The 54,994-nt window shown below is 38.8% G+C and overlaps 4 protein-coding genes, 1 long non-coding RNA gene and 1 pseudogene across 14 annotated transcripts; 3 read left to right on the forward strand and 3 right to left on the reverse strand.

The window, feature by feature from the left end:
• Positions 1 to 4,430: 4,430 nt before the first annotated feature.
• LOC147507864 (putative F-box protein At1g65740) lies at positions 4,431 to 5,513 on the reverse strand. Its single transcript, XM_086596517.1, has one exon. The coding sequence runs from the start codon at positions 5,511 to 5,513 to the stop codon at positions 4,431 to 4,433; it is 1,083 nt and encodes a 360-aa protein (XP_086452643.1).
• Positions 5,514 to 7,318: 1,805 nt separating this feature from the next.
• LOC147507865 (uncharacterized) lies at positions 7,319 to 10,417 on the forward strand. Its single transcript, XR_015216254.1, has 3 exons — positions 7,319 to 7,466; positions 9,710 to 9,775; positions 10,290 to 10,417. It is a non-coding gene; the product is annotated as an uncharacterized LOC147507865 (long non-coding RNA).
• Positions 10,418 to 20,117: 9,700 nt separating this feature from the next.
• Positions 20,118 to 22,254, reverse strand: LOC147507866 (D-3-phosphoglycerate dehydrogenase 1, chloroplastic pseudogene; annotated as a pseudogene). The gene is made up of 4 exons (XR_015215466.1): positions 22,138 to 22,254; positions 21,160 to 21,456; positions 20,635 to 20,840; positions 20,118 to 20,491 (listed from the first exon to the last, which is right to left on the reverse strand). The product of XR_015215466.1 is annotated as a D-3-phosphoglycerate dehydrogenase 1, chloroplastic pseudogene (transcript).
• Positions 22,255 to 22,759: 505 nt separating this feature from the next.
• On the forward strand, positions 22,760 to 24,119 carry LOC147507867 (putative F-box protein At1g65740). The gene is made up of 2 exons (XM_086599085.1): positions 22,760 to 22,860; positions 22,969 to 24,119. Exon 2 carries the CDS (start codon positions 22,980 to 22,982, stop codon positions 24,054 to 24,056), a length of 1,077 nt encoding a protein of 358 aa, XP_086455211.1. The 5' UTR covers positions 22,760 to 22,860; positions 22,969 to 22,979; the 3' UTR covers positions 24,057 to 24,119.
• A 10,865-nt stretch (positions 24,120 to 34,984) lies between these two features.
• LOC147507868 (uncharacterized) lies at positions 34,985 to 36,121 on the reverse strand. The gene has a single exon (XM_086596518.1). It carries the CDS (start codon positions 36,119 to 36,121, stop codon positions 34,985 to 34,987), a length of 1,137 nt encoding a protein of 378 aa, XP_086452644.1.
• Positions 36,122 to 45,045: 8,924 nt separating this feature from the next.
• CRCK3 (calmodulin-binding receptor-like cytoplasmic kinase 3) lies at positions 45,046 to 51,087 on the forward strand. Of its 9 annotated transcripts, none has more exons than XM_086600528.1 (10): positions 45,050 to 45,225; positions 45,631 to 45,682; positions 45,947 to 46,396; positions 46,640 to 46,885; positions 47,411 to 47,724; positions 48,359 to 48,524; positions 48,585 to 48,689; positions 49,425 to 49,723; positions 50,268 to 50,506; positions 50,661 to 51,087. In XM_086600528.1, exons 3-9 carry the CDS (start codon positions 46,120 to 46,122, stop codon positions 50,475 to 50,477), a joined length of 1,617 nt encoding a protein of 538 aa, XP_086456654.1. In that variant the 5' UTR covers positions 45,050 to 45,225; positions 45,631 to 45,682; positions 45,947 to 46,119; the 3' UTR covers positions 50,478 to 50,506; positions 50,661 to 51,087. The 9 variants fall into 9 exon arrangements, with proteins under 9 accessions (XP_086456659.1, XP_086456661.1, XP_086456654.1 ...); XM_086600530.1 differs by having other exon boundaries at positions 45,052 to 45,314; positions 48,600 to 48,689; XM_086600529.1 differs by having other exon boundaries at positions 45,052 to 45,225; positions 48,600 to 48,689.
• The last annotated feature ends 3,907 nt before the right edge of the window (positions 51,088 to 54,994 follow it).

The following is a 54,994-nucleotide window of genomic DNA, read 5'->3' on the forward strand; positions in this document are numbered from 1 at the left end:
TCGTAAGCTTCAGCTGCTCTTTTCACCTTCCCTTTTGTCTATTGCTTAGTCACACAATTTGAAATGTGTTGTGCACAAAAGCAATTAACCACATTAGGAAGTATTTTAGGCACGACCTGAAGAATGCTTGCATGCCTATCAGAGAGAAGAATAAAGTTTAGCTTAGTCCCAACAACAAGGTCTCTCAACTTTTCCAGAAACCAATCCCAGTGGTCATAGTTTTCCTTCGGGACTATAGCAAATGCAATTGGAAGCATCGCGTGGCTATCACCATCCGCCCGCGATAGCGATTAGTATGACTGACTTGTACCTACCTGTCATGAAAGTGCCATCAATCATAATCCATGGACGAAGATATCTTTTGTAAGCTCGGACAGTGACGCCATAGCTAACAAACAAACGTTCAGACTTGTGGTCATGGGCGGACGACGTTAATAGCTCGGTGAAACAATCTGAATGCACTCTTTTAAGTTATTTACAATAATTTGGCAACATTTGGTACAACTCACTGAAGCATTCCCTTATCTGCAAGCAAAAAAGGCAAACGAACATAGGTTAGTAGTTGCTATTGTTGCGTTCATCACTTGATGATATAGGGCTGTTACCTTCTGTATGTTTCGGAGCCATATCAATATTGTCCCTAAGTTTCGATTTCACAACTTCTGAAACCCATTTTGCAATTGCTTGATATTGTGAACATATTCCTTAGTATGTAGCTCGCTCACAGTTTAACAAATTACAACGTAGAGAAACTTAAAAATAAAATAAAATAAGAATAATAAAATTAACTGAGTTCAGTTCCAAAAACCATAAAAGTTACTGACATATGTTTTAAAAGTAACTACCAGATACATACAATAGATCCAAGAGATACTTGACCCAAATTGTACTTAAGAACCACGAGTTCAACATTCAACAAATATCACTGATTACAGGTAAATAAATTACAACTTAGAGAAACTTAATAAAAAAGAATAATAACAAAATAATCATAGATATCACTATTTTAGTACCTAAAATATTAAAAGTTACTGACAGATGCTTTGAAAGTAACTACCTAAATATGTACATTAGATCCAAGAGATACTTAGCACAAAATGTACTAAAAGAAACACGAGTTCTGCCTTTAACCAATATCATCGATCACAGGTCAATAAATTACAACTTAGAGAAACTTACTTGAAAAATATAAATTGCTGATAGATGTTTCAAAAGTAACTACTAAATATGTGCATTATATCTAAGAGATACTTAGCTCAAAATGTACTAAAAAAACACAAGTTCAGCATTCAACCAATATCATCAATCACAAATCAATAAATTAAAATTTGTAGAAACTTAATTGAAAAAAAAATATAAAATAAAATAATCACCACCATTTCAAGATCCAAAATAATAAAAGTTGTTGAAAGATATTTGAAAAGTAACTACTAAATATATGCACTAAATCAAAAAAAGATACATGCCCAAATTTCAACCCTAAAATGTACTAAAAAACACGAAGTTCAACATTCAACCAAGATTATCATTTTGAGAAATTTAATAAATAAAAAATAATATAAAATAAAATAATAATCACCATTTCAGTACCCAAAATCATAAAAGTTGCTGAGATATGTTTCAAAAGTAACTATCATATATATACATAAGGTCCAAAATATACTTAGCCCAAAATGTACTTAAATAACACGAGTTCAATATTCAACTAGTATTTTCTATATGTGACAAATATATTTATCAGTTTATAACTCGATCACAAATCAATAAATTAAAACTCAGAGATATTTATGCTAAAAAAACAAGCATTTTAAAAAATGTATATATTTGGTATGTAAGAAATAATATTTATAAGTGACAAACAGATTCATCATTATGTAGCTGATATATTGTTTGAAAGTAACTACCAAATTCGTACATTATAGGCAAGAAATTTTTTACACAAAATGTATTGAAAAAAAACACAAGTTCGTTTTTCAGGTTCTTAAAAAACACCGCTCCACAATCAAATATCCAACACTCACTGTCAATTCAACTTATCACATTGGAATTTTTTCTCCATTAGATAATTTACCTTTCAATTTTGAACGTCTTCAAACTACTAAATGAAAAAAGATAGATTGGGAATACCTTTTGACAAAGTTGTTACTTGACAACTTACCTTTCTTACGTCTTGGAACTATGATAAGGTTTTAGCGTATCCAAACACACAAAGGTAAAACTTTTTTCATTTGTTGTACAACTTTTAAGTGTAGCTAAACTAAATGATGAGTTTTACATTTTGTTGAACTGATTTTTTCATATATGAAAAAATCAGTTCAACAAGTTGATATTTGTTTATTCCGTGTGAATTATATATGAACAAAAACTTTAAAATGGATAATATAATTGGTTGTGAGAGATAAATGTAGGATAATGAAAATGGTAAATGGGGAAAAGTGAATAACAAGAGAATTGAAGGATTAAGAAAAAAAAAAAGTTGAAAAAAAATAAAAGAAATTATGTGGAAATGAGCTGAGTAATAAGAAATGTACGAAAAAAACGAGATATATTGCTTTTTCCCACCTAACTATTTTCCCGCCCAATTATTCCCGCCCAACTATTTTCCCGCCCAATTTATTATGTCTTTTGTCACCTTACAAGTGAGAGACTGACAAACTCACATGCACTGTATATCAGCAACTTTACTAGTGTTAATTGTTTTATCGCTAATATTTTTTCCGCTCAATTATTTCCCGCCTAACAGATTTCTCGCCAAATTCATTTGTCTATTTTCATCTTATAAGTGAGGGATTGACAAACTCATGTGCATTGTATATCAACAACTTTACTGTTACACATTGACTAATTATTATTTCATCTACTGATAAAACTACTTCATGATTTAGAATTTCGGTTTTGTTGGATTTTGATGTAATAAATTTGAAAAGAATATGAATTTTATCATTTTAATAGAATATATCTTTTGTTCATTTTATTATGAGACATCTTTTATTATTTTGCAAAGAATATGAATTTTGTTATTTGAATGAAGATGGATTGTGTTAAATTTATTGTTTTATTATTTATTAATTATTTTTATATATTATATTTTTAGTAATTTTAATTACTTAAGAAATAAATAAAAAAATACTAAAAAATCAATGATTGAGTGTAAGAGGAGAGAGAGTACTGTTTTGTTTAAAAACAAAACTCAAATACGTGAACATCATGAGACAAGAAGAGAGAAAAGTGTAAGAGATGAGAGGAAAGTGTTTTGTTTTTATTTGAAGGGCAAAATTGTCAAAAGCCGCGTTGAAAAGTCAAAATTGGAAATGGGTTACTACTTGGGAACACATTGACATTATGGGTTACTACTTGGGAAATTACCCCCTTAAGAATGTAACTACCAGTTTGTATCTTAACCAGGCCTTTGATAATGGAAATAAACACATGAAGTTGGTAAGTCAAAAACTTTGTGTTAAAAGCATTGTATTGCACAATGTGGCTCTAGTACTTAAATAATCCTCTGTTCTCCAATGATCCTTAACGAATATAACATAAGTGCATATTTGTCAACATTCTGGTTCAAAGATTGTATTAGGAATTTCAGATTCAGACTTCTTAGAGGGACTCCTTGATGGCAATGGAAATTGTTCCCTGAACTGGTTTTGTTCTCAATATCGGTTTTCAACGTATTTATTGAGAACATAATCAAATGAATAAAAGATTATTATCAACTGAATAACATCAACCCTATCACGTACAGAAATGCCAGCCCCAGCCAAAGTTTTGAGTAAAACCAAATAGTTCTACTTTATACTTATATTCGGCTAATCGGCTCTGTGGATAGGCTTCAGTGCCTTAGTTTCCAGATCAAATATTCCCATATCATGACCGTCGACATAAGATTTAACATTGTGGTCTTCATCAGAAACAATGCGCTACAGCATTTGCCCTGATATAACTCTCACATTTAAACCCGTAGGACGTGTACCTAATAAGCAGTAAGGACAATGGCCGGATTCATGACAAATACAACTGGAGAGCATTATCGCAAGTTGCAACGTTTAAGTTTGCTATGGTTTAAACTTGTCCGAACAATTTTTAATGAACATTTCTGTGACCATCATTAATTAATTAGTTGAACTCCGCAAAACATGCAGCCGAATGCTCAACAGGGTCGAAAAGGACAATTGAAAGTGGAGTTCAACTAGCTAGCAAACTAAGCAAGATTGGGCTAGTGAAGTTTTGAAAGTTCAAAGTAGAGCAAACATGGCGGCGGATTGCGGGTAGTGGAAGCATCCAAAAGATAAAAAGCAAGTCTAGCACTATATTGAAAGTTCGAAACAATTCACTAATCAAATAACCAATTAGTACCAGAGGATTAACAATAAATCAGAGTTACATTGGTTCTATTTTTCTAAAAGAAATGCTTTGAAACGTATTTGGCTTTACAGTAGATTAAGATTAGGCCTAATCCAAACATGTGGAGAGAACTCTGACACAATATCATTTCCATCACAGAAAGACTCGAATTTTCCAGTTTCTACATTGTAGATCCCCATATCTTGATTAAAGAATGTCGCACTCATTTGTGTCATATCCCTAGTCCCACCAGTGAAGTAGATGCAACCGGGCATGCATCCAGAGTAATTGCTGGCTGGTAAAGAGAAGGATGTATTACTTCCTATGAAGATAGCATAGTCACCCAAGTTTTCCAACTCTTGCCACTTGTATGTGCTCAAATCCAACCTGTAGACTCGAATAAAAGAAGTAATCCTCTTTGAACAACTCCCCTTCATTACCCTTATTACCAAATGAAGCTGCCCCTGCAATTCCACAAGATAACATGTCCATGGCCATACTACTTTGTGTGGTGAAGATGCAAGTTTAATTGCCTTTGGACAAGGACTTGTAATGTCACAAAGCCAGGTTACTCCATAAGAATCAACCGAATAGTATTGACCTTTATAGTGTATAACGTCATGAAAATAGTAATGCCCAATGTAAGTCCACCCTGCGTCTCCTGGCCTAGTGAAAGCCAGCTGAGAAATAGAAAGAGCAAAAACTAAAAATTCCTTGTGTTGATCATCATAATTGGCTGAAGAAGATGATGGACAAGATACAACTACTTTGTGTAAGAACTCCGTTTCAGTAAGCTCATCGGGGAGAGGACGACGAGTGCCAGATAAAGGATTTATCACGTGAAGTCGCTGCTCAAAGTCTATATAAGCCAACCAACCATATGGTGAACCCCACCAACTACATGCACTAGCGTCATCACGCAAATTAAGACGATAGTATTTATTCTCAAAAAGATTACAGAAGCTTCTATCTTTTCCAATTTTTTCCTCGGGGAGCATTAACCATGGAGGAGTATTTAGAATCAAAGGGTAGTGACGTTTATTAAGTGTAACTGATCTCCATGAATGACAAACCACACCAAAACTCACAAAATCCTCTATGGAATTTATCCTTTTAGCTATTTCCACTAAGAGTTCCTCCGGAAGTTCGGACCAATTCAGACTCGACATATCTTAATAGTTCCAAATACTAGGAAAAAAAAGAGTTAAGTATATATTACTCTGTACCTTGGGGATTCTAGACCATTACAGCAGCACGTTCTCTTCTAGGGTTGCGATGAGTGTGTGCCGCCTATATATCTCTTCTAGGGTTGCGATGAGTGTGGGTCAGAACTTTCAGGCCTAATTTCAAGAATCAAGAGCTAGCTTGGGTTGTTGGGCTGGGGCAGTAATGCACTTGGACTTTGGTTGAGATGTGCTACGTGGGCTGAGACTTGATTCCAAATTTCCAATGTATATATAAACCACACCGGCATATTGTTATTTATATAGAGTGCTGTATTGGGCGCCACTGAGATTAGATCGGGCAGCCTCCAGCCCAGCCCAAACAACAAAGTCCAAACAAGAAAGCCCAGTACACCCCCCACCAAATCGCAAACCGAAAAACCACTTTTTTTTGGTCATCTCTCGTCATCATCTCTCGCCAAAACCCTTCGCAAATTATCGCCAAACCTAACCAAAAAATCAAAATCCGAATTGAAGCAATCCAATTGAACCTTCGACTATGAGGAAGGGTTTGTTCTAGTAGCAAGAAAGCCGTGTTTATCGCCAACAACTTCCCTTCATCAAACTCAAGTTTATCGCCAACGGCTTGCCCTTGATTTGCGTTTCAATCTTCTTCATCCCGATTAAGGTATCTTGTTCTCGATTTAGCATGATATTAAAGATACAAATCAAATATTGTTTTTTTTGTTTTGGTAAAGGATCGAATATTGTGTTTTTACTTTTAACGAATGCCAGAAGGCCATAATCCTCGATAGTAGTTGATCGACTTGCTCGATGATATCTTTCTTATGGTATAATAACCAAATAACGGAAATAATGGAGTTGTTTCTCAATTCGATCAAGAGTCCATGATGTATGAATTCAGTAACAATGGTAAACACCCGATCGTCTCGTTTACAAAAAAGTCATCTCTGTGAATCTATTAGCGACCATGGATGATCTTTGTATACATTTTTATCGTTTACTAAGTATGTTTCAACTTTCATGGCATTGGTGGAAGATGGATGGAAATCACTTTTCTTTCTCTCATAATTAGAACATGGTTATAAGAGTGACTTCAATTATCTTGTAATTGTGATTGGAAGGCAAGAGCCATTGCCTTTGGCTCTGCTTTCCTTTTCTCATCGGGAATAGCTTTATGTACATAAGCATCCATCCGAAAGCAGTTCAATTCGAATATATATGCATTATCTTACATACAATTGATTGGTCTTGTTTCTTATTGATAACCCGCTTGTCGGTCGCGTAATGATATTTAAACTTCTTGTATGGTGTGTGTTTCAACGTGTTAGCCATTCAAAGAAAGATTTGAGTATTTGAGTCACCGATGATGGTAGAGATTTGGCCCTCCGTGATGTAGTTCACAACTAGTCTCTACCATTATAGGAACATTGTGGAAGGGTGTCATCATCCCGCGGTAATCAGATCCGTCGTAAGGTTGATCAATTCACTATATACGTGTTTTTATGTGTAAATATTAGGCTCTCGTTGTAAGTAGGCAATGGCTAGCATCCGCCCATCTGGCGTGGTGCTTGCTTTTGAAATCTATCAAAGACGCATATTAGAAACCGAGTCAATTGCATAGTCTATACATACGTTAAAAGTAAAGAGTTGAGTCGTCATTTGCATACTGAATTTAACCTTGTACCATAACTCAATCCCTAATTCCACGCCAAAATCATGCACTGTGGTTTATAGATAATGGTACAAACTATTCCTAAAGTCAATAGAGATCATAGGTTTTATGTTTTCGAGTATCTATAGTAGTTGATCCAGTTTTCCTCTTGGTCGGAGATAAAGTTTGAGTTGGAGAAGACATTCCACTTCCACTATCTATTGAAGACGTTGGGGAAAGAAAACGGGAGCTGACTTCGTGATTCTTCGATCGTCTAGATTTTGGTGAGTAATCAAAAACTGGAGTACTAGTGTCTTTCTTCATGTTTAGTACTTTTGTTCAAAACTATTAAAAATCGTGGTTTGTTTGGGTTTTGAGGAGAAGAGAGAAAGACTTTGTTGGGTTTAACAGTTAGAAATAGTGAGAAAAATAAGGAGATGAAACTAACTTATTCAAAATGAAGAAATAGTTTGTTATGTTTGGAGATTTTTGTGGATATTTTGTTTTGTTGGAAGGTGTTGTGATGAATAACAACACTTGTAATTTGGCGGCAAATTAAACACTTGACCGGCCAGGTACAAGAGTGTTTTTGTGAGTTTGTTATGATAGAGGTTAAAACCTTTGCAGCATTTTCTGCCGGCAAAATGTCTAAGCATAGCGTAGTATAATATGGTATGTACCAAACTTTCAAGATGTCAATTGAGAAAATAAACACTTATTACATATATTGATTATTTAATAAGAACTTCACTGAATCACCTATCAAAGAATTAGATAGAAAACAACTCCACTCGTGATTTAGTGTTAAGCACGTAGACAAATGGCAATAGTAAGTGAATACAGGTATGCTGGCCATGTCAATATTTTCTTTTTTTTTAAACTTTCTAAGCCGGCAATCAGTATGACGTGAGGTCCATAAGGCTAGAGAGAAAGTTGTGTACAAGACTGGACTTGGTCAGCTTCACTAATTATTCAAAATCAAAACCTTAGAAACATAATTATTCAATTTAAGAGGTCTGAGATTGTTGTGGTTCACTTGAGTATCGCTTGTAGAGATTAATGGTAAAAGAAAATAGTAAGTGTATTATGAAGTGTTCAAGCTTGGTGGAAAGTGTGTAATAGCTTCTGTTTTCGGTTGTTAATATAATTCGTGATAGCTTCACTATTTGAAGAAATAACTATTTGTAAATTTGTACAAACAACCAATAAGATAAATTAAAAGGCTTGCCTTCATATCGGAGGATCAGAAGCCGTTGAAGGGCATTTCCTTGAAGCCTTAATGGAGATTCATAAGCTTTGCCTTCTCGCAAGTCATGGTGTAAAGCCTCCACCGCCTTCTAAATAGTTGTGCATTCAATTAAATTTCGACAATACTTGATGGTTTCGGTTTTCAGAGGTATTAACTATTAACTCACCTATTAAGGAACAGTTTACAACCGCAATTATGTAAGCTGGTTCTCACGGTTATGCATCCTTGTACACGGACACGCACCTTAGTTTCAATTCTTGATTTGTGTGACTTCTAAACTCTCGGCAACTGGTTTCTACTCGACGAATCGCTGCGTGAATACAGTTTTTGCCTGGGGTTGGGACTTGGGAGTTTGGGACATGGGGTTGGCCAATGCTAGGCTTCGAATGCAAGTCTCGTTCGAAATGTGAGGTCCTAGCCCGCCCAAACAAAGAAGAAGAACAACCTGTATGGATTCAAATCCTTTTACCAACCTTTAGTTGAAATGGAAAACTACCCTCAAAACCACAAATGAAGTAAAAACAAAGAAAGGTTATATTCATCCGATTTGCGATTTGGATGTCCGATTTGTTTTCCTAAATCACGGTGTTGGACATCGAACTTGATTTTGTTACAATTCTTGGAAAATGACTTGTTTTCTTCTTTTTGAGTTTTCTTTTTTCTGGTAATCAAGGATCACAATAAACTCGTTTGTTCTGAAAATACAAATTCAGATTCAATTGTAAATTAGTTTTCTCAAGCAATGTAAAATCAGGATCTCATTGGAATCTAATTTTTGGTGCATTTCGATTTAAGATTGGCCCCAAGCTAAATATTTTTGTGGTATGGTTAGAACTTAGAAGAGGGTGACAATGTGTCATAGCATCAAGGTGCACTGCTGTTATACGAGGCTTTCTCTTTTGAGGATCAATACATTAGGGTTATGTATCATAGATCAAAGACTACTTTTCGGATAGATGATTTGTAATTTCTGAAAATACAAATTCAGATTCTCTTCTTTTGTCCAGTTATTTTGTCGAAGATGATTTAGTGGTTGGTAATGTTTTTAAATGTATCGTTTTTTCTATGTAAAGAAACCTTTTTCTTTGATCATGAATGATGAATATGAAGTTACTACTTGGGGGAAAGCTACTTTGATCATGAATGATGAATGATGTTATAAGAGAAGATACTTTTACCATTTTATGATTAGTGTTTATGTACATTCTGTTACTCACCTTTCATACTGCTTATGTTCTTGAGTCTTGGCTAATGAGTAATGACCTTGATCACATGCAGCTTTTACGAGTACTTGCTTAAGGTCTGGATACAGGGGAACAAAACTGAAGCGGTAAAGCATTATAGGTGAGAAGCTTTCTTTGGTTTTCAAACTTCTTGAATGTATGTTATCAAGGTGGTTTTTTGGGTGGTTTCCCTATGCTTGACGAGGGACGAGTCAAGTTCATTTTGTTGTAGAGAGAGTCCGGTTATTTTGTTGTAATACTTGATGTACATAAATGGCCGGTTCATCTGTAAAACAGATCTTGTATATATATACATTTTGTAAATCGTCGTAAAAGTTAGGTTATATGTACATATGGTTGTTGGAAGGATGTTATTATTGATTTCAGGTTGTTATGGCGGGTTTAAGTATACGAAATGTTGACCAAACAAAGGAAACTCTGCCCAAAATTCGATAGAATTTGGATAGCGTAACACCTCATTCTATTTCTTCATATATACTTGGAGTTATCATAGCAAGCTTATAAGTCTATTAGTTTTAACGACTGAGATGATCTCTTTTTTTTTCTAGTGGTTTTCTTTGTACATTGTTTATTTAAATATGGTTTACTAATACTTGTTTTATTTTTCTTTGTAGCGATGGGTCCTCGATCAAAGAATGTGAAGAATGTAGCGAAAACTACATTAAAGGGTGTTAAGAAATTGTTTGGTGGCGGTTCCTCTAGCGGTGATGCAGTTGGAAAAAAGACATAGAGGCAGACGGCTTAACCGGCATCGTAGAGGGACCATTTGGAAAAAGAGGTTCTTGAGGTTCCCGAGGTTGATTCGTTTAGTGAAGATAGTGTAGATAGTGTAGATAGTGATATTAATGTAGGTTTAGATGATTTAGGTTTAGATGTAGGTTTAGACAAAGGGAAGAGTATAGTAGAAAGAGGAGAGAGAGGGAGGAGAGGAGGAGGAGGAGGATGGCGGGATGATGATGTTGAAGAATATGTGGTAGAAGGCGTACCACCAGTGGAAAAAAACCTCCGGTATTGGATTTCGTAAGAAAATCCAATGATGATTTGGAGTTTCAAAAGGTGTGTATGGGGGAGGCCCGTATGAGTCAGAGTTGTTGTATGACTATACGGTGCATGTCGCTCGCGATGTTGGGGAGAGAAGGGTAATATTTTGTTTTTCTTGTGTACTTTGATTTTCTTTTACAAAATATTTTGTTTCGTTCATATATATCTAATCGTGCTTTCGGTTGTTTTTTAAAGGAGGATCGCTGGGCGTTGAAGTGTGTTTCACACTTAGCGAAGTTATCCCAATGGAATTTCAAAATGAATGTGAAAGGTCTCCGAGATTTGCCGCGATTGAGAAGGATTGGGTTGTTTGATCTCGTGGAAGGTTATCACGAGCATATGGATCCACCATTGATCTCGGCGTTTGTGGAGAGATGACATCCGGAGACCAACACCTTCCATATGCCGGTTGGGGAGATGATCGTGACTTTGGACGATGTTGTCCAAATCTGTGGAGTCACTGATTAGAGGAAGGAAGAGCGTGCAAGGGCAAAGATGAGTGAACTTACAACAATCGATAAATCTCTTACATCTTGGTCCGGGGGCTCCCTATTGATTTGATTAGGGGAGATGGAAGCTAGCAAGTTCACTTCAAAAGTAAGGCTAGAATTCATCCGGAAGCATTTTGCTAACAAGATTCATGATAGCCCTATATGTGACGCTTTGCTTTGAATGTGGTAGAGAAGGCCTCGAAGTTTCGGGATGTTCAACGGACCGTTAGAGCTTTTATTTCGTTTTTTCTTTGGATGTCTTTTTTTTTCGACAAAGTCGGACCTGGAGTGCCTATATGTTATCCGAGGCCGTTGTTGAAATTGATTGAGATAGAAGAGTATGCATGGGGTGCAGCAATTTTGGCGTTTTTATATAGAGGTCGGGGGCCGCCACATGTGCAAAGGTGAAAGGGGTTACAGGCTATATGACTCTTCTGAGGTAAAATTTGAGTATTTTAGAGTTTATTTTTTTTTTAATGTTAATTTTATTACTCTATCAATATGTTAACTATTTGTGTATATCTAGGCATGGATCTATGAGTATTTTCGGTATTCATGGCGGTCCCAAATTTCAACTATATCTCGTCTCAGCCCGGCGTGCTCATAGACACATCATCCGGTCGCTCCACACTATTACGACCACAACGTATGCATTGCAGTTTTATCGGCGATAATTGATGATTTGAATGAGTTCAATGTAAGTATTAAATTCAATGACAATTTGGTATTTAAGTTTGTTTATATTTATTTTTTAGTAATTGATCATTAGAGTTGTTAATGACACATTTGATTTTGTTTCAGTTGTTTGGCATCCCTACAAAAATATCGAGGAGATACAAACCCGATCGATGACATTGCATTTTTGAGGGATTGCTATGTTTTTCAACATTGTCGAGCTTTTCTGTTGCCGCAAAGGGGTGGCGTCGGTTGGGTCACGCGCAACTTGTACCTAAAGATCCTCCAATGCCAAATTGGAGAACAAGAACCGCGGCGGGACGCGGGTATGAGGTGATTTGGACCAATATTGGGCCACTTTTTTTGGGAGTCGTGGCAGAATCACGCGTGATTCAACTCGCAACCGAGGACCTATTTCGTCTTATCCATGGGAGTGTCATCAAAACTACATGACTTGGTATGCGAGGAATTCTCATGTAGTTTTGGTGAACCCCGAGCTTCTTCCGATTCATCCCCTCCCCGAGATTAACCCTAACTTGTTCACCGATTGTAAGTATTGTGATTTTTAATTGAGTTTTCTCTAACCGTGATTTTTGCATTCGATTGGTAACTTATCTTGATTTTTCTTTTAAATTTAACCAGCGCCATCGATGAAAACCGCGTTTGCTAGAGAGAGGTCCGCAATTGGTGGGAATGATATGCCGAGGAAGCAAGGTCCTCCTTCGAACAGCGCACAACTTGACTAGGTGCAAGTACATTGGTGGGCTTATAGTTGATTTGTTTCAGGTTTAGGGTTTGTAGAATGTGTTTGTAACTTTGTAGTTTAGTTTGATGGATGTAATTCATACATTGATGGATATGATGTTTGCATGAATGTTTGAATGGAATTTAATGTTTAGGGTTTAGGGTTTAATGTTTGAATGTAATTTGTTTTCGTTTAGGGGTTTAATGTATGAATGGAATTTTATGTATGGATGAATGTTTGATATCTGATGAATATGGAATTTGATGTATGGAATTTGATGTATTGATGTATGGTTTAATGTTTGAATGTTTGATATCTGATGAAAAGTGGAATTTGATGAATATGAAAGTGTTGTAAAACAAAAGCGAATTTTGAAATTTTTTTCTTCCAAACGACCCAGCCACATCGTTTGGCATAAAGGCCAAACGACCTCAGCAGATCGTTTTCCCTTTATACCAAACGACCACGGCAGATCGGTCACTTTAAATCTCAAACGACCCATGCACATCGTTTGGTCTAAAGGCCAAACGACATGACCACATCGTTTGGTCTAAAGACCAAACGACATGACCACATCGTTTGGTCTTTAGACCAAACGATCTGGCTGGGTCGTTTTGTATTAAAGCCAAACGACTTCACCGTGTAGTTTCGGTCATTATTGACAACATACGAACGTTATTTCAAATCATTCGATTGCGGTCCGAATCAACTAGTCGATCACTCAATTGCCATCCGAATCAACTTAGTCGATCATTCGATTTCAAAATCACTCGATTGACGTCCGAATCAACTTAGTCGATCGCTCTATTTCCAAATCACTCGATTGCCGTCCGAATCAACTTAATCGATCACTTGATTTCCAAATCAAATCAAATAAAAGCCCTAACATTATTTCCAAATAACAATAAAATAAAATAAAATTACATTTGTTCCAAATTACATCAAAATATCAAATTATATCAATATATCACTTAGTCGATCTCTCGATTTCAAAATTTGCCGTCCGAATCAACTTAGTCGATTACTTTCGATTTCCAAATCAAATCAAATAAAAGCCCTAACATTGATAACATAAAAATCAAATCAAATTACACTTGTTCCAAATTACATCAAAATACAAATTACATCAAAATATCATATCGACAACATACAAACAACTTAGTCGATAACATGTATCGTTGGGTCTTCAACGAGCTCTCATTTTCCCATATTAAATTGGGAATGTTCAATGCCATAAATTGCAATTGCCTTCTTGTCAAGGCCAAATTCCAACTTTCAGCAATATCATATCGAGCTCTAAGCCATTGGCGACATCGAGGAACCGGACAATCTTCAACAAGTTCAACATTGACAAAATGATTTCCACCAACATGTGCGCTACCCAACACTTGGGTCACTCTCTCAGGATTTGCTTGGGTTCTCGCCGCATGAGAGGAAGGAAGCACCGACGAGCTCCTAAATGCATAAGGACAACATTAAATCTTGAAGCAAATAAGTATCCAAAGAAAAGGCATGCTCATCCACTTATTTAAGGGTGCGTAACCTTCTTCATGTAGGATTTCCTTCATCGAATATAAAACCTCACTTTGATTACAACAAAGTACAATAAAGGGGAGGTTGTCGTCGAAGCTCTTCGTGACAACTCCTTTTCTCATCGTGGCCATTCTTCTTGACTTCTTCCTAATGCAATGCAGAAAGCTCTATAACCGGTTTGCCATCGCCAAATGGGTCATGGACTCTAACAATGTATTTATGCATTTCTTCAGAATATCCAACCCGTAATCCTTAGGACCCTTCGTCTTTCCAAAGTCTAAGCCATCTCTCACATTTCGTGGGTGTATTTGTTTTTGGAGAAGGCTTATTTCGTGGTGTGGTTGTTTTGGTGTTTTGGGAGAAGGTTTATTTCTTGGTGTGGTTGTTTTGGTGTTTTGGAGAAGGCTTATTTGTTGGTGTGGTGTGGATGTTTTGGGTTGGTAGTTTTGGAGAAGACTTCTTTCTTGGTGTAGTGTGGATGTTTTGGGTGGGCGTAATGTTTGGTTGTGGACGAGACCCACTCTTCATGGTCACGTTGAGAATGTTCAAAATGAGATGGATCTCGCTTTGAAGAGTTATCATCTCGGTTTGAAGCTTTCTGCTGCAGCTACCTTCGGCCCGACCTTTGGTTTTGCTTCCTCACAAAGGCGGTACTAGCCATGTACTTTTCGTGCGGCAATCTCCATAAGCTTCCTAATCATAACCCTCCGCTCTTCTTCAGAAACCATTGCAAACCTATTCATGAACAAGTCCATCGAAGGTGCAACATCGGGACCAACACCCATCGACACATTGGGAGAAGCGGCATAATGTTTTCCAAAAGGGGTCGATAGTCAAAGGGATGGACCGCTCTTGCTCTTCAAACTCAATTAATTCATGAGCACATGGCGGTCCATGGCTCGTCGCGCAAAAGCACCAACACCTTATCTCTCCATCTTTAACACGCTTTTACGCGGGTATCTATTTCTTCAAATAACAAGTCTAAACACTTGCGTGAGACAAGGCCCCGCGAGTTCGCGAAACAAAGGAATCGGTGGTGGTGCTTTGAAGTTACAAATCATACTTCTCTCGAAGGTAGCTCTAATTTCGGACATCCGGATCTCTAGAATCGGGTGGATTAAGCTAAACATACTCAAAAATCATGACGGTTTGCATTTCCTAGTACACGCTTCACGAGCATGAGACCCTTCAACTCTATTGGTCGTTGTACTCCCCAAAGTGAATGTGTTGGTCAGTCCAACAACATACTGAATCGATCCCCGTGAGGAAACCAAGTCTCTCATGAAATAACAAACAAAATTGGAGTACTCAACCCCGTAATATTTTTCCAAAGCATCCCATCTACTGTTGGAAAATAACCTCTGTCTTCGATTTGACTACGTTGTTCCACGAACTGGGCCTTCTACAAGTTACGTAGTTGGAAAAATATCGTAAATTTTGAAAGGGACGACGTAGCGATATGCCATCTACATAGATGCTTGTGTGCGTTAGGGAAAACTCTGTCGGCACTCATCGGCTAAGTCCCCGCCATCGGAACCACGATCACAGATGGACTTATGTCACCAAGCAAGCCACTAAAATGATGCAGGGCCCACTCATAGTCGACTGTTGTTTCAGACTGAAGCAAGACCTGACACACGGTGAAAGATTTCCATGTTGAAGTCACCCCAACAAACCGCATGCGAAAAGGCCACCGATACCGTTAGTTTTGTAGGTAGCGTCTAACATGGAAAACTGTTGGAAAAGTCCGAGCCAACTTAACACCTTCTGGATGGGCCCATAACAATCCCGTTATCTCCTCGGTATTCTCATCCTGTCTCAACTCCTCAAAATAATGTTCTTTTGCTAACAACTCACGCAATCTCAGAATTGTGTGTGAGACCGGTTCATATCCATTTCCTCACTTTCGCTTGCGAGTGGTGTAGACTTGGGATATACTAGAGATGTTATCATGATACCTATTCTTGATGGAATCCAATATTTGTTTAGGTTTTATTCCACACTTACTCATCTCGACAAATGCTTTCGAACTCTGGAACGGTTAGTCGAAAGTAGCAAATGCATGTCCTTCAAGGGTCTTCGCCAATGGATGGTTGTGAACACCATTAAGAACGACAATTTTCCAACTATCGACAATGCGCGTTGGAAAATACCTTTTAACTTAAATGGACATCCCGATTTCTTGGTTCCCGACCTTCTCTTATTAGCCTTCTCTTCGCCTTCCTTCTTGTGTGACCGATACACACCCGAGCACTCACAAGCCAAATTCAATCTTGCTACTCGGTTTCCTTTGGCACACTCCGACTTTTCAATGACCACAACAACATTAACTTGTCTTCCTCTAGCGGTTGCCCAATCGATTGCCTCGCTACGTGTATGAAAGACCTAAACACATAAAAAACAACAACTATTATTAATACACTAATAAAATTATATTTAGAAAATTTAAAAAAAAATGAAATCAATGCCTACTCAATCATACCTCTTACGTAGTAAAAATTTCGTTGTTGTATCACTTAAAATCGGGTTGACATTCCACATCATTCGAGTTTGCGTAAGATCGGTTCCCGGATAGCGGCAAAGAATTCTACATATAGAAGAATAAAACAAGAGTCTCAAACAATGCATTTAGTTTCAAACGACCCACCATGTAGTTTCATCAAGAGTCCAAACGACCGCCATGTAGTTCTATAGTGTAATGAAACGACCGCCATGTAGTTCTGTAGTGTAATGAAACGACCCCACCATGTCGATCTCAGTAGTGTTCTCAAACTACACCGCCATGTCGTTCAGTAGTGTTCTCAAACTCTGAGGCCCATGTCGTTTGATAGTGTTACCAAAACCGACCCGTACCATGTCGTTTGGGCTCGGGTTTTGCATTCATTCATTTTGCATCCATTCATTCATTCATTCAATCAATCAAGTGTTTTGTATTCATTTTAATCAAGTGTTACCTCATTATTTAGGTTTGCATTTTGTCGTCGACGATTTTCGAATTTCATTTGCTTTCGACTTTGTCGATCTTCAAATTCTTCACCTTGACCTTCAACATTTTGTTCCACTTCTTCACTTTCAACATATCTTCTATTTTCTCCTTCTCTAATTTGTTGTTCTTCTCTAATTTGTTGTTGTACATCAAACATTACCTCAAATACTTCTTCTTCATCTTCATGTTCCATTTAGAGAAACTTGAGTGTGTAGAGAAACTTGAGTATGTAGAAACTTGAGTAAGTATTCTATGTAAACCCTAAACTCTAAACCGAAAGTGAATGAGTATTCTATATATATTTGAAATTTTGATATATTTGAATAATTGAGTGAAATATATTTGTAAACACCCCAAACTAGTTTATTATTTACAATTGAATAAAAAAATGGAAAATAACAAGTTTAGATAAAAAGCATTATTATTTTAGATTTGGATAATTTAGTGAAATATGTTTGAAATTAATTTTTTTTTTTTTTTATGTCGGTCATTTAAATTTGTAAACCCTAAACCCTAAACCCAAACCCCAAACCCCAAACCCCCAAACTAGATTATGATTCAAAATTTGAAAAGAAAATAAAAAATAATAAGTTTATAAATAAAACAAATTATTATTTTGAATAATTAAGTAAAATTTGTTAGCACCTAAATTTGTAAATAACTCTAAACCCTAAACCCTAAATCTCAACCTAGTTTTATGATTCACAATTTTAAAAATAAAATAAAAAATAACAAGTTTAGATATAAAACAAATTATTATTTCAAATAATTAAGTGAAATATGTTGGTATTTAAATTTCTAAACCTTGAACTCTCGAACTCTAAACCCCAAACTAGTTTATGATTCACAATTCAAAAAAAATAATAATAATAACAAGTTTAGATATAAAACAAATTATTATTTTAGATTTTATAGCATGTTTGATTACATGTTTTAACTTGGTTATAAAGATACTATGTCATAACAGATAAAGAGTGTAGAGTGCATGTAGTTTTATTGATGTAATTGTGTTGTTTCTAACCCAATTTTTTAAATCGGATTTCAATTTTTCTAATTCAATTGAAATCGTTTGAGTGCATTTGGAATCGTTTGAGTGCGTGTCCACGTCGTTTGAGTGTACACTCAAACACGTGACCAAGTCGTTTGAGTGTAAACTCAAAATTTACATGTCCAAGTCGTTTGAGTGCTTTTCACTCGCATTACATTACGACATGTCGTTTGAGTGTTAATTTGAGTTTGAGTTACACTCAAACTAGATGGCCAAGTCGTTTGAGTGTATACTCAAACGATATGGACAAGTCGTTTGAGTGTTACTCACACTAACACTGAAACTACGCGGCCATGTAGTTTGAGTGTACACTGAAACTACGCGGTCATGTAGTTTGAGTGTACACTCAAACGACATGACCGTATGTAGTTTGAGTGTACACTCAAACGACATGGCCGCGTAGTTTGAGTGTTAGTGTGAGTAACACGAAACTACTGTGCCATGTAGTTTGAGTGTACACTCAAACGACTTGGTCATGTAGTTTGAGTGCACACTCAAACGACATGGCCGCCGTAGTAGTTTCAGTGTACACTCAAACTACATGGCCGCGTAGTAGTTTGAGTGTACGCTCAAACGACATGGCCGCCAGAAGTTTCAGTGTACACTCAAACTACATGGCCGCGTAGAAGTTTCAGTGTTAGTGTGAGTAACACTCAAACGATTTTGGTCATGTCGTTTGAGTGTACACTCAAACGACTTTGCTTAAGTCGTTTCGTTTTCACTTAAACGACATGGTCATAATGGTTTTCGTTACACTCAAACCATACCCACCATGTCGTTTGAGTGTAAAACGTAAACGACTTCGCCAAGTCGTTTGAGTGTACACTCGCACGCATACACGGTCGTTGTCGTTTGAGTAAAACGTAAAACAACGGGGAGGGTTCGTTTTGGCAATACCGGTTGAATTGGTTGCTGGGCTTGGGGTTTATGGCAAATTTGTAATATGGCAAATTTGTAAAATTTCTTTTTTTTTGAGGGGTTGCCCAATCCAATTTGATGAGTGCCCAATGGAATCACCTTTATATATATCGCATCTTAGCATAACTAGGTTGCAAGCGGTTCTGCTCACAGGTGCTTGCCATTTGTTGCAAATTTGCAATCGATTGTTCTTTAGCAGGGGCAGCCCTGAGCACAGTCGACATAGGCAAATGGCTGGGGCCCCAGAATTTGGTGCAAAATAGGCCCCGTCCTCTAGAACGTTTGTGTATATATACTAGTATACTGCGTGGCAGTGGGGAGTGAGCGGAGGTGCGGCGGAGAGAGAGATGAGTGAAGGAGAAAAGTATTTGGGCGAAAAAAAAAATAAGAGAGAAGATGAGGACAGACAGACAGAAACCAACCAAATTGGTTTTTGTCTCGCATAGCCCCCTTTCTGCCAAAATCATTCGCTCCGCTCACTCGATTAGCTTGTTAACAACTATATATACATTCAAAACAAGATAGCCTAGTTGGTGACAGTAGTTGCTTTTAGATACGTAGTCATGGGTGCTGCCCCTGTTCTTAAGGTGTTCAACGACACTACGAAGTCATGCGAAAATAAATGTGAAGTAGAGAAAATATTCGAGGTAAAATGGGCAGCTCACCAGTAAGGTGGCCTTGTGGGGTTTGAGCAACTCTGAAGAATTGATGGAAGAACTTCTGAGTGTTTGTGGGATTTTTCTCAATCTGTTTCTTTCTTCGTTGTTCCTCTTATTTCTTTTTTTATGAATTTAGTCTTATTTCATAAAGGGGCTTGAAGTATTTCATAAACATGGCTTCAAAGAGTAATAATCTAATATTTGGAAGGGTTATATTGACATACCCCCACTAGTTGCAATTAGGATTACCCCCCATAATAATTGAAATTAGGATTTCCTCCCCAACTTGACAGTCAATAGGAGTTAACTAACAGTTTCCGTCAGTTGACTGGTCAAGAATCATGAATTGTCCTAAATACCCTTTTTCTGTTGAAATTACGAAATTAGCCATTGACACTGTTCAAAGCCCACACCTCAAAGCCCAAACTTGAAATTAGACACTGTTCAAATCTGGGTTTCTCTGATTTAGACACTCGAAACAGAAATTAGACACTCGAAACAACCCAATTACTTACGAACAGAAATCACAAAAAAAAAAAAAACAGAGAGTAAAAGATCCATTGTCTGAAGTAGTAGCCTCTTGTCCAGATCACTTGGATCCCGAGATGATGTGTACACCACCTTGACAGACTTAATGCCACTCCCTCCAGCCACCAACTGTACGGCCAGCCTGCCGAGCTTCTCTGCCAGAACAACGTAAGGCGCTAGTTCAGACAGAACCTGTGAACATTAACAGTGTTAGCGTCACAAAAATAGGATTGCCGTCAGTCATACCTATGGTAGGCACAGGACACAGAAAATGAGTTCCTTCACAATGGATGACAAACATTTCAAAGATTTGTCATGTTTCTAGCAATTTTTACCTCAGCAGGAACCATGGGAGCATTCACAGCTGTTGCGAAAGTTCACCATTTAATGCTCCAACTACAGCCTCTCCTATTTCGATGGCCACACCTTCCTGAGCTTCCTTGGTACTTGCTCCAAGATGAGGTGTCACAGTCACGTTCTTGTGTTGCACCAACTTGCTGTCTTTTGGTGGAGGTTCCACTGTGAATACATCAAGTGCAGCCTGTACACCAGTGCAACACCCTATATGATACTAATAGTCTGATATACACGCAGAAAATTAACACTAAGTAATAATAGAGTTGTTTCAGATTTCCATTAGAATAAAATTAGCCAACATCCCAACGTGCAGCAATCATGAATTAAAAATCCAGAGAAAGGGCAGTTTAGCTCATCTAGTTAAGTACTTTTGACATTTGAGCAAGGAAAAAAGTAATTGATGAGTATTGACCGAAGGGACGTGCCTCGTTCACCAAAGAGGCAAATTTAGAATTTTCATTGCCAACAGGAGAATTTATCTAAGCAGGTTCTTGACGACCTACCTGAGCAACAGTTCCATTATCAAGTGCCCTCACCAATGCTTCTTCATCTATAACTCCACCTCTTGCAACATTAATAATCCGGACACCCTTTTTCATCTTCGCAAAGTTTTCATCATTGAGAATCTTTGAGGTTGTAGGAGTGAGAGGCATATGGAGAGAGATGAAATCTGCAGTGGAGATGGCCTCGTCAAAAGAAAGCAGATCAACACCAATAGCACGGGCCCTATCAGCAGGGGCATATGGATCATGTGCAAGAGGTTTGGGCTTTGAGGTGTGGGTTTTGAACAGTGTCAATAGCTAATTTCGTAATTTCCACAGAAAAAGGGTATTTAGGACAATTTATGATCCTTGACCAGTCAACTGATGGAAACTGTTGGTTGACTCCTATTGACTGTCAAGTTGGGGGAGAAATCCTAATTTCAATTATTATGGGGGGTAATCCTAATTGCAACTAGTGGTGGGGGTATGTCAATATAACCCTATTTGGAAAGTAGGGAGATACTTCTAAATTATGACAAAAGGGAGATAACAAATACACTACTAGAAAGTTACGGGAGTTGTTCGAAGAAATCTTGACTAATGAATTATGGGCAAAAGGGTCATTATGAAACTTTAGATGGGAGAAGCGAGGGTCAACACGGTCAAATGGTCAATACCTAAATATCCTAAAAAAAACTAAAAATATTATGAAAACTAAAAAAAACTCTTTTATTTTTTGACAATGAGCTATAAATATTTTCACTAAAATTTACTGTCGTGGCAGCGCAGACACTAATAAAAATACATCTGGCACCTTGCATGCATGGATTATATTATTATAATCATTTCTAACCCCTAGTCCATATATACATTTTTCAAACACAGGCAACAAAATGAACACGCAGAGCAGCCAAGAAACTCATTGAAATTTCAGCGGCAACATTGGCAAACAGCTAGCCTAAATCGGTAATACAATATTATGACTCAAAACTAACAAACCTCTATTGGTAGAGAATGAATGAACTTACGGTGGATGAGGAAGCCTCCTCTTTTTGGGTGAAATAAACCCGCTCCAGAAGCACCCCATAATCCTATGAGGCAAGAGCACTCCCACATATCTCACAGTTGAAAATTAAAGCCAATGCGATTAATACACAATTTAAAACAAGTAGCAAAAACCAAAATATGAACAACAAAATGAAAACAGTTTACCTCGCGAACGTGCTCAATTGCAACCTCTATAGCAAAAATTTAAAACTTGCAGTTCCAGTCAGTTACGTCCTTTAGATGAACACGCTTGATATGATGAGATATGCCCTTGCCAAATACGATGTAATCGAAACAAATAGGACATGGATAAGGACCATGCCAGGTGCATGGTTGAACACTTTGAATTATGATAATTAACAACATGCATTACATTTAGTGGAAATCCTAGTCAGTATAGAATTTTCAGGAAAATTGGGTAACACGTCAGTCGGTGTTTATTTGTTGGTACAACTGTTGGTACATATATATTACTCTAAAGCCCACTCGACAAATCTCAACCCAAGTCCAATCTCGCAGCTTCGGCCTGTTCCCCCACCCAACTCCCAATTACCCAAGAGATAAAATCCTTAACTCATGGCCCACAGTCTTAGCCTAAGACTAAATTGTATCGGCCGACACACACGAGACGGAATAAACAGATTGGACTGCCATGCCACAACCCTAGAAGATAACGTGCTGGCCTTTTCGTTTAGGCTTTGGCGAATATTTTTTTTTCGTTAGTAGCTGCTAGAGTTTTTTTTTTTTTTTTTCATAAGGTTATTGTTTTTATTTTATTTTCAGAATTAGGAACTATGAAGAAGATGTCGACGCTTCGGAATTGGTCAGAACTTCCTGAGGAACTCCTTACGGAAATAGTTAAAAGGATAAATTCCATAGAGGATTTTGTGAGTTTTGGTGTGGTTTGTCATTCATGGAGATCAGTTACACTTAATAAACGTCACTACCCTTTGATTCTAAATACTCCTCCATGGTTAATGCTCCCCGAGGAAAAAATTGGAAAAGATAGAAGCTTCTGTAATCTTTTTGAGAATAAATACTATTGTCTTAATTTGCGTGATGACGCTAGTGCATGTAGTTGGTGGGGTTCACCATATGGTTGGTTGGCTTATATAGACTTGGAGCAACGACTTCACCTTATAAATCCTTTATCTGGCACTCGACTTCCTCTCCCCGATGAACCGGTATGCTTACACAAAGTAGTTGTATCTTGTCCATCATCTTCTTCAGCCAATTATGACCAACACAAGGAATTTTTAGTTTTTGCATTTTCTATGCATCGGCTGGCTTTCACTAGGCCAGGAGACGCAAGGTGGACTTACATTGAGAGATGCTACCATTGTAATGACGTTACATACTATAAAGGTCAATACTACTCAGTTGATTCTTATGGAGTGACCTGGCTCTGTGACATTACAAGTCCTTGTCCAAGGGCAATCAAATTTGCATCTTCACCTCAAAGAGTAGAACATCGATCAGTATGTTATCTTGTGGAATTGCAGGGGCAGCTTCATTTGGCAATAAGGGTAATGGAGTGTTGTCATTCAAAAGCGATTACTTCTTATATTCAAGTCTACAGGTTGGATTTGAGCACATACAAGTGGCAAGAGTTGGAAAACTTGGGTGACTATGCTATCTTCATAGGAAGTAATACATCCTTCTCTTTACCAGCCAGCAACTACTCTAGATGCAAGGCAGGTTGCATCTACTTCACTGGTGGGACTAAGGATATGAGTGGAGCATTCATTAAACAAGATATGGGGATCTACAATGTAGAAACTGGAAAATTCGAGTCTTTCTGTGATGGAAATGATATTGTGTCAGAGTTCTTTCCACATGTTTGGATTAGGCCTAATCTTAATCTACTGTAAAGCCAAATACTCTGTTTCAAAACATTTCATTTAGAAAAATAGAAGCTATATAACTCTGATTTATTGTTAATTCTCTCGTACTAATTTAGTTATTTGATTATTATTCTTTCAATATTTTAGTGCTAGCAAGACTGCTAGCCTTTCACTAATGATTTTTATCTTTTGGATGCTTCCACCACCCACAATCCACTGCCATGTCTGCTTTCCTTTGAACTTCCAAAACTTCACTATAGCCCAATCTTGCTTAGTTTGCTACCAAGTTGAACTCAACTTTCAACTGTCCATTTCAGCTCCCCCTTGAGCATTCAGCTGCAACTTGCTATAATGCTCTCCAATTGGACTCGTCATGAATCCATTGTTCTTTCTGTGCATATCTTACCCAAAACTCCCTCTAATATCCAATGATTGTTTCGGCGGGTTTGAATGTGAGTGTTATATCCTTGACAAATGTTGTCGCACATTGTTTCTGATGAAGACCACAATGTAGAATCTTATGTCGATGGTCATGATATGGGAACTAACTATTTGATTTTAGGGTTAGTTAGGGACACCCCCCCCCCCCCCCCCACACACACACACACGAAGAAGCATTACGGTTGGATTTTGCATTTGGGGTATCCCTAATTGCAACTAATAATGGGGGCTATCCCTAACTAAACCTTGATTTTATTCATAACTCTGGCTGGCATTTCTGTGAGATTTCTTTATTTATGTTCCTTGAGAGTGTTGATGTTGACCACTTGATAAGAATCTTTTATTCATCTGATTATGTTCTCAAGTGTCAATAAATACGTTGTAAACCAATATATATTGAGAACAAAACCAGTTCATAGAACAATTTGCATTGCCATCAACGTGTAGCAAGGATTCCTCATGCATACAAAGACACATCAATCGAAATATTCTTTACTGAGTTCAGCATGTTGAGCCAAAATAAAATTTATAATCAGACTCCTTAGTTGGGGGGTGGGGGTGGGAGACTCCCTTTACTGGTAGACTCCATTGAAGAACTCCGCAGCTGAACCACTGTTTTTCAATTTGGTTAATTTTCTAGAGATAGGCGCCCACGTGTAATTCAATGCAAATCAACAATAACCTGTAAGGGAATCCTTAAAGGAGGTCTGAATCTGAAATTGTGAATACAATCTTTGAGCAAGAATGTTGACAAATATGCACCTTTTGTTATATTCGTTAAGGATCATTGGAGAACATAGGATTATTTAAGTACTTGAGCCAATGAGCCACATGATGCAATGCAATGCTTTTAAGTTTTAACTTACCAACTTCATGTGTTTATTTCCATTATCAAAGGCCTGGTTGAGATACAAATTGTTAAAGTTTACATGTTGTGTTTGCATCTCTTACCTTCGTATGACCGTGAAGGGGATGAAATTTTAAAAATTAATTACCGACACTTCTAAGCATTACTATTCAACACGCGGGCTCTACAAACGAATTGGTCTAGTCCAAACAGGTGGAGAGTACCGAGAAAGAACATCAACCCCTTCGTATAAAGGCTCAATTGTGTCAGCTTTCATATCGTAGATCCCCATATCATTACCTTGTAGCTGTCCATTACTCTCAACGTCATCGGTGAAGTAGATACAATTGGGCTGGCATAGTAGTAATTTAGCATAAAATCTAAACAAAAAATAGCCAAAAGATACATGGACTATCCCAAAAAATCAATTGGGTAACCAACTTTTTTTCCCGTCAATTAGGGTAATATACTTGGTCAATAAGGGTAACCCGTCATCTTACTGTCCAAAATCACCATTATCTATAATTAATCATTTTGCTATAAATATTTTAAATAAAAAAAATTCATTAATATATATATATATATGAGGGATAGAGCCACTCCCGAATCACTCCATCGACTTACAAATTGAATTAAGACCCTATTTTTTTGTGGATATGATATTCTCACAATGGGTAGCACGCTCACAAAATTTAATCATATTTGGATATGTCCAACTTTGTGAAAACTAGTGTTCAATTTTGAACATTTATCTAACAGTCTAGAATTTTCCGATTTCATAATAACATTTGATTAGGTTTGGTGAACATGTTATTCATGGTGGGGAGATCATATATACAAAATATCAACTCTTAATTCAACTTGTAGAATGAGATATGGTTTTGTACATTTTGGGAGTGGCTCGGGAGTACGTGTATATATATATATATATATAGACATAGACATACTAAATAGTTGGAGAGTTTCAATTTTGAAAATTTTAAACAATATTTTCCAACACAAAGTTTGAATTTGGATTTCTTTTTTAGAAGATGAATAATTTTATTATGTTGGAGAACGATAAGGAATCATCTAAGGTGGTCGATCAGTTCTCGCTGATGCCTGCAAAAAGTTGAGGTGTCCAAATTATCGGTGAGTTGTACAAAAAGAAAATAATTAAAATATTTATAACATATTTATTAATTATAAATACTCGTTAATTATCAAATTTATAAAAGATAACGGTGATTTTCGATGGAAGGATGACGAATTACCCTTATTGACCAATTCACAAAATATGTTACCCTAATTCACAAAAAAATAGTTGGTTACCCCAATTGAATTTTCAGGATTAGTTAATGTACCTTTTATGGCTATTTTTTCAAATCTATACAATCCAAATTCTTATAACCCGTTTCCACTATTTGAAATTTTATATAAATTTATTACCCCATACCCAATTCACCAAATCAAGAAGTTGACCCAAAACTAAACAACATAAATGCTTAAGCCAAAATCTAGAGTACGCAAGTTGTATCTGCGCTATCACATTTGGGCCCTCTAATAAACAAGAGGTGAGGGTGTATTGCATGGCAAAGTCTATAACCAAGGGATGAGATGCCAACACACCCATATTGAGGGTGTACTCTAGAATTGCTAAATGCTTAAAGATACATACCAGATTACCACCTATATATTGAAGTCCAGAGTCAAACTTCTTAGATGCTCAATTACTTGAATCAACAAATGGGAACCCTAAATGAGCAAAATCCTAAAACCTTATCACAAAATCCCCAGCCTTAAAATTTTTGACAAACTTTTTTGATGCCCACTTCATACAAGGTACAAAATAACAAACCGAATTGACATAAGGGTGTTGTAAGTGAATAAAGAAAACAATAAAGAGACAAGGACAAAATTAAGAGGTAATAACCAAGGTGCGGATTAGGCTGTCCTTAAGGAAAGGTTTTGCCATTTCCAATGGTGCAGAAAGGCAGCAGTGACGTCTTCCTCACAAGATTCAATGGTTAACAGCAGCCTGACTTTGCACTATTGTAAAGACTCAAATTCTTGTTAAGAGTATTTTCATAAATTTCATAGTTAACCTAGGGACATTTAGGTAATTGGTCGGTCGGGTTTACATTTCAAACTGACGTAACTTAATGGAACTTAACTCAAACTCATAAGCCACGTTAGATAAGCAAATCATATGAGAAAAATTTGACAAAATGTCGATTAGCAGCTTTCTGTGTTCGAAGCTGGCACGAGTTAACAGCTTACATGCATGAGTGAGTTATCGTTATAGCCTGCGGTGGGATAAAATGTAGGGGATTAAATTAAGCTGGATGGGCCGAAAAATAATTTCGACGCTAAGTCAAATTAGTTAGTGGTTAGGAGTGAATTATGCTTTAGGCCTAATTTAGACAATTGGGCTTGGGCCTTAATAACTAAAACATGTAAAATAAAAAAAAAATCAAAAAAAAAATCAAAAAATCAAAAAAAAATCAAATCGCACGAAATCAAATTGCACCCAAATTTTTTTCCCCAATTTCACAACCACTAAAACCTAAGAAAGAGAAAATTCAAATTCACCAAATTTCATCGGTCCAAACCCAAAATTTAAACACCCATCCCTTGTAAACACTAGATTCAAGTGGGAAGATTCAAAAATTGATTTGAATTGCGTCGTATTTCCGCGAAAGGTGAGTAATTTCGTTTCAAACAAATAGTTTAAACTCGATTTAGATGGAATTGGTTGTAGTTAATGAAAAATAATTGGAATGAGGTGTTTTAAATGTTGGCAGTAGCTAATTGGAGGTAGATATCTTAACGGATTGGTGGAGAAGAAAACTAAAGGAGCTACTCGTACTGATTTGGTAAGAATTATGGTTTACCCACTCCATTTTGAGCCGTTCATGTCGGGTTATAATTGTTTAAGAGTAGATTGAGTAATGAACGATTGATAAGGAGTATAACAGTAAATATTGCGAGAATTAATGTAAATGGAAGGGTGTGGAAATTGTTGTAGTTGTAATTTGGAAGAGATATGATTGGTGTTGACGTGAGGTACAGTGCTAGAAATGGCCTGTAGCTCTGTTAAATGTAGTTAGAGGAAAAATTTCCTGAAACCAAATTTGTAGCGTTGAGATTCTTCTCGACTTACGTTAGATAAGGATTCTAGTTCGTTCGATAACTTCTAATAGTCGATGTATATGTATATGATGTTATAAGAGTCAAATAAGAGTGGATTCGGTTAAGCGGGCTTGAGGAGAACGGAGCTTGCTAAGGTAGGAACTTACATACCAATATATAGCATGCTTATTTTCATGCATGATTTGATTGTTTTAAATTGGGAAAGATAGTTTGCGTATCAACTATGCATGTATATGTGATATTCATGTTTTGCATTGTATTTACTCGATATAAACTAAATATATAAATAGCTTTCGTGTGAAATGGTTTTGCAAAATCTGGGTAGCGGGGATTTATTTTATTTGTTAAAATAGCAAAACTGGTTTTGGGAAGGGTTCTCATCTCTTGTCTCAGTAAGGAGACAGAGAGATGGATTTTGTAATGTGGGTAAGGATTACCCGATTGTTTGTAACTATGTGTGAGGTTATGGATTGTTCCATGGATAGTTTGTTGTTATTTACGATGATTCGCCGTTTGGGAATCATCGGTTGTCATTTACTATGACTGGCCCATTTGGGAGTCATAGGTTGTATGGAATCGACGGTTGGGAATCCAAGAACTCACACATACAGAACCAACAGTTTTAAAAGAAAAAAACTAAATATGTATCTATAGTATTTGGAAATAACCGGTAATACGAGTATATATATATTATTATGCTTATCACGAGGGGATTTAGAAAAGGAATAGTGAATTCCTATAAAGAAGGAATTGTTGTCGCATTTCCGGAGACGGTAGCTCGCTCTAGGATTCCAACTGTAGTGTACACCTTTCGAGGTGGTGGGCCACCTTTAAAGGGATGCCTCACAGGATGTAGTCTGGGAATTCCTTTTCTACTTTTCTAGATAACCATGCTTGTACGTGTCACGCTGTATGATGCTTAGCTTGTGTGAGGTTACATGCTTACCTTGATGAGGTTTAGACGCGAGGAGTGAGAGTTTAGTCCACTCTTGGATGTGTGTCAAGATCCTGAGCAGTCTGCAGTCGTCGAACGGTTGACCACCGTAAGTTACGTGACAGCCCGTATGGGGGTCGCGGTTACAGGGCCCACCTGAGCCCTAAAAGCTTTAGGGATTTTGTGTGTACGAACACAACAACGACATTTCAGCTCCCTGCCGGTAAAATCAGGAAAACAACGGTGCATGGTTCACACTGGGAAGTACTGAATCGAGATATGCCTGTGACTGGGGCTGAGTACCAGTCGTATGTACCTCACCATTCTAATAGGATGCAGCGGCCACAATAGTTGTATGATGATTGTGAAAACTATATTTTGAATATTAATGAAGCATGTCGAAATGATTTCTACTAGTTAGTGATGTATTATATAGTCACGATATTTGGATATTATTATGAAAATCTTGCATGTTTTAAATGTTTTCTATAAGTAGACTATTTATTGGTTATGTGCGTTTCTATTGGGCATAGTTGTTTTGCTCATCCTACATTAACATTTCAGCCGAACCAGTTGCGGAGGAGGCTTTCCCTACCACTAGTGAGGATGGTTATGGGGACTTGGATGGTTTCCCCTATGCTTGAGGAGAGGCACAGTCAAGTTTATTTTGGGTTGTATAGAGTCTAGTTCATTCTTTTGTTGTATATAGAGAGTATAACTCTTTTCTTTTGGTTGTATAGAGAGAGCAATTCATTTTAATGTAATAATCGATGTATTTGGCAACGGATCTCATTGTTTTGTAGATATGCAGTCATATCACTGTAGTATCTAAAGTTAAGAGTAGTATATATATGGTTGTTGGACATATATATGGTTGTTGGAAGAATGTAGCGATGTCCAGGTTTTATGACAGGTTTTCGTATACGAAACGTCGATAAAACAAAGGAAACTCTGCCAAAATTTCAATAGAATCAGGATAGTGACCGCCTCGAGATTCAGCTCTGTGTCCTCGGGATGTGTGTTGGGTCTCGGGGCGTTACAATTATAACAGACTACCCTCTAGAACAATAATATAACTCTCTCTGGCGGCTACAGGAGGAAGAGAAGAAGAATAGGGCAGTTTATGGTTTTTGTTTCTCTAAGATGGTTTTCTGATGAAGTGTACCTTCTATGGACGCACAACCCCTGTATTTATAGAGGTAGGTCAGTCACAGCAGTCCAACTAGAACAAGGACATGGTCGGTCAAGAGACCAACTCATACTAGGACACTGAAACTGAAACTTGCAGCAAAAACAAAAACAAGTTTAGGCTTTTGGTTAATCCACTACCCACTAGACAATAGTAAGCCCAAGCCCAAACTCGACCCGACACCAACTCGGCTCGGCATGGTGCGGTGTGGTGCGGGCATGCGCGCGTGTGTGGCTTTGGGTGAGTCCTCCCTCCTAACACAAAAACATTTGTACCCTAAGGGCACACCCTTATGGTAGAGGAATGTCTCTTATACTTCACTTGCTAGTGGTGGATAACCAATGTAGGACTATCTTCTATGCACTAAAGTGGAGAGAACACACTTTGTTCATCTCTTCCACTTTGCACACACACACTAGTATTTAGAAATACTTAAGAGATTCCAACAATCCCCCACTATTTCAAAATACTAATAGTCCCCTTAGAATATGATATTACAAAAGAAATGGGTTAACGAAATGCCAAAGAGAATTGAAAAAACAATGCATAAGATACTGGTGCTTTACGGGCTTGAACCAGTCATAGGGTAACATGTCTTATAATATGTGAAAGTGGTGGATTAAAAAATCTTTGAACCAACATTCCCTTGTAGTAAAATATATCACATGTACCCACACTGCTCTTTCATTATATGCATGTTCTGCGGTGTTGCGCTTTTTAGCCCCTGCACTGCCTATGTTCCATGAATGCTTTAGAGTACTTGCCCGAATACTCATAAGAACCGACCCAGTTCTACATTCACATAGGTGGATATCCATCAAGTGTACATTTCAGTTAAAATACATTATCTCATAAAAAATAATAGACTATGGATTCCAATAAGAGTAAAATAACTCATCCTTTCTCATTGCAATTCAAGTTATACAAAGTATACAAAAAATGCTATCTCATCATAGGGTGGGACGTCTCAAAGAAAAACGATAGCATACCAGAGCGACGAGGTGACCTGTTTTTCCTTTTGAACCTACTTCATGGGATCTCCAATCACATAGGTGGGGTTGCCGTCAGTGTCTCCCTCTATCTAAGGCAAAAGTCCCATCCCCCTCGACGTTTCAACCACTTGTCTCCTGTGAAGCGGTTTTGTCAGAAGATCGGCCAAAGTTAACTCTGACCTCACATAATCTAGAGCCACAACTCCAGATTCCAGCAACTGCTTGATAGACTGTAGTCTCATACGGATATGTCTGCTTTTCCCATTATACAATTTGCTCTTTGCCTTTGTTATTGCGGCCTGACAGTCACAATGCATATGTATAGCTGGAGGAGGTTTTGTATCAATAGGAAGATCTGCCAAGAGGTTTCTAAGCCACTTTGCCTCAGCACTTTCTTTATCTAAAGCAATAAGCTCGGACTCTATGGTTGAACGAGCTATCAAGGTTTGCTTAGAAGATTTCCAAGCGACTGCACCTCCACCAAGGGTGAAAATATAACCACTAGTGGATTTGATATCATGAGAATCAGATATCCAGTTTGCATCACAATAACCCTCTATCACAGGTGGAGTTTGTCTAAAACGTATGTCATAATTCATTGTTCCTCTCGAGTACTTGGCTAGCTCTCTAACGCACTCCAATGTTCCTTGCTAGGACAATGAGTGTATCTACTTAACCTGCTAATTGCATAAGCAATGTCAGGTCTAGTGCAATTCATTAAGTACATGAGACTACCAATAATTTGGACATATCTAGACTGAATGACACTATGTTGATCATTTTTCTGAAGGTCACTAGTTGTCTCATAAGGTGTCAACACAGGCTTACTATCATAAAAGTTAAACTTCTTCAAAAACTTCTCAACATAATGCTCTTGTGAAAGCGTATAACCATCACTGTTTCTGATAATTTTGATTCCAAGAATCACATCAGCTTCTCCCAAATCCTTCATTTCAAATTGGGAGGATAAGAACATCTTGGTGTTTCTCACAACATCAAGGCTAGGACTCATGATTAACATGTCATCCACATATAGACAGATAATCACATATGTATTTATATCAAAAGATTTAAAGTAAATACATTTATCAACATCATTTATGTGATATCCATTGGACATCATGACACTGTCAAACTTTTCATGTCATTGTTTTGGCGCTTGTTTCAACCCATATCTAATTTGCATACTTTTTGCTCATTCTCTAGTACTATAGTACCCTCAGGCTGCATCATATATATTTCTTCATCAAACTTACCATTCAAAATTGCAGTTTTTATATCCATTTGATGAATAAATAAATTATAAATAGCAACGAAAGCCATTAGAACTCTTATATAAGAAATCCTAGTTACAGAAGCATAAGTATCAAAATAGTCAATGCGTTTTTTCTGAGAGAATCCCTTAACTACTAGTCTAGCCTTGTATTTCTCAATGGAACCATCTAGCTTCAGTTTCTTTTTGAAGATCCACTTGTAACGTATAGGTTTCACCCCAGGAGGTAGATCAACTATCTCCCATGTGTGATTAGATATAATTGAATCTAGTTATGAGTTTATAACATCTTTCCAGAAAGATGCATCTCGAGAACTGATTGCCTCATTATACGTCACAGGATCATCATAAAAAAGAAACGTGCAAAAGTCATCACCAAAATTGGTGGATTTTCTATCTTTTTTACTCTTCCGAATTTCTTGTTCATAAATTTCAGGATCTGTTGATTGTTGTTCACTAGGAGCAACCAACCTCTCAATGCCAATTTTCAAAGGAAACAAATTCTCAAAGAAATCAGCATTTTTACTCTCTATAATAGTGTTAGCATCGACAAGGTTATTATCAAATTTTACTACTAAAAATTTATATGCAGCACTATTATGAGCATAACCAATGAACATACAATCAACAATTTTAGGTCCCAATTTTTTCTTTGTAGGTTCGTTCACTAGAACCTATGCAAGACACCCCCACATTTTGAAGTATTTCAGGTTAGGTACATAACCTTTCCATAATTCATATGGTGTCTTATTTCCTATTTTCTTGTTAGGTATCCTATTCTGTATATGGCAAGCAGATAGGATTGCTTCCCCCCCACAAGTTCAGGGAAGCTCCAGAACTTACAAGCATAGTATTCATCATCTCTTTTAGTGTTCTGTTTTTCCGTTCGGCTACTCCATTAGACTCAGGAGAGTATGGTGGAGTAGTCTCATGAATAATGTCATTCTTGTCACAAAAGTCCTGGAAGGGGTTAGACTTATATTCGCCACCCCTGTCAGACCGGAGTCTTTTAATCTTATAGTTAAGCTGGTTTTCAACTTTAGCTTTGTACTTGAGAAACATATCACCTACTAAGCTGGTTTCAATTTTACAGTTAAGCTGGTTTTAATCCTGTGAGAAGTACTTGCCTCTTTATTGTTTTCTTTATTCACTTACAACAATCTTAAGGAAATATTTCGCCCCTTCCAATGGTGCAGAAAGACAATAATGGTGTCTTCCTTACAGGATTCAATGGTTAACAACAGCCTGACTTTGCACTAGAACAGACTACCCTCTAGAACAACAATATAACTCTCTTTGGTGGCTACAAGAAGAAGAGAAGAAGAATAGGGCAGTTTATAGTTTTTGTTTTTCTGAGATGGTTTTCTGATGAAGTGTACCTTCTATGGATGCACATCCCCTGTATTTATAGAGGTAGGTCGGTCACAGCAGTCCAATTAGAACAAGGACATGGTCGGTCAAGAGACCAACTCATACTAGGACACTAAAACCGAAACTTGCAGCAAAAACAAAAACAAGTTTAGGCTTTTGGTTAATCCACTACCCACTAGACAAGCCCAAGCACGACACGACTCGGTGCGGTGCAGGTGAGCGCGCACGCGCGTGGCTTTGGCTGAGTCTTCCCTCCTAACACAAAAGCATTTGTACCCTAAGGGCACACCCTTATGGTAGAGGAATGTCTCTTATACTTCACTTGCTAGTGGTGGATAACCAATGTGGGACTATCTTCTATGCACTAAAGTGGAGAGAACGCACTTTGTTAATCTCTTCCACTTTGCACACACACTAGTATTTAAAAATACTTAAGAGATTCCAACAAAGGGTCCATTACATGTATGGACAAACTACTACCATCTTAAGTATATAATTAACCAAATTCATTAATAACCAATTCACCAAATTAAACTACTAAAAAACACAAACACAAAAAGAACAAAGTTCCAAAAACATTTATTTAAGAGCTCGATGAAACCACAATAAGTACATGAGCCAAATATAGAAACTGAGTTTACATAGCTTCAAATAGAAACAAAACGCCTCAAACACATAAACTAATCATATTGATCAACAAAAGAGACAACCCCAATCCTTTTTTTTTTTTTTTTTTTTTTTTCGATGTAAACTTTCTACCCTTTCATTAGAGCCACCTAAAGGTGAGCAGGAAAACAAAAGTTGTCCAACATACACTTCGGAAGATCAGAATTCCCCAGCTGATGGTTAGCCCATTTTGCTAGGGAATCTGCATCCCCATTGTAAATCCTACTAATCCAAAAGAACAAGCAAGAACTAAAAGCCTGAGTTAAAGAGTTAATATGCGTCTTCAGCACCTCCAGGGTCCAAGGACATGCTGCCCCTTGAAGTGCCTTAATAACTTCTAGATTATCCCCCTCGAACACATAGCTATCGTGGTTAATCTGCCTTCCCAGTAAGACTGCCACCTCAGCTGCTCCCATTTCTGCTGCTCCAATATCTTGGGCCTTGAACCTTCGCACTGCTGCGCCAACCATAGCCCCTTCACTATTACTAGCAATTGCTACAGCTCCAGTCCACCCTGTATTCCTGTCATAAGAGGCATCAAACCTAATCACAATGCTATCAATTGGGATTTCAGGGAACAACTTTTCTATAGAGTTCTTAGAAAGATTAGAAGGTAATTGAAATGATAAGGAATCTTCTCTGAAGGCATCCAAGCATTTGTCTGCCATGGCTCTACTCTGCCTGATGATGCGATCTCTGTTAGCATTCCTTTTGTCGAATTTCAGCTCATTTCTAGCCTTCCATATGTAATGGAGCAGGTACATGATATGGGTCCCAGCCAGGCATAGGTCCCTATCCTTGCTGGTGCACCAAGCTAGGTAGAGTTCTATTATGTTCCTCAATCCATGCGGCTGCTGAGTTGTGTTGATTCTCAGCCCCACTTGGGAGCAAAACCAAACAGTTCGAGTCCAATCACATGTGAAGAAAAGGTGCTCTGCTGTTTCCATATCTCTATTGTAAAAAGGGCAAGAGAAATCTCCCTTCATGTTCTTTTCAACTAACCTCTCACCCAGAGGTAGCACATGCATGTATAGTTTCCAGAGAAACATCTGTAAATAATAAGGCAGGGGAGCTGTCCACATATGCTTGATAGCTATATAGTTGACACTGGAGCTTTGTCCCATCTCATTTCCTTTGTTTTTGAGGTAGGCATAAACAGTCTTAACAATTAACTTTCCAAATCTTTCCATGGCCCATATCATTTTATCAGCTGGGGCAGTAGCAGGCCTAACTACAATCTCCTGCATCAGCTGACTTAAGAAGGGGTGGAACCAGTGATTAAGCTTAGCCGATCCCAGCCCACGCCATCGTGCGAAAGAGATCAGATACATGGAGGTTATTCAGGGAGTTGTCCACCACCCCCAGCTCTGCCAGAGTCATAGGTTTGTTAAGACACTTGATCCAGGGATCTTTTAGGATGGACGTGGCAGTTCCTTTCCTTATTCTCCACATCAGCCCCCCACTAATGGAGTTGAACACATTGTGAATGCCTTTCCAGAAGTAGGAGGCTTGATCTGGTGGCTTAAGAACATCTCCTATCCAGTGTTTTCCATAGATACTAAACATAGTCTGAGTCCACAAAGAGTGGACGTCAGTAGCTGCCTTCCAGGGGAGTTTTGCTAACATAGCCTTGTTCATGTCTCTATTTTTCCTGAGACCCAGTCCTCCTTCTTGCTTACTTTTGCAAATCTGTTCCCACCCAATGGTGTGAACACTTTTTGATTGTTCTGTTCCATTCCACCAGAAATCCCTACATGCCTTATCCATCTTATTGCAAGTTGCCACTGGCAACAAATATGTCGACATGACATATAGGGGGGTAGCTTGTATCACAGCTTGGATAAGAGTGGTTCTCCCCGCCTGTGATAAAGCCTTAGCTTTCCACCCTTTAACTTTTCTGTGGATTCTATCCACCAGATAGTCAAAATCTTCAGCTTTCTTCCTAGAAAGCATAATAGGGACTCCAAGATATTTTTCTGTGGGCTGGAAATTCTTCATCCTCCATAATCTTTTTAACTTGATTTTTTGTCTATAACTAACATTCCTACTGAAGAAAACACTAGATTTCTCATAGTTTATTTTCTGCCCATAAGCCCTACAGTAACACTCCAGGATATTTTTGAGCTGGCCACTTTCAGCAAGATTGGCTTTAATGAAAAGAATCAAGTCATCCGCGTAGAGCAGATGTGTTAGAGCAGGAGAACTCCTCCTTATCTTGACCCCATGCAACTCCTCCTTAGACTCAGCTTGAGCAATCAATCTGGAGAGGGCCTCTGAGACCAGGATGAAGAGATATGGGGATAGGGGGTTCCCTTGTCTCAACCCTCTCTCAGGGTTAATTTTCTCCAATGGAGAACCATTAAGCAAGATCTGGAACGAGACTGTGGACAGACATTGATGGATCATATGTCTCCACTTATTGTTGAAACCAAGCTTTTCAAAAATATTATCAACAAAAGCCTATTCCACCCTGTCATAAGCCTTTGCCATGTCCATCTTGAGGGCACACCAGCCCTCATTTTTTGACTTCATATTCTTCATATTGTGAAACACCTCACAAGCAAGCCCCACATTATCCCCAATGCTTCTCCCCTTAATAAAAGCCCCTTGAAAAGGGGAGATGATCCTGTTCATGAGACCTTTCAATCTATTTGCAAGGATTTTTTATACGACTTTGTACCCAAAATTGTAGAGACTGATAGGTCGAAATTTAGACGCATGGTCAGGATTCACCACTTTGGGAATAAGGGCAATGTAGGTCTCATTGAACTTGGGATTGAGGTACCCCGTGTTAAAAAAGTTTTGAACAAAGGAGACCACAGCAGGCCCAACTATGTCCCAGCATTTCTTATAAAACACCCCTTGAAACCCATCAGGACCAGGGGACTTGAGACTGCCCATCTGCTTAACCACTTTCCAGATATCCTCCTGGTCCGGGGTACTTGTGAGAATCTCATTTTCCCTATCACTCACAATACTTTTGAACAAGTCCATAATCTGGTTGTCCCTTTCAGGATAATCAGTAGTGAAAATGTCTGTAAAGTATTGATTGAGAGAGGTTCCCACAGCAGTTCTACCTTCTCTCCACTCTCCATCATCATCTTTAATTTTATCTATCTTATTTTTCCTTCTTCTATAGATGGTGGAGAGATGGTAGAATCTGGTGTTTTTTCCCCCATCCTTAATCCAATCTACGGTTGATTTTTGTTTCCAAAAATCCTCCTCCTTTTCATACCAACCCAACAAAATATCCTTAATAGCTTTCGCTTTATTGTAGTTCTTAGTGGAGAAAGGTTTAGCTAGAACAGTAGCCAGGTCTTTTTGGGCAGCCTTGATGTTTGCAAAGATGTTCCCAAAAACAAACTTATTCCATACAGATAGGTCAGTTCTAGTCTTTTGCAACTTATGTATGAGATTGTGGTCAGGGAGGTCATGGTTAATGGCATTCCAGGCCTTCTCAATCACAGGTTTGCAAGCATCATTAGCAAGCCACATATTAAAGAATTTAAAAGGTCTAGGGTTCCTTTCTTCCTTATTATCCAGATTAATGATTAAGGAGCTATGGTCCGAGGAAGCATTAGCCACAGTTTGAACTAGAGCATGTGGGAACAGAGCTATCCACTCAGTAGAAGCCATAGCTCTGTCCAACCTTTCAAGCACATGATCCCCTATCCTGCGGTTATTGCTCCAGGTGAACTTTGGGCCTTTAAAACCCAAGTCCACCAGACCCAGATCATTGATCAGGTTATTGAATTCGTGCATACTCTTAGAAATAGTGCTTTTCCCTCCAATTTTTTCATTTAATTGGGCTATAGCATTGAAATCACCAAACAAACACCATGGTCCAGGAATCAGATGAGCTAATCCCTTCAGTTCATTCCAGACTTTATTTCTATTGTGGGCAGCCGGCTCCCCATAAACAAAAGAAAAGAACCAATCATCAGTGCTAAAATAATTCGCAAGTTTACCTGTGATTTGGTTTTTTGAGGCCCCAAGGATCTCCAGTTCCACACCTTCTTTCCAAAGCACAGCCAACCCTCCACTCTGTCCTTGTGCTGGAACCGCAAAATGTCCCTCTAACTTGAGCTTTTTGCTGAGATAGCATATTTTCTCTTTATTAGCTTTAGTTTCTGCCAAGCACACAATATCTACATTAAACCTACCTATCAGGTCCTTTAGTTGTTGAACTGCCGTGGTGGTGCCTATCCCCCGGCAATTCCAGGCGTGAATCGTCATGGGTACCAAGGCAGCTGTGATGGGACAGCTACCGCGAACCCTGGAGGAGTAGACAGACCCCCAATGTAGTCATCACCCTTCTCTTGGCCCCTAATAATAGACTCATCATCCATCTTCTGACTTAGGTCTACTGAGCTTTGCCCTTCCTGAGCCTTCTTCTCTGCTTGTCCCCATTGAGAGCTTCTCCTATCCACACTTGAGTCATCCATTGCCAGAGGTTGTGGTTGGCATGTGACTTGTTCCCCATCCGCTTCGTATCCCACCATCTCATTATAAAGTTGCTTTTCTGCATCATGTAGCATCATGTCTTCATCATCATCTGAGAAATATACCTCCATAGGAGCCTGATGCTCTGCCATAATTTCTTCTGAGACTCCTGATCCATATGATGTAATTGAGTCATTTGTACCCTCAGACTCAGTTGGACTTGGATCTGTTATAGAATCAACATCAATCAGTTCCTCCGAGGTATTTGGTGTTGCTGATTCACTGGATAGTTGCACTATATTTGCGTTCCTTGGTATCAGGAGATGTCCTTTTCCTTGACTCCTTAGTTCAGTTGCCCTTTGTTTTGCTTTCTTTGATCTCTGCTCCCCTATGCGTTTGCTTCTTCTTATCCATCCATCTCCTCCATTCATTACCATTTCGTCTTCCTCTTCTTCACTCAGACTGTGTTTCCTTTTTGGATTTTTTCCTTGAGTTTGAGCTTTTTGCTCTCTAACAATACTACCCAGCCTGGATTTAGTCTCTGCTTTAGACACCTTTTCTCTTCTGCCTCGGGAAGCCATGACTTTGTATCCTCTGCCACGTATGGATTTGTTATAGCTTTGTAGCTTAGACTTTTCTTGGAACTCTCTCTGAGATTCACAGCTTGTGCGGCTCGAGACTCCATGGGAACCTGGTATTTCTTCTGTAGTTGTTTGAATAAAGATCTGGGTCATAGCCTGTTCATAACTTCTGGTAGCCTCTAACCCACTAGGTTGGCACCTGTCGATCATTCCTTCCTCCTGAGTTAAAACCTTGTAGTTTTTCGAGGTGTCTATGTAGTGATCCTGATATCTATCCCTTTCTTCTGTATTTATCTTTCCAAACACCACTAGGCCCAGTACATCCCTGTGCTCCACCATATCCAGTTCGCAGCCCATCGCCTTCTCATTCGCAAACTCTATTGGGCTTTGATATATCTTTAGCCCATGATCCTTTTCCAGCACTAGCCCATACCCCTTCCCATCTAGGCCTTGGGCCTGAATAGCAGTCTCTTGTTCGTTCTTTTGATTCGGTAGTCCCAGCTCGAAGCCCTTTTGGAAATTGACCGTTGAAGTAGCCGTTGGACCTGATTCCTTGATCCCATCTCCAGGCCCCACATCTACTCCCTTGGTTTTGTCCTTTTGCTGTCCTTGCTCTGCTGGCGTGGACCCCTCCCATCTGTTCTGTCTTGCTCGTAGTTGCGCTTTCCAGTTCCCTGTCGACCTTCTCTCCCTTTCCGGTGCCGGAGTTTCCTCAAACCGAAGTTTTGATGGTGTTCCTTCTATGGTATAAGCTTGTTTTCCAGTGAAGGCCACCCCATTGTAGAATTTGTTAGCTTTTATTTGACTTGTGAAGTTTGGTTTTATATCCTTTATGCTTCCTCCACATTTCAGCAGCTCATATCGGTATTGGTTTCTAATCCGGCAACTCAGATGTTCGTGGCCAATAACTCCACAAAAGTAGCAGAATGTCTCCAGCTTTTCATACTTGAGTCTCACCGTTAACTCTTCCCCAGTCTCTAGCTTGAGCTGTTGTTCTTTTGTTAGTCTTTCCTTTACATCCATTTCTACTCGAACCCGTGCAACCGGTTGATTGAATTCAGGTGGACAGGAAGTATCAGCTTCAATGACCTGCCCTAATTCCTCACCAATTTTCCAGACGTTTGCTTTATTGATTCTGTCTTTTGGGAGGTCCCAAATCTGGATCCAGAAGCTGACCAGCTCAAAGTTATACTCATCCAGTCTTCTACCTCTCTCCCATTCTTTTATAGAGAAGATAAATCCTCCCACCATCCAGGGTCCATTTGTCTTCACATGCTTGCATTCCTGACTATTTTCAAAGCTAATCTTGACATGGTCTCTATCAATCCGTTCCAACTCTATATTCCCTGTTGTCTGCCAAATTCTATGCACTTCTTTTCCAACTTCCTCTAGATTTGGAGAAAGCCCTCCATGTAGCTTCCCAATTAGTGTAAGAGCATCGTTGTCCAAAGCTTCGGCATTTAGACAGTTGATCTCTATAATATGTTGTTTTTTTTTTCCAAAGAGAAGCTTTTTCATTTTTTGTTGTAGTTCCTCTATCTGGTTCTTACTACTACTTTCTTCTTGTTGGTGTGGTATAACTAACGCTGTTGATTTTTGCATATTGCCCTTGTTTGGGTAAAAGCAGAGCTGTATTAGGGGGGGGGGGATGGGATTGTTTTTGTTGGGTGAGAGATTGAGGGGGGGGGGGGGGGGGATCAAGATCAAGGGTTTAGATGAGGTATTTTGGTCTCAAACAGAGGTGGAGAAGCAAGGAGAGAGGGGGAAGCTCTGCTATCACCCGCAGGAGAGGTGAAAAATCGCTAGCGCCTAGTCTCACATATCTACAACCCCAATCCCTAAAACATCAAAAACAAAAACACCGTACCACACCTTATATATTCAAAGAGAAAATAAACACATATACCATGAAGCTTAAAATGGAACAAAAATGATTCACAATAATAAGTTTACTTATAAAATAGAAAATAATACGTAGCCAACATGGTGACTGGCGGCTGACCTGTAGGGAGAAAATGAGAAGTGTTAGTGATGATAATGACAAAATGACAACGAAGGTGAGATGTCTTGTTGTTTGGTTTTTGAGAGAAAGAATGAGGAAATTAAAGAGGAAAGAAAGAAAGACCGGCCAAGATGGTTTGTTAAATATTTGATGTAACACTTTGCCATCTTCTAAGTTGAGAAAATGAAATTATTAATTATATTTATTTTGGGAATTTTTGTGGAAGTTTGAAGGAAAAGAAAGAAAGAAGATTGCGTAATGCTTATAGAGTTACAAAGGTGTCGCTATTTATTTTTATTTAATTTTATGTCAGCTCATTTTTCATAGGTTTTTTTACCTCCAAAAATTAGACAATAAAAAAGGTGGGAATAAACTGTATGGTGATCGAATCACATTGGTGAGTGAAATTATTTCATTATGGTAACTCCATAATTGTGTCTTTATAATTGATAAATTTTTCCTATCAGAGTGAAATTGCAAGTATTTATCCCGATTTATTAAAATTGTAAGGTTTCAAACTAGGATCATTTTTCCTAATTAAAACGATTTGTTAGAAAATTTTCCTATGTTTTAGTCATAATTCTTGAGCAAATTTTCAATATAGTTGGTATGTATGTAAGGGGATACTTTATAGTATAGCTACTATTCTTTCTACGTTTTATACAATGAAATTGGGAATATGCAAAACAAATTAAACAAAATACATATAAGTACGTCTCAAGAAAATTATAAATATATAAATAAATAAGTTGAAAAAATTCTATTTACAAAATTGTAACTCTCTCACAAATAGAAGTGTCAAGAAAAAACTTACAACTCGATGAGCAATCTTGACATGAGATGAAGGGTTTTGTTTCTCTCAACATCTATAGAGACAAACTTTTTTATTTCCACGACTTATTTTATGTTACGTACAATAATGTTATCGGAGAAAAAAAATACAAAATAAAGAAGGAAGTCAAAATGATTCATATCGTAAAATAAACACGACTATAGAAGAATATATATATATATATATATATATATATTTCACAATATAGTTTCCTAGCGTGAATGAAATTTGGGAAAATAGTCATCTAGACAATTTCTCTTTAAATACGTGACAGTTTTGTATTTATTTGTTTTTGTTTTTGTAGTTTTACATCATGCATCACAATATATCAGAGAAGCTATAGAAAAATAGTGGCACTCCACAAATGCGGTCACAATGGTTGCACTTGGTCAAGACTAGGTATGCCCTGAATCTATCGCATTAGTTTCCTTAGAGATATATACATTATTCTCGTAGTTCCAAGAATTAACTTTGGTTGGTTGCTAACATTTTAAACCATTTAATTATCATGTTATTCTCTTCCACTACTGTCTGGTAGAGCAAATGCAATTCTCTTAAAATACATGACAATTCTTTTTCTTTTTCATTATTATAAAAAATAAAATAAAAAACGTCATTCTGGATGTCTCATACTCTCATGTGACTTCATGGGAAACTATTAAAATTAGACTCTCCTAAAATACGGTCACGGAGGTTTAGTCAGCGTCGATTAGTTTGGGCTCGCAATAAATCTACTCCCATCCATGGTTTATGTCCAACACTCCCATTCAATATTGGAACGAAATAATATTGGATGAGGGTGCAAATTTTGTTAGTGGGAATCCTAATCAGTATGGAGTTTTTAGGAAAATTGGGTAACACCTACCTTTTTTAGAGCATTCAAAATGCAGATTAATATCAATGGGATGTGACAATATTCACCTCCAAATGGTCAAAAATCTTTGTCCAATGCAAAAATGAATATCAAGGTGACTTGTTCCCAAGTCAAAATGAGAGTGAAAACTTCAACTGAGATAGTAGCTGAGTTGGGACTTCGGACGGAATGTTTTTATTCTGTTTCGTGTGTTTTTTAAAAAAATTTCCGATTTTTTTTTTGGATTCATTACGTCTAGCACATTTTTTCGATTTTTACATTTAGACGGAATCAAACATCTCGTCCGAGAATAATAGTAACCTTTGCATTGGGCAGCCTCACCTTGCTTTTCACCAAAACGGTGGAAAAAAGGAAAAATAGAGATGACGTAGAGGTAAATAAGAGTGGCTTGCATTGGAAATGCTCTTAGAACATTAGAGCATCTCTAGGTGGTGGTAGCATACTCTTCAAATTTGAAGAATGCTACCACAGAATCTGATAGCAAATTTCGACCAACTCTAGGTGGTCGCAAATTCGTGGTCGCAAAATTCATTGGAGATGACCTAGCGACATTAGTCTTGTCAAGGCCAAGATCATTTGTCGTAGCGACATTACAACCGCCGCCCCCCAAGTTCAAAAAAAACTCACGCGACATTCCTAATCGCCGCACCAAATTGAAAAAAAAAAAAAAACTTCAGGCGACATTGAAATTGGCGCCCGATTTACTCGGCGCGTGGTGTTGGTCAAAGTCAAAAAAAACTTGGGGGCGACATTATTATCGGCGCGACGACATTACTATTGTCGCCCGCATCCGCATCCAAACCTCCGTGATTTTGCGAACAAGAATGCGAACGCATTGGGTTATCGCGACCAATGCGAATCGACCACCTAGAGTTGGAATTCCGGGAAATTCCGACGCATTTCTTCAAATTTGAAGAATGCGACCACGGATACGTCCACCTAGAGATGCTCTTAGTTCTGTAATATATTCCGCCATATATTGAAATTTGCTTGGGTCATACTTTCATGAAAGTCAAAATGGAAAAAATGAGCATATTTGTATGTATTTTTTACACCACGAAAGATAGTGATACTATCAAGTTTGTTTTTTTGGCAAGTTTGTTTTAACTTTTAAATGAGATCAGTGATACTAGTGGGCTTTGAACACCAGACCTCTACTATCATCACCCAACTAGTATTTTTCAAAATCGGGATAAATACTCGCAATATCATATCACTATGGTAATTAATCAATCATCAAAGAGAATTGAAGCAATTTGAGTAACTGGGAATCACTTTTTCCCACCTTTTTTTTGTTGGTCTTATTTTTGGAGGTAAAAAAACGAGCTGACATAAAAAATAGAAAAAAAAAGCGACGACTTTGTATCTTTCTTTCCTGTCAAACTTCCACAAAAATTTCCAAAGTAAATTTATAATTAATACTTTCATTTTCTCAACTTAGAAGATGGCAAAGTGTTACATCAATATATTCATCAAACCATCTTGGCCGGTCTTTCCTCCTTCTTTCTCTCCAAAACCCAAACAACAAAACATCTCACCACCTTCTTTCTCACTTCCTCATTATCATTATCACCAACACTTCCCATTTTTCTCCCTACAGGTCAGCCGCCAGTCACCAGGTTGCCTACTCTTTTCTCTTTTAAGTAGACTCATTATTTCCACCTTCATGGTATCTCTGCTTTTTTTTTGTTCTCTTTCAATATATAAGGTGTGTTGTTTTTTATGTGTTTCTATATTTGAGCTCTTAAAGAAATGTTTTTGGAACTTTGGTATAAATTGTTTGTGTTTGTGTCTTTTAGTAGTTTGGTGAATTTGGTAATTGGTATTTAATGAATTCGGTTATATACTTAAGATGGTAGTAGTTTTGTCCATACATTTAATGGACTCTTCTGTCAATTCGGTTTCTTATTTTGTCCCTTGTATGAAGTTGGTATCAAATAAGTTGGTCAATTTTTTTAAGGTTGGGGATTTTGTGATAAGGTTTTAGGTTGTTGCTCATTTAGGGTTCTCATTTGTTGATTCAGGTATTTGAGTATCGAAGAAGGTTGACAGTGGACTTCAATAGCTGGTAATCTGGTATGTATCTTTAAACTCCTGTGTTGTCTAGTTTTGGCTCAACTTCTTGATTTGGTGAATTGGGTATAGGCTAATTTCCTCAAAGTTTGAAACAGTAGAAAGGGGTGACAAGAATTTTGATTGTTTAGATTTTGTGCTATATGCCTATATGGGTTCTCTATGGTTAATTTTGTGAATTGGGTGACAGAATTTGGTACAATTTTGAGATTAAGTGGGCAAGTCAGTTAGGTTCATCTTTAATAAGAAACCACAACTTTTCTGCAGTGGAGTGGATTTTGGCTTGCATTTATCGGAATGCTGGTCTGTGAAAGTTGGTTAAGACTTGGTTCGGATTTTGTGAGAGCAGTGTGCTTGTTTGCCGATTCTGGTGAATGCAACGGTGAATTGGTTGTGTATGGGTAGTCAAATTTGGCAAGTGCGCTGTTAGAGTTTTGAGAATGGCTTTGGTCGTTCTGATCCTGGTTATAGTAGTGCGGTTTTCAAGCATCTCTGTCACCAACTCAGTGATTTTGTCAAAGGTTTGTGGTACCGATGTACTCACATATTCACGCTCATCGGAACACAAGTTATTCTACATAAATGGAGGTGCTGTAGACAAAGTTTCTTTCTGCAAATCCCTCAAACTCTCTAACGCTGTTCGGTGTTTCTCTCCTTCCAATCTAAAAGAGTGGGAAATATTATATACAAATGATTGCAGTTTGGGTATTTACTTAGGTATGAGTTGTAAGTGGTCATGCATGCTATGTTCTTATGATTTCCATTTAGACAAAGAAAAGATAAATACAGTTATGTGGTTTTTCCCATGTTGTTAGTAGTTTGTGAGATCTCGAAGTATTCTTAGGTTCGAGGCTTTTAATTTTTTTCTGTAGGTACTAAATCATTTTTGAGTTAATCATATGTCATTGGATAACAGATTGTTCTCTTAATTTGAGACACACGTGTTTATTTTATCTGCAGTGGAGAAGCCTCGAAGGGCAGGGAGGAAGATTTTGCTTGGTTCAGAAACAAAAGAGTCCAAAAACGGTGATGCTGGTCACAAAGGCCACTCAACAGACGACAACCATGATTCTGTTTCTCTCTTAGAACCTAAAATCATGGGCATTGCAGTTCCAGGAATGTTCATTCTGTGCTGTGGTTTGCTTTGTCCATGCTTCCGTTCGAAAAGGAAAGAAGCTTCCCGAGCTGTTCTCGAACCAAGTTCAAGTGAGTCAGAACTGTTATCACTATAGGCATTATATTTTTAGGTCGTGTACTTCTAAATCCCTCAAACATTTGCGAATGATGAAAAAATGGTGAACAACATACCGCTGTGGCTCTGTATAATGGTCCTCTCTGCTGTTATGGTACAAACTTCAGACTTCAGAGTGCTTTTTGATTCAGTAGGTTATGGTCTTTGATTGATACTTGATACTAGGTATCATCAATGTATGAAGAAACTAACTCAATCAAGACCTACATTATCGGTTATTGGTGCGTGAAGGATGTATTTAATTTCCATTAATAAGACCCATTAGATGATGCTGATATGTGATAGGTAACTGAGTGGTGATTCCATCAGGGATCTCTTTCCCATTATCCGTGCACATTTTATTGTGATGTTTTAGGATATCTTTTTTTTTTATAAATGTTCATATGTTTTATGTTAACATTAGACTAACTAATGTTGACTCTTATTGGATTAACTTGGGAGAGCATCTTTATTTGCTAACGAACTATCAAATGTTGCAGTGGATTCTGTTCCCTCTGCGGAATTGAACTCTGCTTCTGAAAATATTCCTTACAGGCTTGACAGCCCACTCCGAGGGCCTGGAAGTCCACTTCGGATGCCAGCTACCCCACTCCGAGTCCCCCCAAGCCCTTCTCGATTCTCAATGTCCCCGCAAATGAAAAGAATTGGATCTGTACATCTTAATATGAATCAAGTTATGAAAGCAACAGAAAACTTCTCACCTTTACTACAGATAGGTGAAGGGGGTTTTGGAACCGTCTACAGGGCTCAGTTGCAAGATGGTCAGGTTGTCGCCATAAAACGTGCAAAGAAGGTAATCCACTTGTTTTTCCTTACTATACTAGATAAGAAATAAATAATAACTTATCTTCTGTGTTGTGGTTAGAATTTGATATGCTCCTTTTCTTTATGAAGTTAGGAATGCTCTATTCTTGGTAAGTTCCTGTGAATTTCGGGACTATGTAACTACTACGCGAAATGTACTTTCAATGAACCCACCTTTCAAACAGAGGTTGTCTGTCAAAGTATACTCAGCTGTATAAAAATAAAAAGGGAAAAAGGAATAGGAAAAAGAAAAGAACCAGAGGTTACCAGAGGTTTTGTAGAGCGACAGTCTGTTCGGCTGTGTGTCGCACCCCGATGTATGGGCTTGGCATGTGTCTACCATGTATGTGACCAAGGATCCGGCCGCGTAATGTCGAATGTTATTGGTTATCTTCCCACCCCCATGTGTTTAATTAGGCGTGCAAATACTTGATCTCTCTGATGTATATATTGTTGGTATATCTCTTTAGGAACTCGGGCTTTTAGGGAAACTGGGTTTCAATAACCATATCCTATGTATGCACTTTTGCATTGATATTTTTTCTAGCACATGAAATACTTTTGTTCCTCATCTCACAATTGTTCGTCAAGTGAAACCATGTTCATTTGAAACTTTTATACAGGAACATATCTGTGCCCTACAATCTGAATTCAGCAGTGAAGTTGAACTGCTAGCCAAAATTGAACATAGAAATCTAGTGAAGCTACTCGGCTATGTTGATAAAGGGCATGAGCGAATACTCATTACAGAGCATGTTGCCAATGGCACTCTTAGGGAGCATTTGGATGGTAAGATCCATTGGACTGCAGACAATAATTAATTTCTGCAGCTTAATATTTAGTTTTTAGGTGCTGTTTTTGCAGGTCAGCATGGAAGAATATTGGACTTTAATCAACGGTTGGAGATTTCAATTGATGTCACTCATGCCTTGACTTACCTACATCTGTATGCAGGTATTACCTAGCCATGTCATTCAATGTTTAGATTAAGCTCTTATTAGATTCTTGTTTAGCATACGCTTTTTTGTGCATGGAATTCCTATAGTAATGTTGAGAATCAGTAAAAAAAAATACCTTACAGAAGATAAGTAGGAACATAGCTCTAGTTGCATAAGATGATGTCATGAATGAACTCTAGAATTTTGCATTTCCTTTTTATACCTTGGCGTTGTGCAGATATGGTGTTCAACTTAAACACATTACTCAATTCATCTTTCATGGCCCTCAGAAAAAACCCCATTGTTTCATTTCTTATTTCTGTATATGTCCGTCGTTCAATAAAATACTGTAAGGTCACCGATTTCTCTAAAAGCTCAAGCTTCTAGAGAGGGAGGCATTTATGTATGAACATGAAGAGAGTGCGCAGAGCTAGAGCATAGGTGGAATAATCTCAAGTCAACACACCCCCTCAGCGGAAACATGCTTCATAATAAAGCTTTCCAAATCATGGTAATCTGCGTGATTGTTGGCTTCTTAATGGATCATACTTTTTGGCATCCATGGGATGCCACTCATGAAGATGTGAGAGCTAGGTTGACTTCAAAAAATCTAGGGGTGTATGTGTGTACATTTATTATAGCAGCAGAGGGGACATATTTGCATGTTAGGACATGAGGCATGTTCTAATGTAATTTGATAAAATGGTAAAAAAAAAAAGTTGATTCTTCCAATTTGTGATTTTCTCAACAGAGAAGCAGATAATCCATCGAGACGTAAAGTCGTCCAATATATTGTTAACGGAGACCTTCAGAGCCAAAGTGGCAGACTTTGGATTTGCAAAAGTTGGTCCAACAGGACCTGATGAGACACATATTGTAACTAAGGTGAAAGGAACAGCGGGATATCTTGACCCAGAATACCTGAGGACCTATCAACTCACCCCCAAGAGTGACGTCTATTCATTTGGAATTTTGATTATAGAAATTCTGACTGGACGACGCCCAGTGGAGTTGAGGAGAGATGCCAATGAAAGGGTCACAGTCAGATGGGTAAGCATTTTGATGGAATACTTGATAACTAGAAATTATTTTTTGATTTTATTTAGTAATATGACAAAAACCCGAACTTTCATAGACCATTGAATAGTGTAATTCACATGTTTGTTGTGTTTGAGTCGGAACAAAAAATTTCTGAAGCAGGATAGTTGGTGGTTTGGGCACAATGCCTTTCTTCAGTTAATTTTCCTGTGGCAACCACCTTCTCAGCCTCTGTGCAGTTGTCAATTTCTGATATAGAAACTAGAAAAATCCTAGCTTTTTCGTGGGATTACCACCATTGTGGGTCTTATAAACAATCCAATTTGTAACCCCTTATTGGACCACTTGATGATGTTGTCCTCATTGTGGTGAGAAATCTGTAAAGGATGTTTAGGATGTCCTCATTGAAGGTGTGGAATATATTTCTAGCATGTCTCCACATGTGAGAAAGGCCAGAAAGTTGGCTCTGCACTATTACATGTTCATTAGGATTCAAGTATTTTTTTTTGTTTCTGGTGCTATCTAGCTTGTTTGATTTTTGGTTTCGAATTTGCAGGCATTCAAACACTATAATGAAGGAAATGTGGTGGAGCTGCTGGATCCTTTGATAAATGAAGCGGTAAATGTTGGAATATTGTCAAAAATGTTCAGTTTGGCATTCCAATGTGCTGCACCTACACGAGCTGATCGACCAAACATGAAACAAGTAGGAGAGCAACTCTGGGGAATAAGGATGGACTACCTAAAGAGTGTTAGGAGAGGGTGATCGACCAACTTCCGCTTGATGCCATTCAGGTCTGAAATAAAATACTTGTTGCTCTAGGTTTTATAGTATTTTCTTTATCATGTTATAATTATGTTTCTAATGTCAATTTGAAAGTTGTAAGACAAAACTGATATGATATTGTGTGCTTTAATGATTGATATTTGATGTTTGGTGTGATCCCAGCATACAGACAGATAGCTGCAACCCTTAAAATTTTCAGAATATCAAACAGAATAGAGACGGCAGTCCACAAATTTGTTCAGGAGAAATGTCTATCTGTCTTCCTACTGGATGGGATTTTTCCACGAAGAGGCAAGACTCATCAAGTTTTGTGCCATACCCTGATGTATATGGTTCATACATGCATCGTGATTACAGTCCTCTAGATGCTCTTCCTCTATCCTCAGAGATAATATATTTGATTGTAAACATGGGAAAATAGGAGGCACCATTTTGTCATGTAAACATTACCAACCTTTATGTACAGAAATATTTGACGACGCTTTGTTTGAGATTGTAAGTTTAAAGACACTCTGGTTGCAGAAGTAACCTATTATTTCTCCTTTGGGTCTTTTAATAAGAAGGTTTCCTAATGTCTTTTCAGTACAAACCGATTCGAGTAGATACACGAAATACATTTGCTTTCATCTTCCTCTATAGCTGTAAAAATAATGCACCTTGGTGGTAAATCCCCAATATATAGTGTAAAGGAGCGTTTTAGTTTTTTCCTGATTATAGTAGAAGAGGTCGAGATGGGTTTGGACTTTGGATGGGACCGAGGTCGCTGTGAGCGAACTGCCTACGTATCTTCTCTTGTTCTTCCTTTTGTTGGGGAGAGAAGAATCAGGTCCGACGTAGTTCCAGTAGATGGTATTTATAGGATTTTGGGAGCGGAGATCCTTCAGACACGTGTACCCTTTGTGTACAAATGTAGGGTAGAGATCGTGAATGAGTGCTGGAGTGGTTTTGGTGTGAGTCATACTCTGATTGGGAGTTGGCGCGGTAGTCCCTATTTCCGGTGGTGGGGAATACAAATAAGATTTTGGCAATGATTACACATCGGTGGGGCGTTACGTCTCTCCTCGCAAAATGCTTGAGATATCTTTGTTAATTACCACCTACTTGTAAGGAGTCGCTCGCAGATCGGTCTTGGAGGTCGATGCGTTGAGGTCGCTTGTGCTTCGTCTGCAATGTACACACCTACTTCTAAGGAGTTGCTCGCAGATCGGTCTTGGAGGTCGATGCGTTGAGGTCGCCAGGCTTTGCCGTCCGCAATGTTCCTTAGTGGGGATATTATCCCCCCACCACCCCTCTCGATTAGAATGGTTGGGTTCATGCAGGCGATCTGCTGAGAGAAGATTCAACACTTGGGTGAAGCATGAGCGAGCTATGGAGAACGTTCTGTTTGGGATGCCGCTGAGTTGGAAACTGGCGGGAAAGAAAATTTTTGGCGTGTTCGCACGCGACGTAATCATAGCGGTTGGAAAGGAATCGTCGCCCGCGGTATTCGAAGTCGAGGAAAAAGGCAGTTCCTTGGACACGTGTGTGGGCTATATCATAGGCCGTAATCATAACTTCTTGGGGGCTGAAGCGGCGGTTGTGCAAAATCAAAATTGAGGCAACCAAAAAGGCATTTCGGGCTTCTTCTTCCGAAAAACGCATGGCGAGGGCTTTGCGGTGAGTGCTACATTCTTCTGTTTGCTTTTCATTTTCGCTTTGCTTTCTTCGCGTTCGGTAGGGTTTATTAAGTTGATAGGTCGGTGTTAGGTTATAGGGTTTAGGGTTTGGTGATTCGAGAATAAGGTGATATTACAATGTCGGATTCGATGACACTCGTTTGGAAGAGGTAAGGGGAGATTTCACCGAAATGTGGAGAGTATGAAGAAGAAGGATGAGGATTCGTTGAGCGGCGGTGGTGACCGGGTTGTAGTGGAAGAAGAAGTTAGGGTAGAGGAGGTTAATAGCCGATCCGGGTCGGAGGATGAGGTGGCTAAAACGCCCGGGTCGAGGAGGGATGACGCCGGTTGGTGACCCGACCCCAAGAGTGTAAATCGTACGTGCCATTTCGTTTCCGAGCTGCGGCGGCATATGGGATTAATGTGCCTGACCTGGAAATATACGAACCTAGGTTGAGTGAAAATGTTCGTAGTGAGGGGTACAAGCCTCCGAATGGTGGAGTAATCATATGTGAAGGTCAGCTGAGAGCGTTCATGCAGCTACCGTTCTCGAAATTAGTTTGTGACTTCTTGAGTTATTGTGGGAAGTCTCCATGTCAGTTCGTTGGCAACACCTGGCGACTATTCAGGGTGTTCAATCTGTTAAATGCGAGTGGGGAATTCCACATAGGTGTGTCTGACATAATAGAGCATTACGTAATGAGGCGGTCTGGTAATCTGAACTTTAGCTTGCAAACCATGCCGACGCGTGCTGGCGTGTGGCTTGATGGTGTAAGCAATGAGGGCACGGACGAGGAGGTTTGTTGCTAGTGGGCAACCATCTTGTGCGATGGATGTAGGTTGCGAACTAGGATGTGTAGTCTAGCCGGTGGGTAGGATTGTCTTCCTCTTGTTGTGTTAGTGGGTGAGCCACCGCTTTCGTCTAACCGGTTCATCTCTTTGTGTTGTTTGCGATATTCTGTCGCGGACTCGAACCGATCGTGGGGAGATAGAAAGGTTCGCCGACGGTTGAGTCTGGGAACAAAAGCGAAGCTAAACTTCCGAGTTTGCTCATTTCTTTGAGGAAAAAGGAGGTCTGCCGCGATCCGGAGAAGAGGAAGGTGCAAAAAGGAGCGAGCTCTAAGTCGGACGGCCGGAAGGGTGATGGAGAAGCGTACGGTGATCCGATAACACGGGAGGACCGAGACCGGGCGGGCGCCTCGGCGGCGTCTGTTGTGGAGGCTGCGGGGCCGGTAGCTCGAGCTTTTATCCGGAGGGTGACCATTGATGCTCCCGTGGAGTTGGAGATCAGAAGCTTTGCGCTCCTCCCGTGGGTAGGTCGGAGAAGAGGGAGCTGAAGTGGCGAGCCGAGCAGGGAGCTCGAATGGCTAAAGTGATGCGACATGCCTTGGGGAGGGTTCGAGTGGAGGAGGTGTGGCCTTTGGCGGTGGCGCCGGAGTCGGGCGTCCCCCTGGCGGAGTCATGGACTTGGCCACCTTCGGTGCGGGATCTAGTCCGCCTCGACAAGTACGGGAACCCAGTCCGCTGGTGAAAGCGAAGGCTCCCCGTAAGGCGAGTGGAAAAGCGGTTGTGAGTGGCGATGAGCTGGAGGCTCAATTTGTGTACCTGGACGAGCACGGAGGCGCGAATCAAAAAGCTTAACCGACCGCGGCTTCAGTCGAGTAAAGGTAGCGGCTTTGTTCTTTGGAACGATCGCATACGGATGGGAACCGCAAGGAACTTGATGAGAAGGGGCTAGCGGATACCATACGTCGGATGGAAATCGCGCAATGTCTGGTACGTAGAATTATCGTCCGTTAGTATAGCATGTTAACCTCTATTCGTTGCTTTGATCTGTTTGCGTGTGTGCCTTGTGGCAGCTTTGTCACCGGTTCAAAAGTTGAAAGAGATTGCGCATCAAAAAACAGATAGGAGTCAAGGCTTTGAGGTTGATCAAGAGTTGAAAACGTCGCGGGGACGCTGCCAAGATGGAGCGTGATGAGCTCGAGGGTCCGCGGAAGGCACATGAAGCTCGACTGGTCGAAGATGCCGAAAAGACAAAGGCGAAGATCCGGGCGAAGTTAGAAGGAGCGGAAGGTAACGTTCGCGGCGCGAATCGTGGAAATTGGGAGGTGAACGATTATACCCCGCGACCGTAAGAAAATTGCTTTCGGGACATTTACTAAAGGCGTCACGACGATCCGGATCGACTCACGGAGATCTAGAAATGGAGTACAAAGCTTTGAAGGAGGAACATGCACGCCGACGCCCCGCACTACCTGGATGGAGCAGTGCGAGGAGGCGTCGGTGGGGCGATTGGGTCTTCCTTGATCATACCGTAAACCGTGGTGTCGAAACGATGCACCCGACGCTGTGATGAGTTTAGAACTGGGACGGGATATCGATCGAAGTGGAGGGAGGGAAGGTCTGCCGAGGTGGATGAAGCGTTTGAGCCCTGGCGAATCGACCGTGGTGCCCATGGAGGCGAAGCCGTGAATTTATTGTTTGTTTCTTGTCGGCTTATATCTTTGGATACAATAACCGGTTTCTGGGGTAACACGGGCGATTCGTTTTCTTGTGTGGTTGTACTATACTCTTGAGCAAAAATTTGGTACCCCGTGCTAATTCTGGGGTAACCATGCGATGTTAGTAGTTATTGTGTAGCGGGTTGGATTTCTGAGTAGTCTCAAAGAACTTCGGCTAAACAACGATCCGAATGAGAAAACCGGTAAACCAGTCGTTCCTTGTTTTCATGCGGTCTTTGGCTATTTGTTTTGCTTTGTGTGCTTGACTTCGTTTGCTTGATCATAGCGATTGTGATTAGAATTGCGATAACGAGCGTGGTAGGTGCGCGCGCGGTGG

The sequence above is a fragment of the Coptis chinensis genome, chromosome 3, assembly GCF_015680905.1.
Source record: "Coptis chinensis isolate HL-2020 chromosome 3, ASM1568090v1, whole genome shotgun sequence".
In the NCBI taxonomy this organism is placed as follows: Eukaryota; Viridiplantae; Streptophyta; class Magnoliopsida; order Ranunculales; family Ranunculaceae; genus Coptis; species Coptis chinensis.

Excerpts from the sequence above, each read along its gene's own strand:
- LOC147507868 (XM_086596518.1), bottom strand. The coding sequence starts at position 36,121 with ATGCAGGAGATTGTAGTTAGGCCTGCTACTGCCCCAGCTGATAAAATG.
- LOC147507864 (XM_086596517.1), bottom strand. The coding sequence starts at position 5,513 with ATGTCGAGTCTGAATTGGTCCGAACTTCCGGAGGAACTCTTAGTGGAA.
- LOC147507867 (XM_086599085.1), top strand. The coding sequence starts at position 22,980 with ATGAAGAAGATGTCGACGCTTCGGAATTGGTCAGAACTTCCTGAGGAA.
- CRCK3 (XM_086600528.1), top strand. The coding sequence starts at position 46,120 with ATGGCTTTGGTCGTTCTGATCCTGGTTATAGTAGTGCGGTTTTCAAGC. Across the intron at positions 48,525-48,584 it reads TCTTAGGGAGCATTTGGATG|GTGCTGTTTTTGCAGGTCAG; the intron begins GTAAGATCCATT and ends TTTAGTTTTTAG. Across the intron at positions 49,724-50,267 it reads AAAGGGTCACAGTCAGATGG|GCATTCAAACACTATAATGA; the intron begins GTAAGCATTTTG and ends TCGAATTTGCAG.